Below are 72,089 nucleotides of genomic sequence, written 5' to 3' on the forward strand. Positions count from 1 at the left end.
CTCCGAAACGTAAAGAATTTCTCCTTGTTTTCTTGTCACAGCAAAAGCCCTAAAGCTTACGATCACGTCTATTCTACTCTGTTCGCTTCGTTGCGATCCCTGAGGATCACGAGTGACTTGTTCGGTACATCTTCTTTCTTCCCAATACCTCTTCATTCTCTCACTCCTTCTCTTTCTCTCGGCTTCCGTGATCTGAATCTGGATCCTGGTGTCTGTCCATCTGTGACCTTCCACGAGCTTTTTGTATTTGGACCTATCCTGTACTGTCATCAGTTGATATTTTTCCTTTATGCCAATAGTCTCCCAATCTTCTCTGACTTCCTTCATCCACTTATTTCCAGTTAAGCAGGTTGCATTCCATACCTTCTTCGTCAGCCTACTGTCATCCATCCTCATGAGATGTCCAACAAATCCTATCCTTCTCTTTCTTATCACACTCGAGATTGGTTCTATACTCGCATATAGTTCCTGCCTTGATCTGTGTACCCAGATTTCACCTTGCTTTTTGGTGTCCCATATATGTCTCAAGATTCTTCTTTCCTCCTTCTCTAATTGTATGCATGCTCTCTTGCCTAATGTCAGTGTTTTAGTTGCATATAATGCAGCAGTCCTGATGGTTATCATGTAGTGTCGCAGCTTGGCGTTCCTCGAGAGGTTCTTCTTTCCATATGTAGTCATGGCTGCATATCGTAGTTTCAGAACCAGTTGAGCTCTGTCTGTGGTACTTTTGTTGCTTTGTACTTTACCCGTGATGTTCTCACCTAGGTATCGGAAGCTGTCGACTTTCTCTACCACTTGGCCTTTTACATTCCAATCGGTCTTCGTATTCAGTACCTTCGTCTTGTTGTAGGCTATTTTTAGACCAACCTTTGCTGCAGTCTCAGCTAGATTTGCTAGTGCCAACTTCCCGTCTTGTTCCTTCTCATGTAACAACACCATATCATCTGCGAAGGCAAGGCAATCCACTATGACATTGATCTTATATCTAATCTGTACACCTTCAATTCCCATGGTTCTATTCAACTGTCTCCACTGCTTCACCACTTCATCCAAAACTAGGTTAAATAATATTGGCGAGAGACCATCCCCTTGTCTGACTCCTGTCTTAATTTCAAAGCTGTCTGACAACATACTCCGGTATCCTACTCTAGCGGTTGTAGCTTTCAGTGTTTCCCCCACCAATGTATGTGTTGTAGAATCCAATCCTCTGTAACGTAGGATGTTCAGTAGTGTGTTCCTGTCTATTGAGTCGTGTTTAATGTAAACTGTTCTCTTGCAACGCCTCCCTTGCATAATGTAGGGAGAATTTAGCCTCTTTCCTGGTTGTTTAATTTCCGGCTTGTCTCTTGTTTTTCCTTCAACGAGATTTATTCAGCCGGGTGAGGATTTTAAATCGTAATGCTGCGATCTTGAACATGATAACTCCCATCGATCCATTCGCCTTGAAGTGTTGATGAGGGACTGAACTCCGAATTGGATGACATGTCAAGCCCTCTGAGGAAGACTGTCACCTTTCTCTTGCAGTTTGGTTACCCTACAATTATCTGTGATGTTTGAATTCTATGAGTAGCTAAGGAATGTGGCTTTTATATCCTCATCTTACCTCTACCACTATATTTTGTGTAATTTTCAGAAAGCACGGGAATACTTATTAAGATTGCCTTCCTTTCAGCCCACTACGACTTACAGTTGTGTTTGTTTGAAGCAGAATCGTGTTAGAATAATGAACATTCATCGTTGGTGGTATAGGGGTTATTTTCAACCACAATAAGCATGCAGAACGAGATATGAACTGGACAGGAGACGCTTTACTTAGTCATTCATTTACTAGAAACTGTGGCGAGGGAGTAGTCCGCGTGATTTGTGTCGCGTATCTAGAAGCTGACATTCGGGAGATCGTCGTGATTTTGTCATTTTTACGCCAGGGAAATGCAGGGAATGTACCTTAAGTAAGGCCACGGCTACTACCTTCACAGTCGTAGCCTTTTCCCATACTTGCGTCGCTGAAAACTTCGATGTGTTAATGCGACTTTAAATAATTAAGTAGAAACCGTAACGTCTCGGAACTACTACAAAATATGTAATGGGTTCATTTTCCGTTGGAGAGATTACAGTAGTTTTAGAATGTGTGGGTGGTCTATTTTTAGTGATTGCCCAGGAAACAAAATGCGTGCATCTGTGATAAAAATGTAGCTCCTCAATAGACGCAGAACATAAATTTGTGGCGAATGGGTTGACATTTGTACAATTCTACATGATCGCACAGTATCTTGTACTGTTTTAGTTCTGAGCTGTATGAAGGCTCTGTCTCTCGGTATTAGGTGAGATTTTTCAAAGAAATGTCGTATGTTTACATTGCTTTTTATATGACAATGTCGTTCGAATCTCTGGCGGATCGAGCGAGTTGTCCATTCGGTTTGGGGCGCCCAGCTGTGCATTTGCATTCGGGAGATAGTGGGCACTGCCGGCAGCCCTGAAAATAGTTTTCCGTGGTCTCCCATGTTCACACCAGCCAAATGCCAAGGCTGTACCTTAATTAAGGCCACGGCCGCTTCCTTCCAACTCCTAGCTCCTTCCTATCCCATCGTCGCCATAAGACCTACCTGTGTCGGTGTGACGTAAAGCCAGTTATTAAAAAAAGGTCTCTAGCGATATCTGTTCTTCAGAAAATGTGGGACAAAGAGTATGCGAGATCCCCACGTATGCACGACTGTGTCTGCTGGAAGAAATCTCCAGTATGGCACTTGACTGTGGGATGCCGTGACATCACTCTTTTAAACAGTCCACGGAGCGTGCCATTAGTGCAAGTCACTTTTTATTTTGTTACTTTCCTGTTTCCGCGCGTTTTATTGCTTGAGGAGTTGTGCAAGCACTTGGATGTTTTTAGCGTCTGCCGTTTAGTATTCAGTGCACTGTGTTTGGAAGCTGCCATCCGAATCATGTTCCCGTTGGCACAGTACAGTGCGTCTTAATGCACGCCATGTTTACATCCAGCTGGTGTTCTATTGAACGAGGTGTAATTAGAAGCGACTCGCCTCGCTCAATTACACTACACCTGGCTACCCACTACCTTCTTCTCGATGCGTAGACATAGGCTTAATGAGAATAGGAAACGAACTGGATTTGCGACGAGAACGTTGTTAAAAGGAATACGCTGACAGTCTTGTCGATTTCCTCTTCCTCTTTCGATTTATTTTTTGAACCTTTGATACGTATCGTTGGCGTAATGTTTGTGTAGTTCAGTGTAAGTCGTCTGTTTATTGTTGTGAACAGCTATTTTCCTTCTTGTGCGAGGAATGTTTTACCATTCTTAGCGGTAAGCATAGAAAACTTGGAGCAATTCGACGGGTAGTTCCACCTCTGATTTTCATATTACCGTACAGGGTGCATTGATCACTTAGCTACCGTTCCTCTCCACACTCTGTCGCTTACTTTTATATTGTTCCCTGCATTATTAGCCAAAGTACAATACCAAATGCCTTCTGGAAGGTTCTATGAATTAGTAGAATGTCCTGTCGATAACCTGTTCAGGAATGATTGCGAACTCCGTAATTAAAAATTGGAAGGAATTTTTCTCAAACTCCCTGCGAGAGTTGTGCTAATACACAGTCATAAACCACGTGCGATATGTCCTAATACTGAGTCGCACCACACGTGTATCTTCAGCTTTCCAGTTCTGCGGTAATGTTCAGATAATTTTCTGCAGACCATGGACGCCTTCACGGTCTCCGATCAGTAGTTGGCGTTGAAACTTAATCCTAAATCAGTAGATACAAGAATCGGCCGTCAAAAATTGCACTCGTCTATTCGCCAGTGGCGAGTTAGCTTTTACCGAAACACCAATAAATTCGTAACAAGTTGAGCAGAATCACAGAAGCACATGAAGTGTCGCCTTGATGCAGTCGCGAATGATGTATGAACAAGTGCCACGTTCTGGATTTTGATCTTCAAGATGTACTGAGTCATGTATATTCTTGTCACATTTGATGATTTTTTTTTTTTTTTTTTTGCCATGCTGCCCTTCGTATTTCATGTTTTATTGAATAAACATGTTTTCTTTAAACCTGTCGTCAGACCTCTACCTACCATCATTTATAGCTATTAGTTGACCTCGTCTTGTCCATATTAGATATACGGTATATGTTCCCCATCAAATCCAGAGAATAATTTTAAGTTATTTTCATATTTTGAGTAGTTCGAACTGAGGACGTCTGGGAGCGGCTGACTGGTCTGGAACAGTGTACCTTGATGATAGAAAAAGGGGACAATACCAATGAGGAAGACCGAGTGAGTTGACCGTGCGGCGAGCAGCTGTGAACTTGAATCCGGGAAATAGTGGGTTCGAACCTCACTGTTGGCAGCCTGAAGATGGTTTCCGTGGTTTCTCATTTCCACACCAGGCGCACACGGCCGCTTCCTTCCCACTCCTAGCCCTTTCCTATCCTATCGTCGCCATAAGACCTATTTATGTCGGTGCGACGTAAAGCAAATTATTAAAACAAAATACCAACGAGGTGAAACACCATCGCGCCGGGAAAATCATGTGATTTATTCATCCTTGTAAACCGCATGAAAGCAGCCTATTTCGGCCACATCTTCTGAAACGAGAGCCTGACAGAACTGATCATACAAGGTAGAGTAGAAGGAAAACATATACGTAGGTGGAGATGATTACCCTGGACGTGGAACCTGCGACGTACGACGTCCACGATACGGTAGCAAAAGTGACGATCGTGCTGGTAGCAGGAGGGATCCTTAATATCATCTTCAAGTTCCATATTTGTTCAGCACATAATCGACCTTTCCTGAAATCCGCATGGTACTCACCGATCAGGTGACCTGTCTATTATTATTATTATTATTATTATTATTATTATTATTATTATTATTATTGTGCCGTCTCCCCACAGAAGGTTGGCAACCATCATAGAGTAAGCCTGAGTTTTCCTATTTCGTGTTTCCCGTATGATTCTGTAGACAGAGAGATCGCTGTTGACACTCTAGAAGAACTGAGAGTGAACAGGAAGACGAGAGAATTAATCGTCAATCGCTCACGAATACCAATTCTAGAGTGTAATTCCTTGGGGAAATTTCTGAGCCTTTTGAAATATGTACGGGCGTTCGTCAAGATGACGGCATCTCGCCTATTCTGTTTAACTTAGTGCTAGACAAAGTTTTTAGAGAATGGGAAATGGACGTCAAAGGTGCGATTATTGGAAACTTGGGAAGCAAAGACAAGGTAAAATGTTTAGCCCTTCCTGATGACCTGTCGCGTAAGTGCGGCCAGTATCCACTATTCGGGAATAGGGGCTTCCTTCCCACTCCTAGCCTTGTCCTGTCCCATCGTCGCCATGAGACCTATCTGTGTCGGTGCGACGTAAAGCAACTTGCAAAAAAAAAAAAAAAAAAAAAAAAAAAGCTGATGACCTTGCAATCATTTCTTAAGACCAAGAATGAAACCAGATACGCCGCACAGAGATTACACAATATAGCATCAAAGGCAGGCCTCCAGATATGTACGAAAAAAACACAGATCACGGAAAATCTGCATCAACATAACAAAAATAATTCCGCTAGAGATGGAAAACGGCACAATTTCACAAGTGTCCTCCTTCAAATACCTTAGAGTAATCATACTACCATCGTGACAAGACCGTAGGGCCAACATAGACAAAGCCACTAAACTCCATAAGGGGCACAGCCTAACGTGGAATTACTACTACAAGAGAGTCATATCGCTTAATGCAAAATTACGACATTGCAAGACAATTGTTTTGCCGGAAGCTTTATACGGCTCAGAAACAATATCCCTTGGAGGTCACTCTAAAATTATAGAAATTTAAAAGCAAGAAAAGAAAATTCTTCGGAAAATTTATGGTCCCACGAGAGAAAATGAAATGTAGATTAAGAGGAGAACAGCGGACTTCTACTCATTAACTGACAGGTTCACTGATGCCGTAAGCAAGAGACGCCTGAAATTCTATGGCCATATATGCAGAACGGACAGCTACAGACTCGCCAAATACTTAAAGAAATGAATATCACGGACGACATCATAGAAGATCGTGGAGCTTCCAGAACAATAGTAGCCAAGCACAAATTCGTGGAGAAATCTAAAAAGAAAACTGGTAGGAAGTGGTCCACTGAACGCAGATGCAACACAGTGCATTCATGGACAGATTTCGGGGGGGATAAGGAGGCGAAAAGCATCAGGTGAACGAACAAGTGCAAACGCGCTCTTTGAATGGTAATAACGAAGAACATACTCGTAATACCAGGCCTTAGTAGCTCAGACAGTAGAGTGCTAGCCTTCTGAGCTTAAGTTGGCTGCTTGATCCCGGCTTAGTACGGTGTAATTTGAAGGTGCTCAAATAAGACAGCCTTGTATAGATAAATGTACATACACGTAAAAGAACTCCTGAGGGACAAAATTCCAGCACATCATCGTCTCCAAAAACCATGGAATAATTAATGGAATGTAAAAACATATAACATTTAGTAATAATTTACTGTTCAGCCACATTTTTTGTAATTGTGCTACCTGAGTGAGTAACTTTCGTGCCACACTCTCGCCACAGTGTCGAGTTTTTGTGAAGAAGACTAGTATATGGCATGTGGAGGATGAGGCCGGTCCGTCTTCGTTTGCTGTGTCTTTACTATTTAAAAATTCTTCCGGTGCAAACTGCGTTCCATGTATATGTACTACTTGAAGGTGCGCGTAGAGGCGCGCGGCTGTGAGCTTGCATCCGGGAGATAGTAGGTTCGAATCCCACTATCGGCAGCCCTGAAGATGGTTTTCCGTGGTTTCCCATTTTCACACCAGGCAAATGCTGGGGCTGTACCTTAATTAAGGCCACGGCCGCTTCCTTCCAACTCCTAGGCCTTTCCCATCCCATCGTCGCCATAAGACCTATCTGTGTCGGTGCGACGTAAAGCCCCTAGCAAAAAAAAAAAAAAAAAAATACTACTTGAAGTGTCCGAAATTTTGCCATGCTAGGACATAATTAATGTAAACCTGATAAAAGTAGCAACCAAGGAAAAATATAGACAAGAAGTGATCCCTCAGCACAGGTTCTAAACAAGTTTACCACAGAAGAGAATCCCCTCGTGGTTACCTGGTTGAGGACATGCTTTGAGGAATCCGTTAAACAGGGTGGTCGTCACATATTTACTGCACTCCCACATAAAGACTAAAGATCTGTGAAGATCTCAATGAATGTTGATGCCCGCCTTGCTGATGAAGTAAGGAAACAAACGATCTTGGTGGGGGATGAGAAGAAAAGGATACAGAAGAATTTGGATCCGTGGTAGAGTGTCGGCCTCCGAATCCCAAGATAGCGGGTTCAAACCCGGCAGAGGTAGTCGGATTTTTGAAGGGCGGAAAAAAGTCCATTCGACACTCCATGTCGTACGATGTCAGCATGTAAAAGATCTCTGGTGATACATTTGGTATTTACCCGACAAAATTAATTAAATCTCAGCCATAGACGCCCAAGAGAGATCCGGTTTACTCTGTCTACCATCTAGCGGACCTAGAGTAAAACGGAACGTCGAAATTGACGAGCAGACAGCCAGATGGCGTCAAATCGAAATGTCTGCACACGGTAGCTGAGGCCATACGATTATTATTATTATGTATTACTATTTGTATCCAATGTATGTTGGGTAATCAGGCTTCACTGAAGAGGCATACTAAGGAAATGAGAAGTGATGTTGTTCCCCGTTGCTTTCTTCACCGAGCCAGAAGTTGCTATTACATACCCGTCTGCCAACCTCACCAAAATGCATGCACCAACCGACCCTATGAGCGATATTTTCACACCATTGTTAACAGAAACTGGCTGCATAAGGAATTTATTACTAGCATCGCTCATACCTCGGTCACTTTCACATTGACGAAGTCAAAGATGAGACAGAGACAGGTCAATTCAAGTGACAAATTTATTCTAGCCCATACCAGAGTACATAGTGCCCTGTAAGCACTAGGTTTCGCCATCAAAGGCATTTGTATTTTACACATCACTTGATTTGTCGCTTGTTGTTCCCATTAATTGAAGCAACTAACTAACAACTATCCATAACGATGTAACAAACTTCTCGGATGGAATGTGTGTACCATCATTGTCGAAAGAATATTAATATGAGATCTTATAACCGACTTGTCAGGTGTGATGCAGATTTTATCATGGCTAAAGAACAAGTTTTGACGTAATATAATCTGCAGAATATGGGTTAAAAACCTTTAAATTTTCAGGTTACATTCAGATTTGATGAAAGGCTTTTTGAACGGCTCTCGTATTTCCAGTCATCTCTTCTGTAGACTGATATTAATTACTACAGCGGACACAGCCATGTTTGTATCCACATATTATGTAACCGTAATGGAACCGTGATATTTACAGAACGCAGTGGAACACGGTAACAGAGAAATCTCTTTTTATCTTCCAAATATAGAGGTATGTTGGCGAGAACAGTATGTCCCTTCTAACGGTGTTATGTTACTCCCCCAGCCACTCTAACAGGACGCACGTCCGCTTGAAACTCAGCGAGCCGTCCAACAATGGGTGCACTCAGCCTCTACCATACGTAACTCTCAACACACCTGAACAATCCACATAAATTTCATCACCGACTGAATTACATTTAAACTGCCAAGTTATGCAGAAGCTCACGGACAATACCATTCACTGTAAGACCTTTCTGACTGCATTTCTCCTGCATTCATCAAGCTTCAAGAGAAGGATATCCTCTCTGGCCATATGTACAAAGAAGAATTATGTTAGCTGGAAAATGAAACTACTACTACTTTCTTCTAAAAGAGGGTCTTAAGTTTTACTGTCTCGTGGCTCTCGTATTTAAGCGTTCTGAATTGGCAAAGATAAAATTAAAATTAAACAGAAGACAGTGAGCAGCATAAGCTTCATTCCACTTTAGCATTCATTTAGTGGAGAAGGTGTCTTACTATTAAGACTAAGAACTTTCACGACTGCTTAGAGCTCCGATGTATACGGAAGCTCAAGGAAGACATTTCGGGATAAATCTGCTAAAATCGCAAGAAAATCCCACTGTTCACTGTGTTTTTGTTTTTTCATTACTTTTTCTTTTCCCTCTTGTTTACTGTTGTTGAACAAGTTATTGCAAATGTATTATGACTTATTCTAGTGCTGACATTTATATATTTCCACGTCCTACTTTTGTAGATGTAATTTCCGAATAAAGTACATATTATTCTCATATGTAGTTTTAGATGCGGTTTGATATTTATAAATCGAAATACTTAAAACATCAATAAGGAAAATGTTACCAATGTAATGAAAGCTTTCGTAAGAGTACGTTGTAATAATTAAGTTAAAACATCTGGATGTTAAGTCTAGTATTGATTTTTTTATTTATTTTTATTCATAATTTCTGTAAATTTGCCAAGTATTACAACCCAATACTCGCTCAGTTGCGGGGAAAAGGGAGCAGAATTTATTTTTTGCGAGTCTTAAGGATTACACAATATAGTCTTCCAAGTTGCCGGATAGCACAGGTGATAGCGCTCTGGATTTGTAGCCGGAATGTTGCGGGATCGATTCCTATTGCGTGCTTATTTTTCCAAAGTTGTAACTGTGTCTTTTTAAATTAAAAAGTCTGTTTATTGAAATTATTTATAAAATGTTCTCAAATTACGTAAATAGGAGCATTTCAACGGTATTTTAAATGAAAACTTTTCATTTTTTTGATCCTGGCTCAGTCCGAAGGTATTTGAAGGTGCTCACATACGTCAGCCTCATGCCGGTAGATTAAGCACGTAAAAGAACTTATTGGGACTAAATTGCGGCATCTTGGCGTCTTCGAAAACCGTAAAAACAGTTAGTGGGGCGTAAAACCAATGACATTATTATTATTATTATTATTATTATTATTATTATTATTATTATTATTATTATTATTATTATTATTATTATTATTATTATTATTATTTTGCATTATTACAGTTTTAGCTTTCACATGTTCATAAAAAACGCAATTTGAGTAGGATATGAAAAATTTTTCATGTAAAGTACAAAAAAAGGAAAAACAGTAATAGTAGTCTATATATGGATATTCAGTTACTGTATCTGCTGTTCTAGTGCAGTTCAATCGCGCAGTTGTAATCGAGGTAGCGAAGCGAGAGGTTGTATTGTATTGTATTGTATTGTATTGTATTGTATTGTATTGTGTTGTATTGTATTGTATTGTATTATGAGTGTTGAGTGCGGAAGATAGGAATTGCTGTTCAACAGTATCTGGCGGCCATAGATAGATAGCGAGTGAAATTTTTGCGTGCGTCATGCGTGAACATTCACTTGCAACGATCTGGGCTGCATGTAACTCTGATGGCGGCAGCAGTATTTTCAGAACTACTTGTGATAGGAGATGTAGAAATGGATCATGGAGCAGTGGGACCAACTGGCTGGGAAGAAATGGAAAAGATCAAGGAAATAACCGCATGCCTGTCAGGCTGGACAAAAGAGGGAGGTAATCCGTGAACAGTACAATGAAATGGAGATAAAAAAAGTGTGTTAAGTGAAGGGATTACGGGAAGAGTTGAGACAAGTCAAGTAGCAAGAGAAAATGATCAGGCAGGAAGCAAGGTGAAAAAGCATTTTCATTTACGGTAAGACGGAGAATGAAAATGAAGTTTTAAATGTATTGAGTAAAGTGATGGGCGTTATAAATCACCACATGAAAATGAATTGCAGTGAAACGGACACTGATGACGTACGGAGACTGGGGAGAGTAAAGAGGACGAGACCGATTAAAGTTGGTCGACTCTGATGGCAATCGCAAGGGGGCAGAATGATATTTATCTCAGAAACACGCAAAACAGAGAAGATTACGACATCTCGTACATCTAATGAATGACGATTTGTTACTAGGGCAATTTTTCTTCAGACCAACTATTGGGAAGCACACCTCATTAAAATTCAGTAGATTTACTGGCACGCTAATGAACTCGTGCGGGACACAATTTCCGCACCTCGGCGTCGCCGAAAACCGTTAAAATGGTTAGTAGGACTGAAAATAAATAACATTCATTCCAGTTTTACAATCATCCCAAAGTTTCGCGGCAGACCACGCGTATTGTATTATATTTAAAAAATGCGAAGAATATAAGGTATATAAAATTTACGCAGTTCTCTTTGGAATTGATTCCATGCTCTTGAGAAGCTACGCTCTGCCTGTCACAAGCCAGGACAAAGAGAACAAATGACCTGCATGTCTAATCTTCCAATGTGTTTTTTTATTTTATTGAAATGTCTATTTATTCAATTTTCTTGCAAACTGTCCTAAACTAATGCATAGACACGCATTTTAAATACTGTTCTTCAGTTAACAAAGTCTAGCTTTTACGAATGATGACGTTTCTTTCTTGAAAGGAGCTCGAAACCTTAGTGGGGATATGTCGCATATAGCCAAGCGTAAAATGCATAGTGTGTAAACACCACAGTGCGTACAGGAAATGCAGAACTTTATCGATGAGAACCCCAGAACGTCCATGAGAGCCATTGTTCAAAGGTGGCTGAGGACACTATCCACACCGTCGTTGATGTTAGTCGTATGCTATGAGGAAAGGACAGTTGGTGACGGCGCACAATGCTTACTGCGAGGGAAGCCATTATTGAAGAAGCTGGAACATCCAGAAGAATCTGACCTGCTCTGTTTTCTATCTAATGAAATTAAAAGGTGAACAGGAGAAATGTCAGGTGGTTATGTGCGGATCCGTCTCATGTGCCCCATGTTATGCACACCTAGTTTCCCGCAACTCTCATGGTTTTAGCGGTGATAGGTCGCGAAGGACACGTCATACTATGCCACCCCACTTTTTCCCACAGGGCCCTGGGGTACATTGTGGTGCTGGAGATACATGTTGACCCCTGCATAGACAGGGCACGAAATGGAGGGCGTATATTTTTCACCAGGACTCTGCACCTGTGGACAAAGCTGGATGGCGGCCAGTCTGCACAACATACCAAATGATGTGGCCACTTAACTCGCCAGACCTAAATCAAGTAGAATATTACGAGTGAGGTATTGTTGAACTGAAAACTAATGAGCATTCCCACAATAAGACTGACTTCCTAAAAGCTGCCATCATGCAATGATAAAAATCGTGCATTTGAACGCTTATGGTCTCGCATTGTAACCATCATTACGGTAAAAAAAATGCTTACATCAAATAAGCCTCTACTCTAACAATCACTGTATCTGTCTTGCAAACGTATGTGTAAATTAATTTCGTTATTGGCCAGTTACGGTTGATTTTCTAAAGAGTCCTCAAATATCTTACACACTCTGTATACCTGCTCTTAAGTGAGTCAAGAGCAGGGTTGGGTTCAGTTCGTTGTTTATGTTAATCGTTGTCCTGAAATGGATTTAAAAAAATATAAATCCCTCTCTCTGGTCAATATGATTTGTAATCAATCCTCTTGCCAACTCTACTGTAAACAATAAAATACTACGAGTGTCGATGATTAAGTTATCTCAGTATATCGTGTAACGTAGTCCTTATCCAATCGACCAGGATCACCCTTTAGGGAGAATTAGATCTGCTTTGTACGAAGCGATCGTTGGTTCTACATGCGCCACCAATATTCATTTTACCCTGTTGCTATGGCTCGTGTACTACTATAGTTTAAAAATCATCCCCCAGGGCTGATGTTTCGTTTGACAGAATTGTCAAACACAGGTGACATCAGCTCGTCAAGTTGTCGATAGTCGCACGTTGTTGTATGGTATATGACAGCCGCCAGCAGTTCCACCTCATCCAGTCTCCATGGGATGGCGATGAAAGAAATTGGCAAGTAGCGATTTGAAAAGGATGTTGATCAGTTTGACTCTGGAGTATATGTGGTGAGAACTTCGTATGAGAGCGGTGATGATGATAATGGTGAGTACAGTATTATACAGTTGACTTTACGTCGCACCGACACAGATAGGTCGTATGGCGACGATGGGACAGGAAACGGCTAGGAGTGGGAAGGAAGTGACTCTGGCCTGGTGTCAAAATGGGACACTACGGAAAACAATCTTCAGGGCTGCTGACTGTGGGGTTCGAACCCTCTGTATGTAAATTAAAGATGATAAGAAATGGTAATGACTCTCTATATTTTAACAGACAAATAAAGAGATTAGGAAGGAGGTGCAAGCTAGAAAGAAATTGTTAGGAATGTTTGGAGAAGTGAGGAGAGATTGGAAGAACTTATTAGGAAATTAAATTTATCAACAACTAGCTGCAGTTGACGGGACAATCATATAGCATGTGCGAAGTTATCTAACTCCCCAGCTACTGTCCGTCAATATTCAAGCAGCCTGTTTTACTCGAGACGTAGCAGTAATGTTATCTATCGGAGATGAGTGGGAGCAGAAGAGACAAATCATATCACAATAATGGTCAATGTAAGGTTATTCTTGATCAGTTTTATGAGCTTTAGATGTTATAGACCTTCATATTTAGTTTTCTTCCAACTCTGCGATATTAAATAAAGCATCTAATGTAATGGTTCCTCTTTCATGACTCCCTCTTGTTTCATTCTTCAAGCGATCCTTCTTTTACGCATTTTCCTCAGTTTTTAAATAATCATCTTAACAAGTCTCCTTTTCGATACGGACAGATTACCACGCGGTTTTACACCTTAAGGCAATCATGACAAAAACCATCGTTAGTGAACACGATTATGCAATATTTCCATGTTAGCAGTGCTCGGCATTGATATGGACTTAGCACCAAACGTCGAAATTCATGAATAAGGCCTATCTTTATTATGATACAAAAATATCATTCTTTTTAAATTCTGAACGTTGTACAGACAAAACTCAAATTTGATATAATATGTCAGGTAAGAACAACTACGTGGTGACAAGCGTAATTTGCAGTCATACGAGCTTTAGTGAAAATGGAAGGATATTGTTAGGTACCTTAAGGCGGAAACAGACTCCAGGACTGTCATTCCACGAATCTTTAATGAACATTGGAAGTGTATATGTGATGTTTCACAGAAAAATAGTTGCATGTACGGATATTATCCAGATGGAGGCGCTGACGAACGCTAGCAAAGTACTGAAATGTACGTATGATGATAATAAAGGTATTTACAAAATAATAAATTTGAAAGCTAGATAAGCAGCGGGAACTGATAAGTTTTCTGAGAATATACCAAACGCAACGGTTTGGGATGTAGTACCATATCTGAAGTACTTATTTGATTAGTTTCCATTAAGGAGCTATACCATACGAATGGGGAGTTCCTCTAATAGTTCATGTCTACAAAAGAAAGGGCGATAAACATAAAGCGGATTATTATTGGCCAGTCAGCTTGACTTGCATTCCATGTAAGCTCTGGGAAGACATACCTCTCTGATAGCATTAGACAAGTTAGCAAAATTGCTGTTTGTTAGAAGGCAATACGGGTTTAGGAAATGTTATTCTAGTAAGGCTCAACTTGTCGGATTTCGGCTAGATATAACAGATATTTTTTAGTTATTTTTTTATTTTTTGCTAGTGGCTTTACGTCGCACCGACACAGATAGGTCTTACGGCGACGATGGGATAGGAAAGGCCAGGAGTTGTAAGGATGCGGCCGTGGCCTTAATTAAGGTACAGCCCCATCAATTGCCTGGTGTGAAAATGGGAAACCACGTAAAACCATCTTCAGGGCTGCCGACAGTGGGATTCAAACCCACTATCTCCCGGATGCAAGCTCACCGCTGTGCGCCCCTATCCGCACGGCTAACTCGCCCGGTTATTTTATTTTATATTCAGGAGGTAAAATGTACTGTATCGCTATTTACCTATCCAAGGTTTTTTCATAGATCATGGGACACTATTGACGAAAATACAGGCTTTTGGACTAAGCAAAGAGTGATTGAATGTGTTGCTAAATTTCTTGTAAATAGAACTCCGACAATTAGATTAGGTGAAACATACGTGATAGTGTACTCATTCAGAGGGTGGTACAGCGAGGCATTATTATTGGATCCTCTTGTTTTCTTATTTTTCTTATAGAGTCCTACAAATTTAGACATTTTTCTAACATTCCTTGTGTATAATGGGCTTTAAGGGATTTGTTGACAGATCTGAAAAAATCAATATTTGGGGGAATGAGTATTTGAGAGGGAGGGCTTGGTCTGTTCCGGGAGGGAGTTTTACAGTAGATATTAACATAGTGTGTTTTATGTGTAGGTTGATATGAAGGGCAAAAATAAAACATGTCTCTGAAAACAGTACTTTGAGGACATTTCATGGGAGGATCTAGGTTATGTTAGGGATATATCATGTATATTTCGAAACTGCACAGAGTTTTGACATTTACGTGGTACTGCCACCTACACTTTTGAATGGAAAGCAGCAGAAATTACTGACATAAAGCAACGAATGTATCAAAATGAGGATACAGAGTGAATCACCTAAAACTTGCACCTGACCGAGCTCGATAGCTGCAGTCGCTTAAGTGCGGCCAGTGTCCAGTATTCGGGAGATAGTAGGTTCGAACCCCACTGTCGGCAGCCCTGAAAATGGTTTTCCGTGGTTTCCCATTTTCACACCAGGCAAATGCTGGGGCTGTACCTTAATTAAGGCCACGGCCGCTTCCTTCCCACTCCTAGCCCTTCCCTGTCCCATCGTCGCCATAAGACCTATCTGTGTCGGTGCGACGTAAAACAACTAACAAAAAAAAAAAAAAAAACTTGCACCCCAAATATTTATGAAATGGAAGGTGCTATCAATGTGCTCTTTTTCAAAAATTAACTGTAACCAAGGGTTCATAATTGTAATAATTTTAATAATTATTACTATTAGAATGTGTATTATTTCCAAAAGTTACAGTTTTCAAATGGAACAATGCTTATTCACATTGACAAAATAAAACTAGTGTAAATTCGAATGTCATTTTTTTCAGGATTCTAGTACAAGTTGTTTACGAGCTGTCGTACATACATACATTATCATTATAGACTGTTATGCCTTTCAGCGTTCAGTCTGCAAGCCTCTGAGAATTTACTAAACGTCGCCAGAATACTCGATTTGCAACTAGTGTCGTGGCCTCATTTAGTTCTATACCTCTAATCTTTAAATCTTTAGAAACCGAGTCTAACCATCGTCGTCTTTGTCTACCTCTACTTCTCTTACCCTCCATAGCAGAGCCCATTATTCTCCCAGGTAACCTATCCTCCTCCATACGCCTCACATGACCCCACCACCGAAGCCGGTTTATGCGTACAGCTTCATCGAGTTCATTCCTAAATTATCCTTTATCCCCTCATTCCGAGTACCCTCCTGCCATTGTTCCCACCTGTTTGTACCAGCAATCATTCTTGCTACTTTCATGTCTGTTACTTCTAACTTATGAATAAGATATCCTGAGTCCACCCAGCTTTCGCTCCCGTAAAGCAAAGTTGGTCTGAAAACAGACCGATGTAAAGATAGTTTCGTCTGGGAGGTGACTTCCTTCTTACAGAATACTGCTGATCGCAACTGCGAGCTCACTGCATTAGCTTTAGGCTACTACACCTTGATTCAATCTCACTTACTATATTACCATCCTGTGAGAACAACCAACCTAAATACTTGAAATTATCGACCTGTTCTAGCTTTGTATCACCAATCTGACAGTCAATTCTGTTGAATTTCTTACCTACTGGCATCAATTTAGTTTTCGAGAAGCTAATATTCTTACCATACTCATTGCACCTATTTTCAAATTCCAAGATATCAGACTGCAGGCTTTCGGCATAGTCTGCCATTAAGACCAAGTCGTCACCATAGGCCAAACTGCTTACTACATTTCCACCTAACTGAATCCCTCCCTGCCATTTTATACCTTTCAGCAGATGATCCATGTAAACTACGAACAGCAAAGGTGAAAGATTACAGCCTTGTCTAAGCCCTTTAAGTACCCTGAACCAAGAACTCATTCTACCATCAATTCTCACTGAAGCCCAATTGTCAATATAAATGCCTTTGATTGATTTTAATAATTTACATTTAATTCCATAGTCCCCCAGTATAGTGAACATCTTTTCCCTCGGTACCCTGTCATATGCTTTCTCTAGATCTACGAAACATAAACACAACTGCCTATTCCTCTCGTAGCATTTTTCAGTTACCTGGCGCATACTGAAAATCTGATCCTGACAGCCTTTCTGTGGTCTGAAACCACACTGGTTTTCATCCAACTTCCTCTCAACGACTGATCGCACCCTCCCTTCCAAGATGCCAGTGAATACTTTGCCTGGTATACTAATCAATGAGATACCTCGATAGTTGTTGCAATCCTTCCTGTTCCCTTGCTTATAGAGAGGTGCAATTACTGCTTTTGTCCAATCTGAAGGTACATAAGCAACACTCCACGCTAATTTTACTACTCTATGAATCCATTTCATCCCTGCCTTCCCCGTATACTTCACCATTTCAGGTCTAATTTCATCTATCCCTGCTGCCTTATTACAACGGAGTTTATTTACCATCCTTTCCACTTCCTCAAGCATAATGTCACCAACATCATTTTCCTCCTCTCCATGAGCTTGGCTGTTTGCAACACTACCAGGATATTTTCCTTTTACGTTGAGAAGATGTTCAAAATATTCCCTCCACCTCTCCAGTGATTTTCTGGGATCTATTATGAGTTCACCTGAGTTACTCAAAACACTGTTCATTTCCTTTTTCCCTCCCTTCCTAAGATTCTTTATTACTGTCCAGAAAGTTTTCCCTGCTGCTTGACCTAGCCTTTCCAGATTATTACCAAAATCTTCCCATAACTTCTTTTTGGATTCAACAACTATTTGTTTCGCTCTGTTTCTTTCATCTACGTACAAATCCCTGTCTGCCTCGGCCCTTGTTTGGAGCCATTTCTGATAAGCCTTCTTTTTACGTTTACAGGCTGCTCTCACTTCATCATTCCACCAAGATGTTCGCCTTTCCCCATCTTTACACACAGCTGTTCCTAGGCATTCCCTTGCTGTTTCTACTACAGCATCCCTGTATGCCACCCATTCACTTTCTATATCGTGAACCTGCTTACTGTCTACTGTTCGACACTTCTCAGTAATCATATCCATGTACTTTTGTCTAATTTCCTCGTCCTGGAGATTTTCTAGCCTTATTCGTTTGCAGACAGATTTCACTTTTTCTGCCCTAGGCCTAGAGTTACTTAGTTCACTCTCAGATCAGATAGTGGTCTTTTATCATCGAAAAATCCGCAAAAACTCGTACATTCCTAACAGATTTCCTGAATTCAAAGTCTCTTAAGATATAGTATATTATGGATCTGGTACTCCTAGCCTCCCATGTGTAGCGGTGAATAGCCGTATGCTTGAAGAATGTATTCGTAACAGGTAAACCCATACTAGCACAGAATTCCAGCAAACGCTTCCCATTCCCATTAGCTTCCATATCTTCCCCACATTTACCAATCACCCTTTCGTATCCTTCAGTTCTATTCCCAACTCTTGCATTGAAATCGCCCATTAGCACTATTCTATCCCTGCTGTTCACCCTGACCACGATGTCACTCAATGCTTCATAAAACTTGTCAACTTCATCCTCATCTGCACCTTCACATGGTGAATACACGGACACAATTCTTGTCTTACTTCCTCCCACTGACAAATCTACCCACATCATTCGCTCATTTACGTGCCTAACAGAAACTATGTTGCGTGCAATGGTATTCCTGATAAAGAGCCCTACCCCAGACTCTGCCCTTCCCTTTCTAACACCCGTCAAGTACACTTTATAATCCCCTATCTCTTCCTCGTTATCTCCCCTTACCCGAATATCACTTACTCCTAGCACATCCAGATGCATCCTCTTTGCTGACTCAGCCAGTTCTACCTTCTTTCTTCCTAAGCCCCATTAATATCGATAGCTGCCCATCGAATTCCATTTCGTTCGCCAAGTTGTTTCCAAGGAGTACCTCGCCTGTCAAATGGGAGAGGGACTCCGTCACTCCCATAGTTCTGAGGCTTGCTTAAAATGTTCTGAGCTCGGTAAATTCATGAAGCAGGATGCTACCCTACTTGCACATAGTCCAAGTGAGGATCTCTCCTCTAACGGGTTATGGACCATTGGTGAATTGTATAGTCCTAGCCGCCTGAGCACAAGGAGGGCCATGTCTCAGAATATGTCCGAGATGCCCACTCCCATTCCATAGTAACTGGTATTCCGACTCTCAGGACCACTTACTAGGCCACTCAGCCGTTGCCCATGGTTCACGAACTAGGACGTGACTACAGTAACCCACAAACATGAACGAGCTGTCGTATTTTGAAAATTATCAATACCGTCAGGTGTCCGTTTCATTCAACTGCTTAAGTACGAGGCTATGATATTCCTTTGTTTGTTTCCTCTACAGTACTTTGAATACATTGCCACTTCCTTGTCAGTTACTTTCTAATAGTTCAAGAAGTAGAAGTGAAAGATGGTTTTTATCACTGCTGTAAAAAGCGACATGTGTAGGAAGAATGCTGTTCGTTCTTGTGTTTTGTGCGTGGAACGATATCCCAATAGACGTCACCCACTTCGACAATTATTTGTGAACCTCTTCAGTCAATGACGTGAAACTATAACACCTAGAAAACGTAACAGAGAAAAACGAGTGGCTGGAGAAGATGGTTGAGAAAATATTCTAGCTGTTCTTGCTGTAGATCCCCACGTTAGTTCCCGTGTAATCTCATGAGGAAGTGGCACGAATCAGCCTCTCTCACCATGAAGAGCTGCATGGAAACGATTTTGAGAATAGCGTTAACTTTTTGACATGGGCAATAAGACAGTATATACAGATTTATCATGTATCTTTTTTAAGACGTAATGGTATCAATGAGTGTTGTAACCATGCACTTTGTGCGCATTCCTTTATTATTATTGTACGGGGAGGTACACATCAACGCCACGCTTTCGAAATCAGCGCCTTCAGAATCTCCTCTATTGATCAGTAGGTGAAACTGGTACTACACGAACTTGGAACTTTAATCAGAAGATGTCACCACTGAAATATTAAGTAATTGTTTTGTTGTAAAGTTTCCTAAATTGACTGAATTTCTCCTTGTTTTGTTTTGCTATACATCAAGAAGTTTGGACATTTTTCTACAGAAGACGCTACTAAAAACTATGATCATGCACTCTGGTTCAAGGTGGAAGAACTTATAACTTAAAGAAGTTTCATATTCCTATGTTTTCCATAACTGATCTATCTTCATTTATTTTTGGGTTGGCAACACTTCCTTTTCTTTCCGCCAGTTTTGAATCTAGCCAACCATGAATTTTTGTAATTAATTTTCAACCAATCCCGCATTTCTTGTTCACTTTGAATCTGCCAATAAAAATTAATAGGGTGTGTCCTGATTAGTCTTGAATGTTCTCGAACCTTTCCTGAGGGTTTATAAACTGCGGCTTTTCACGTTTCCTGGGCAGTTGATCACCGTCTGTATAAGTGTGTGTGGTCAGGCAGGAGGCGGGGCCGCCTCTTTCTTCTGTTAGCAGAACATCTATAAAGTAATGGCCACATAAAATCATTCTTTCTTGTTACCTCCGTAGTTTTATTCGAGGGAAGTTCCGAAGCTTTCATTATGTAACCATACTTTTCTAAAATGTAACTTTTCTTTAGACTAATGTAAAAATTTCATAAAATCTTTAACTTAAATCGGGGATAGAGAGTGAGTTACCGTCTCGAGTTCCCCTTCGTCTTGGTTTGAGGTGACTACGTTTTTGTGACTGTGTTCTCCTGTAATGTCTTAAAGTAATTTCCAGGCGAGCCACCTTCGTAGTTTGGGAATAGCCCCTGTTTCATTGGTTAAGTGGCTTGTAGGTTTTTAATTTTTCATTATCTGGAGCGTAGTGTTCGCTTCCATTCAGTTTGTGTTTCGGGTCGTTTACATAACCTGTTCTTTTTCGCAATGGCCCTATAGGTTGGGTACTAGATACCCCTGTTTCAATTTGTAAGTTGGGCCATGTAAGGCCAGAGAGTGTAAGATTTTTGATGTTGCCGCGAGTAGGCTGGAAGAAACGGAGTGCCTGTTAGCTCTTTCCAAGCTTTGTAATTGTGAAGGGTGCCTCTGGAATGCGTTAAGTCCAAAATTCAGGTACAATAACTAGAGAGAATTATCAACAGGATAATATACACGGGATGTGCATAATTGCTCTGAACGTACGCACTATTTTATAAGTGCATGTTTTCTGCACTCACATTGTCTAGGAGTTTGAGCCCCAAAATTTAATATAATCCAGCCTGTCAGAGGCACACGTTTCTTACAAATTTATGCCGTACAAATGGCAAAATACTGTGTTAACAGTCACTTCTGCTCGACAGTCTGTTACACACTCGTCTATAAATGATTATGCGTGCCCATTCTAAATGTAAATATAAAAAGGTTTAACACGATCGGCCATTAACAAAAGGCTGGGAGGCGAAACATTTGTACTCATTTTAGGAAAAGCTCTTAAAATCCTAAATGGGCAGAGGGGTGACTAAATGAGAAATATTAAATGCCCAAAGAGTGTTAAGAATTTAGAGGCTTAGAAAATTTTAGTCGCCTCATACCAAGTTGAAGGAGAATCCCCAGCAGGGATTTGAACAGAGTCCTCAAACTTGCCGAAAATCTACATTTAAAACCTTAAATTAGGGCTTTACATAAAACTAAAGAAGTTTGAAACATTTCCCTCAAGCTATCTGCCTGGAGCTATCACATGTTACGAAATTTATGCCATTACCTTGAGTTGTTAGGCCATCCGAACGCCGCCCTGCAGCCCCTGCCTCCTAATCACTAGACCGGAGCGATGAAGATGACAATACGACCTTAAAGAGTCCAGTTTTTATAGCATTTCCAAGGGGGAGTTTCCAGAACCCTTTTCAGATAGGCCGGATGCTTGTACACACCCCCAATTTTAATTGGCTGGAGAAAATATTCACAAGATTCCTGATTGGTTAATAACTAAGGAAGAAGGCAGCTGTAGGAGTGTTGACAAATTTGCAACATGAACAATTCAATCTTCACCTACTTAAGGTTTGCCATCTTCAAAAAACTGAAATTCCCTTAAGAATTAATTGTCCTTAATACTGCCAGATGGGCACTTAGGCCGATTGTAGAGACATCTAATGGTTGAAAGTCCAGCTATTTTGTATTACACTAGTTCCAGTTTCATGACAGAGACGGCCGTAAAAAAGACGCGTAGTTTAACAGAACGGAGAACGTGCACTCCCGGTACTATTATTATTATTATTATTATTATTATTATTATTATTATTATTATTATTATTATTATTATATATTATAATATTATACCGTGGTTGGTGGGTCAGCAGAGGTGAAAGAAGGTGCCGGGGTGAATGGGTCTAACTACCAAATCAAAGTTAATTTTAAAACTGTAACAAGGTTATATATTTTTTCCTTTTTTAGAATTTCAAATTTAACTATCTTTCACTAAGTGAACACAATATATCAGGTAAAATGACAAACTAGAAACAAGACAAGAAAGATCCCAATTTTTGTGATTTTTACACTCTTGGGCTACGCGCCCCTAGTTTTACAATTTTGAGCTCTTAGCTCAATTTTACCAAAGCACACATTTTTATGCAAGAGCAAAAATCCCCTAATGCCTGGAGCACATGCTCCCAAAATGTCAATGTCAAGCCTCCCAGAGGCACCTTTACAACACTTGAAAAGACCTGACACGCTCTCAGTTTTTCAGGCCTCTTAAAAGCAATACCAGACTTTACAATTAATTGCCATCAAGGCACAACTTACAAAAATGACACGGGGGTATCTTGTACCCAACCTACTGGGCCTTAGCAGAAAAAGAACAGGTTAAGTAAATGGCCCGAAATACCAAAATGAATGGAGGCGTGTACTTGCACTTCTAAATACTAATTCTAAAACCTAAAAGGCACTAGGCCGATGACACAGGTGCTGTTCCCAAACTATGGAGGTGACTCGTATAAGAATAATTTAAGACATTACGGAAAAGGGAAAGACCCGTTACAAACGTAGTAACCTCAAACCAATGTGAAGGGGAGCTCCAGAGGGTACAGCACTCTCTATCCCCGATTTACAGTTAAAGATAAGCCGGCAGAAAATTACATTACAGATAGGTAGCTTACATCGTTAAAGTTTCGGACCTATCCCTCAGGTTAAACTGCGGAGCTAGCAAGAAATAAAGATGTTAAACGGCCATTACCTTTCTGAAGACCTGCTGCCTGATGAGAGGCACCTCCCGCCTCCTACGTCACATGCACACACTTAGTTAGATGTTGATCAAGTGGCCAAGAGACGTGAAAATCCGCAGTTTATAAACCCTCGGGGAAGGTTCGAGACCTTTCCTGAATAATCAAGACATACCCACGGTGTTTTATTGGTTAACATCAAAAGTTACACTCAAAACCGAAGAATAAATAGGTGATAGGCAGAAAATTAATTACAGAAATTAGGGATTGGCTGAATTCAAAACTGGCGGAAAGAAAAGATAAATATTGCTAACCCAAAGATGAATGAACAAATTTTTGGAAAGAAAAACTTATGAATACAAAATTTCTTTAAAAAAGGTTCTTTCACTTCGTACCAGGGTGCATGATCATTGTTTGTGTAGTGACATCTGTGAGAGAATGTCAACACTTCTTGATCAATGGAAAACAAAACAAGTTGAAATTCACACAATACTGGCAACTTCATCATCACAAAATTATGGTAGTGACATCTTCAGAGGAAAAGTTTAAGTAGATCAAGTTCCATGTTCAGTGTTTCTCCTGTATGGGAGTTCTAATTGGCGCAAGACTTAAATGTGCGGCGTAGAGGTGTACCGCCCGGTACAATTATTATTATTGTTACGAGTTGGTGGGGTAGATAAAGGAACACAACTGGTAGCGTTTAACTTTAGGATTTATTAACACACTGACGTATCACCTTAGGGCGCGCTGCCATGAGCAAACTCACAAAAATATGGCAGAGCAGAGCAATTACAAACAGTACAAACTTTAGACTAGTTGATTATCTTGTGTTCTCTGTCTTCCTTTATGGTTCCGAGACCTGGACGCTCAAGGCAAGAGATAAGTACCGTATCGACGCCTTTCAGATGTGGTGTTGAAGAAGGATGCTCCGTGTACCTTGGACGGAAAGAAGAACTAATGCATCTATTATTCAAGAACTGAATATCTCCGAACGTCTCTCCTCTCGCGTCATAAAGAGAATCGTCCAATTCTTCGGACATATTGTAATACGTGATGGTGAAAATCTGGAGAAATGTATCATGGAAGACAAAGTTTTCGGCAGAAGACCACGAGGAAGGACATCGAGTAGGTGGATTGATCAAGTTCTGCGTGCCACCGGTCTGACTCTTCAGCAGGCTTTAAGAGAAGCTGAACATCGTCAAAGTTGGCGCCGCTTAATCCAGAATATTGTGTGAAGTCAAATGGGGTCACGACGCTCAGCGACGAGTTACACGACTTATGATGATGATTATTACAAAACTACAGAGGCACACCAGGACCACAACTTAGGTTAACACCGTACACACAGTGACACAATTACACTTGTCTTTGTTCTCATTGTTCAGTCATACTAACTGCTCTCACTGTAGCTTATAAGCTAACTTATAAGATAACTGACACTGATAGTCTAAATCAGTTGAGAGTTGTTCTCGCCATCACTATCGCAGCCAATCAGTTCACAGCCCGTGCATACCAGTCTCACAGTCCCGTATGGCGTACATTGTCCGTTCACTCCTAACACTATTCGTTCACTGTCCCTTGCCGATCTCACGCTGCACCAGACCGAGAGACTGAACACCTCAACGGCAAACAGAACGAACACTGTTCCAGGGACAAAAGATTCACAGGAACTGATACACAGGCTGCCTCTTCAACTCAGGCTGAAACTCTACTCGAAATATCACTGTCCACAGCAGCATCCGCTCTCAGACTGAACGGACTGCACTCCCCACTAGACTCGTCTAGCCCGCCTTAAATAGGGATGACATTGGTTCAAAAACAGTCCGGAAGCTGGATATGCCCAGAAACCTCTCGACCCCAATCGTCTTATGGTCTCCGTTCATCGCTAGCGGCTCCCAGAGAAACGCTATCGGGAGACCGGCATATCCCGCTATAAGCTCGTCCTTCATGATTATGTGCCTAGGCAGTATCCAATAGCCGAGCAGTGACGTTGCTTGCGTGTGGGTGGGACCAGACCAGCTCGCTACACTCGACTCGCTATTTGCATGGCAGATACTGTCACATTATTATTATTATTATTATTATTATTATTATTATTATTATTATTATTATTATTATTATTATTATTATTGGGTTGCTCCGTCACTGAATGAAACATTTCGATGTACGGGAGGGTAAGCTCACTATTACTTACAGCCTGGCTACTAAATGGATGCAAGGTTAACCTGTTTCCTTGCAGATTCTGTTGTAATGTAAACAGCTCTGATCCGGAAAGCCCAAAGTACGAAAAAAAAAAAAGAAAAAAAATTCATGAAGGCCACCAGCCTTCCGTGAAGAGTCATCAGCGCCACGATAAGTTCTAATGTAACTATTATTGTCTAACCGTATGTTAGTTTCTTCGGAACTCTTAGTGGTCTTTATTGCCATTTCTTATAATTAATCCCAAGAACTGTAAAGAAACTGTGAGGAAGCACAGTGGTTGACGACGTTGATGTTCATGGATGAGTGTATTGATTTTTCTGGTAGGGGCCATCACTCCCGTGGTCCTACTGTTTTTGGAAGTGTTCCTTTCTCATCCTCATTCATTTTAATTCACTCTTCCCCCACGGATTTAACAAAGCTCCTTTGCTCGCTGCCTCCTAAACTTGTGATTGACTCTCTGTGAGGCTTACGGTCTCCCTCATCATGATATTCCGACATCAATCGAACTCTGAAGACGAGCTATAAAGTCTCCTGGGAATTCTTCGACTTTGTCTGGACCTTTTCGCCTTCTCCATCTCCTTTCCATTTTTATATTAATATTTTAGTTGCTTTCATTTTTCTGACCTGCGCTCAGGAGATCTTGGCTCTCATATGTGGAGTAAGAAAATGCGATGAAACTGGAGATTCCGCTATCACGAAAACAATAATAATTTTATTGGTGTTACGTCCTATTAGCTATTTTTACGGCATTCGGAGACGCCGTGATACTGGAAGTTTTGTCGTGATGGTGTTAGCTGATAAATCGTGTTGCACAAGGCTGATGTCTTTATTGGCACATTCAAACACAATCGGATTGAGCCGTGATTAAACCTGCCAGCTTGTGTTCACAGACTGTACCATCTGACCCACACAGCCCAGCTGTCACGGAAACAAAGTCACACCAGAACGTGCATTATGTGAGCAGTAATGAAATTCCAACTGGTGTTATGAAATGGCGTATGGCTTTTAGTGCCGGGAGTGTCCTAGGACATGTTCGGCTCGTCAGGTGCAGGTCTATTGATGTGACTCCCGTAAGCGACCTGCGCGTCGTTGTAAGGATGAAATGATAATGAAGACGGCACGTACACCCAGGGCCCGTGCCAGCGAAATTAACCAATGCTGGTTAAAATCCCCGACCCTGCCGAGAATTGAACCCGGGACCCCTGTGACCAAAAGCCAGCACGCTAACCATTTAGCCATGGAGACTTGTGTTATACCTGTTGTTTAGAGCTAGAATTAAATATCTATATTCTTTCTTTACGTATATAATTATGTATATGTGCATGTTTGTTTTCTCCTTAGCCTTGTTTCTTGGTACCGTTTTGTATTATTCTATTTCTTATGAGAATTATAGTTTGTTTTTTTTTTTTTGCTATTTGCTTTACATCGCACCGACACAGACATGTCTTATGGTGACGATGGGATAGGAAAGGCTTAGGAATGGGAAGTAAGCGGCCGTGGCCTCAATTAAGGTACAGCCCCAGCATTTGCCTGGTGTGAAAATGGGAAACCAAGGAAAACCATATTCAGGGCTGCCGACAGTGGGGCTCGAACCGACTATCTCCGGATTACTGGATACTGGCCGCACTTAAGCGACTGCAGCTATCGAGCTCGGTGTGAATTATAGTTAATGTACTATATAATCCTCATTATGTTTCATTATAAACATTCCTTCTTTTAGGCGCAATAAATGTAATCAGACGCCTGCCGTAATAATGTATATGTCAGCTTTAGTTTTCCTGGACATTAAGTACTCGTTAGGGTAAGTAAAACTGTTAACCGAATTTATCTTACCCGTTGCTGATCGAAATTCTGATATTAGTATGAACGTCCTCGTTGCATACGAAACCGGTGCACTTTAAAATTGTGTAAAACCTACAATAGAGACCTGTGGAAACGTTGTTCTTAAAAATGACTCGGATTCAGGCAGTTACGAAATACAACTACCATGATAAAGACCCATGCATAATGAAAATGAAATAAAAACTTTTAACATAAAAGTTACGCATGGAATTAGCACGATATCGAAGCATTCAGCACAGGGAGAAACGCGGAACGATATCTCAATAGATGTCTCCCATTTCAACATTTACTTTAAGGAATTTTGGTAGTATATAGTACCACGAGCTCCTAGAAATAACCAGTGACAGATATCATCCTTATAGACATGATGTTGTATAAGCTTTTGGGCTTATGCCGTATCAAGAAAATAAGGTGAAATTCTTTACGTTTCGCAGAGAACTGTGCTCTGCGTCGTCAGAAGAAAGCTCGACTGTCCACAAGAAAGGCTTCTTAAACAATGACTCTAAATTTAGACGTTATAATAGAAGTGGAAATGGTACGTTCATTCGCCACCAGATAGCTCCCAGGACGTGGCACAGCGCTGGGAGCCTTCCCTTTCCTTTGACTCTGCCATGAATAAAGTTGTTGGTAATCAGAGGCAAACGTCATGATTTAAACTCACAGCTTTAAGAACCTCTGTTTCAGGCCATATTAAAGAATTTTAGTTCTAATTATCTTAATAAAGAATAAATAAATGGCATATGGCTTTTCTTAGTGCCGGGAGTGTCCGAGGACGTGACACAGCGCTGGGAGCATCTGGTGGCGAATGAACGTACCATTTCTACTTCTATTATAAAGTCTAAATAAAAAGTGTCATTGTGCCTTTCTCGTGGACAGTCGAGATTTCTTCTGATGACGCAGAGCACAGTTCTTGCGAAACGTAAAGAATTTCACCTTATTTTCTTGACACGGCTTAAGCCCAAAAGCCTATACAGTATCATGTCTATAAGTACGGGCTGTGAAAGCATCAATGGTAACAGATATCATCCTTGATGTTGCAATACTTTGTGTAATGACAACTAGCTTGGATAGATACTGTAATTATTTTCCTTTGACTCTGCCATGAATAAAGTTGTTGGTAATCCGAGGCAAACGTCATGATTTAAACTCGTAGCTTTAAGAACCTCTGTTTCAGGCTATTTTAAAGAATTTTAGTTCTAATTATCTTAATAAAGAATAAATAAATGGCGTATGGCTTTTGTGGTGCCGGGAGTGTCCGAGGACATGTTCGGCTTGCCAAATGCAGGTCTTTTGATTTGACTCCCGTAGGCGAACTGCGCGTCATGATGAGGATAAAATGATGGTGAAGACGACACATACACCCAGCCCCCGTGCCAGCGAAATTAACCAATGATGGTTAAAATTCCCGACCCTGCCGGGAATCGAACCCGGGACCCCTGTGACCAAAGGCCAGCACGCTAACCATTTAGCCATGGAGCTGGACTTAATAAAGACATAACGTGGAAATAGCTTTTGCAAGGGACTAACTTAATGAGAAGCTACACCGGATTCAGATCTGTTTACGAAAGGTGCCTCTTGAGTATGATTTTTACACCCTTAATAGCAGGCGTGTGTAACTTACTGTTCATTCCATACTTAGAGCCCCCCACCACCAACACCGAGTCTCAAAGTTTCAACATTTATTTCTAATCTGTTTCGTACCGAAGTAATAGGCCGTGCAGTTGGGGGCGCGCAACTGTGAGCTTGCATTCGGGAGATAGTGTGTTCGAACCCCACTGTCGCAGTCCTGAAGATGTTTTTCCGTGGTTTCCCATTTTCACTGCAGGCAAATGTTGGAGTTACACCTTGATTATGGCCACGGCCGCTTCCTTCTCACTCCTAGCCATTTCCTATCCCATCGCCGTCATAAGACCTAACTGTGTCGGTGCGACGTAAAGCAACTTGTAATATATATATATGTGTGTGTGTTTCTTGATACAGATGTGTACTGCTTTTTGTCTTAATTGATCGGGGAAACAGTTGAAAGAAATACCAATACTGTTGTAGATTTTTTCTTTCTTACATGTTTGCGTAATGTTTACCTTATGTATTAACATATTTTTTTCTTGTGTTTCAGGTAAGTGGACCCTTGCAAGCTGAGGAATACCTTGACTACAATGCTCCCTGGTTTGTGAGTATATACTGATTGCCTTTCGAGGAATTTTCTCCTGCTAGTTTGATTGGCGTATTATTCTGGATAAGCGTTGTAGAAGATTTATTCATGGAAACTACCTAGCTTGAATCATTTTAAAATTTATTATCTAACCGACATAAGTGCATACATAACTAGAAAGAAACAGCCTCAAATATTTTTTTAAAGTTCTATGTACTGTATAAGGCCGTAAATACATTCTTGCGTAAGGAATGTATATGTATAAATAAATGACCAATTACTGATTTAAGGAGGGCTAATTCTTTCAGTTCCAAGACTAGTTACCATATAATGTCCGGTTTACTAAATGTACTGTAACATTCACTTGACATTTATCTTAATATTCTTGAAAATGGAAGTACCGTAGTTGAGGCAACTGTATAAAATACCATAGAATCCCTGGCATAACCACTATATCGGGAACTTGCATTGGAAGAATCCATTTTGCTTTATATACGAGTAACATGCGTATTTTCAGTCCCACAGAATTATACCGAATATTCACATTATTGTAGCGTCTTAAATCTTGTTCCAGAAGACATTTAAATAGCACTTAACAGTTATAGTGCTTTAAATTTCACAAGGGAGTATAATGTTTGGTGAATTGACGGATGTTCCTTCACAGACGAGCCATGATATGTAACTAGCAACACACAAAGAGAGTGACGGTTATGAGATGCTCATCACACGGACGTATTAGAAGTGAAATGACATCGAGTACGACAGTTTATTGAAAGCGACAGTTATTAGCAAGAAGAAATACTTGAACGTTTATGAGAAATGTCATATTTTATTTTTACTTTTGTTTCCATTTCATTTAAGAGAGTTGTTTCGTCCCTAAGAAACAACAATTAGCTGCACCACCATCACATAGTGACCATTTCTCGTGTGGCATGGCTTAAGAGAAGTCCTAGTCAGCATGTACCGTCATTGGCGCGAAAATGGTGATATAAAAAAGTAATCAGCAATACAAATACTGTAGTTGCCAAAACATACCGTTCGTAATATACACCCGAGTCTAATAGTACATACATCGTTTTGCTGAAGATATCAAACTCATTCCAAAAGCAGTCATCACAAAAGATTACACGTCTTCTTAGACTGTGTTTAAAGGACGTAAGAAGTGTCGTTCAAACTTTCCAGAGGAAAATAAAGTTTGGTGATTTACAAACGGATGTTTTCTAATCTATCAGATGTGCGCAACAAGTGCAATATCTTTCCATTATACATCTTACAGAACACAAAGCAATCATTTTATGTAGGGAGAATGGGATTATTCAAATTACGTGACATCTTTCGGCCGAACAAACAGTGGGACTGCCACGATTGTATGCCTATAGATGATGCTTTTGATTATGCTTGAGTGTCTCTGGATGCCAGTATCGTGAGTGTAGGAGATGAATGAGCGTTACCATTCAAAATACGATTACGCTTTTTCAAGACATAATATAATGGACTTCTTTCTTGAGCCTGTCGCAAGGGAAAGTCGGACAACTGTCACCCTGACTACGATTTTTGACGATCGATATTGCACCAACCCGCGTCCAGGTGCGATACACGAGTTTCCAGACTAGCTCTTAATAATAATTCCATCTGCCAACTATTGCTGGGTTGTGAGTTCCGCGTGAGAAAGAACACCGATGGTCTACGGTAAATCCCAACCTACGTAGATGAACGTCTTCAACACGCTATCAGTCGGATACCGTACTTGTATGATACCGGAATTTATCGTAAAAATCAGATTGTCATGGCTTGTCAAGAATTCCGTGCATGTCATCATCATAATCGCAATCAGAATTAGTCATTATAAGCTTATATCTAATACTTATTCTAAGTAGACATTGAAAGAATTTAACGTTTTCACTACTCAGCTTTTATTAATAAATTGGTCTAGGTATGTTTTGAAATGAAGGTAGAGTATCTTGAAAAATTATTTATACACTATGGCTGATTTCCTACGCAATCAGCTTCTAAATAATGTACTTATGTTACATTGGAGAAAACAGGTTTAGGGAAAAACCTCTAATAAATAAATGAAATTAAGCCTCATTCATCTCTATCCTAGTCCTGGCCTGTCGAAGAATTGTATCATAACTAAGTAGTATCCAAGGGAATTAAATGAAAAGGAAAATAAATAAATCATAATCAAGTAAAATCATTCAATATAATTGTAAAAGTTGGATGCATCCAAAAGATTTAAGTAAAATAAGCTATATTCCCTACTATATACAATGTTCAAGTTGAGTTTCAATTGAAAATGTGAAAACGCAAAGAAAGTGGCCAATAATTAATCAATCAATTAATTAATTAATTAATTAAGATCTGGAATCTTTCCATATAAAGCTAGGTTGCTTCTCAAAATTACCTAAATTCAATCGTCTGAACCTAAATTCACATGCAATAAAAGAAATGCATATCTCTCGGCTGAACACTTCACATCAATGTCCACGCACAGTAGAAAAATCGTGTGAGAAGATTAATGTCTGTCCATTAGGGATTTTCTCAAGTTGAGGTTCCAAATTATTTCATGTTTCATATTTCATCCTAACTGGCCTCCGTATAAGCAAATCTAAGTCCACTTTAAGTCGTAAGCAATCTCAAATTAATTTCATTGTAAGGTTTATGTGACTAAATCATTCAATTATTATTTAAATTCATGGTTGAAATTCAATTAAAGTGCGTATATAACTTAATATAGCATTACCAAGTGTATTTAATTCATCTTCCAACGAATAATACCATAGGTGGAAAAATTGACACATAGGAAGACTCTATCTTCATCTAAAATCCACATATGAAAGACTAAGTTACCAGTGATGTGTTATACTGCTCTCATAAAATCATAAGTTAAATTGCCGTATGTGAGAATGTATGAAAACAATCGTAGGTATGTCAGTGAAGGCCTAAATATTGACGTAGGTGGCCTCTCGGCTCTTCTGATGATCCTACTCACTCAATTAATTCTATACTGATGGCATTGAGATCGTATCCTAATCTGTATTATATATATATATATATATATATATATTAGGGAATAAAATAGCAATTGAAAACAGTACGTTTCAATACCTATACCTTAGCATGTGCAACCTACACATACTACCATCTCTCGAAGAAATACTATGACCAACTTCCTAAATAACAATAACTATCACCATCAAAATATACTATCAACTCATATGCTAATTACATTCACCATTTAACACTTCAATTATCGCGTAGCATTCATATTCAAAGCACTCGTTTCATCAAAATGCGCAACATATGTGCCATAACCTACACATATAAAAATCATTATCATCACTGTCATAGTATCAAAGAACAGCACATCGTAACCTTAAAACTGTGCCACTATATTTTATTGTAAACATTCCCTAAATACGATCTTTACGTTTGTTATTTTGTTAAAGCCATCACGCATATAAATATTAGCTTCCACTTAATATTCTAACACTTCACTGACAACGAATTAAGAAAAATATCAATCACTTCTCCACTACCATATTGACAAACTTACGAACGGCATTCACTGGTATTTTACACCTATGTCTGGGATTTACGGTAACTTCGGATGAATACCTATTTCCTTGTAAGTACACTCGTATATTGACTACGCACACACAATGTCATAATGCACATTATATATTAACCAAAAGAATAAGGTTTTCTACTTACGACACGACTCAAATGGGGACTTAACTTTGCTTATTGGGTATTGACTTCCATCTCGCTGTTGATCGTCATGGGATGGTAGGCCTCGCTCCATGGTTCGGTTTAGGTAATCGGGTCCATCTCGTCCTCACAGCTGATTACCGCCCTCCTGGATCATCGATCTCGTGAAGCGTCACCATAGCCAGAGTAGTCTTTGCCTCAGCTTCTTAGAACATCATAGTGGTCTTCATTGCGTCAAGGACAGAATAACATAAGGCATTAGTTGATTTATACATGCTATAATCTGCTTAGTAGTGCTAATGCGAAAAGTATATGTGTAATTTGGTCCGTCTAATTGCTTATAAGGCTCTAAATATCGTCTTTTTTCAACTGCCTTGCTCGCCGAAACGGTGTGAATTTTACGTGCTTTTAGAATTGCACTCTATTTTCCGTTTAATTCAACTTTCTTGACGTTGTGCAGTATCGGGCAAATACAATGTTCCGAGCCCAACCGTGACGTAGTACAGATCCAACTTGACGTTTCCAAACAGCTGGTCTATAATCTCACGTATATGTGTCAACCACAGCTGATGTTAAGCGGGTTATCGCAGATTTGATCTTATCTCCAATAATTGATTAAATAATCCAATAAGTAGCTGGTTTCTTTACTCGATTCCGACTTTTCTTCGATGCAGTGCTGAATTGAGATTTGTTCTAATGGAAGACTTTTTTTTAAATAATCGGTTTAAATAATCCGCTCTCGTCATTCTTTCGCACCGCCTTCTAAAAGTGGTTCTTTTCGTGATTGCCAGTTGAATTTATTGTCTCTTCAGCTCGTACCGCTGTTAATTGCTTTTATTCTGATCCGTTAATAGCCGGAGTGCCATTTTTGTTCCTAATACAGCAACTATAGAACGGTGAAATGGCACAATATATTTTATTTTCTTGGGATAATTTCGCTAGAATAATAGGTCCCATCGACTACATCCATATCTTAATAATTAAGAGGGGAATTCCTCAAGGCAGTATTATCGGACCTTTATGTTTTCTTATATATATAAATGATATGAGTAAAGGAGTGGAATCGGAGGTAAGGCTTTTTGCGGATGATGTTATTCTCTATTGAGTGATAAATAAGTTACACGATTGTGAGCAACTGCAACGTGACCTCGAAAATGTTGTGAGATGGACAGCAGGCAATGGTATGTTGATAAACGGGGTTAAAAGTCAGGTTGTGAGTTTTACAAGTAGGAAAAGTCCTCTCAGTTTTAATTTCTGCGTTGATGGGGTGAAAGTTCCTTTTGGGGATCATTGTAAGTATCTAGGTGTTAATATAAGGAAAGATCTTCATTGGGGTAATCACATAAATGGGATTGTAAATAAAGGGTACAGATCTCTGCACATGGTGATGAGGGTGTTTAGGGGTTGTACTGTAGTAAGGATGTAAAGGAGAGGGCATATAAGTCTCTGGTAAGACCCCAACTAGAGTATGGCTCCAGTGTATGGGACCCTCACCAGGATTACTTGATTCAAGAACTGGAAAAAATCCAAAGAAAAGCAGCTCGATTTGTTCTGGGCGATTTCCGACAAAAGAGTAGCGTTACAAAAATGTTGCAATGTTTGGGTTGGGAAGAATTGAGAGAAAGAAGAAGAGCTGCTCGACTAAGTGGTATGTTCCGGGCTGTCAGCGGAGAGATGGCGTGGAATGACATTAGTAGACGAATAAGTTTGAATGGCGTTTATAAAAGTAGGAAAGATCACAATATGAAGATAAAGTTGGAATTCAAGAGGACAAACTGGGGCAAATATTCATTTATAGGAAGGGGAGTTAGGGATTGGAATAACTTACCAAGAGAGATGTTCAATAAATTTCCAATTTCTTTGAAATCATTTAGGAAAAGGCTAGGAAAACAACAAATAGGGAATCTGCCACCTGGGCGACTGCCCTAAATGCAGATCAGTATTGATTGATTGATATTGATTGATTGATTGATTGATTGATTGATTGATTGATTGATTGATTGATTGATCAGAATAAATTGTCCCGATTGTCAGAGGGCTGTCATGTAAACAAGCCGGTAAAGATTTTATTCTTTTCTACTTAATGCCAAATAAGTAAACATAATAGTTGTGTGTGGATGTTTTTCTTTTAGGATTATCGTCGCGCTAGCTCGTTAACGGGCAAGTTTTCAGCAAGGACTCGAAAGGAGGAAGTCATGGCCTTAATACTGGTGTAACCATGAGGAAACTACGGAAAACCATCTCCATGGTTGCCGACGGTGGGATACGAACCCACGATCTTCAGAATGCAAACCTACATCTACATAGCCCGTACAACTCGCTTGGTTACAGAGCACTTACTTTCATATTCCCTTTGCTGATGCTGTTTAGGCTAGTCTCGTCGTAACGGCAAAACTATAATCTAAGCCTTTCTCTCGATGATGTTATGATCTTTGCTCCAATACGGCTGATGATGACCCCTAGATGGGTCGAAACTAGTACCGTATAATTTTGTAATTTTGTGAATATATTGTATTGAAAAGGTGGAAACATTAAGTTATTATTATTATTATTACAGTAAGCGATGTTCTATCTGGAGCCAAGTCATGCTCATCTGTAGCCATATTGTGTAATATGGAAGACAGGCGACAGCTGTTTAACGTTTGGTGCGTGCACTGACGAATTTCATTGGTTGCGACAAGGAAAGAGTAACATGGAAGATACTTTTATTTCCAATTTCGAACCAATATTGAAACTTAGACGACGTCTAGCTGAACTTAATCTGAACATTGTTTATGCAATGGAACAGTGCGTAGCTTAGACTTTGTTTAGGAAGACATTGCCCAAGGCCTAAAACTAATCATCGTTTCTTCAGTCGGCCCATTTAGTCCATGACTGGTGGTATGCAGTTAGAACAAATGTAGACGGAGCGTCATTGCAGTATTTGCTTGGTGGTCGTAATGGTTTTACTCATCTTTGTCGTTTGATGCTCTAAAATTTTGAAAATCCTCCTACCTAGTTAACGAAATAGAGCACTGCTCTACACCTATAAAGAGACTAGCTTTTGTCCGAGCTTTCGTACGCAAGGAAATTACTTTTGTGCCCATTTATAGACGTGATGAACACTGGAAAGTGAATCAATAAGTTTGCAATATTTTAGTAGGCTTGTAACATGGTAGTTTCTGTTGATTTGTTAATAGAAGTTGAATATTTTCTAAAAGAACAGAGACGGACTGTAGAAAATGCGTTAACCGGTAAAGAATCGCTGAAAATGGGAATATAAAACCACGATCGGGAAGAAACTCTGGTACTGGCGGCTGCAGTGGTACACCAGTAAAACTGAGGTTTCAAATCAACCGCTATGGTGCTGAAGTAAGGCACAGTGCTTCGAAGGGCTTTAGATTGCACTTAGCGAGCAAAAGACAAGAAAGTGCTAAACAAAAGTACCATTGTTAGCAAGAAACTACCAGTGGACCTGGGCGAGGTATTAATGACCACTGAACTCGGTATTCCCCAGGTTTGAAATGTAGCTCGTACTTCACGGACTTCCGAAAGATTGTTTTGCTGTTTTTGAATTTATTCAATCTGACTCGAATAACAGACGGACAGAAAGACACAGACAAACAAACCGTCCAAAAAAGATGGATGTCGTCTCCGCAGCGTGTATACTATGACCCTCGCCAGGAATACTTGATTCAAGGACTGGAAAAAATCCAAAGAAAAGCAGCTCGATTTGTTCTGGGTGATTTCCGACAAAAGAGTAGCGTTACAAAAATGTTGCAGAGTTTGATTTGGGAAGACTTGGGAGAAAGAAGACGTTTTGCTCGACTAAGTGGTATGTTCCGAGCTGTCAGCAGAGAAATGGCGTGGAATGACATTAGTAGACGAATAAGCCCGGGTGGTATCTTTAAAACTAGGAAAACTCACAATATGAAGATAAAGTTGGAATTCAAGAGTACAAATTGGGGCAAATATTCATCTATAGGAAGGAGAGTTAGGGATTGGAATAACTTACCAAGGGTGATGTTTAATAAATTTCAAATTTCTTTGAAATCATTGAAGAAAAGGCTAGGAAAACAACAGATAGAGAATCTGCCACCTGGGCGACTGCCCTAAATGCAGATCAGGATTGATTGATTGATTGATTGATTGATTGATTGATTGATTGATTGAACCATAGTGTTGCAATTGTTACGACTTTTACACCAAATGTATTTATAATTCACCAACAAGTATACAGATCTCATTAGCGATTGGAAATCGAAGAATTCGAAGATCGCTTCACTACACTTCACTTTACTTGTGTGAACGTTGCAGGCCGACCTTCAGCAATAGTTAAGCTGTCAACCAATCAGTCATCAATGATCAGCATGTAGGGCTCTCGCCCGGGTGGCATCTTCATTAGCCCTTACTTAAATGTTTTCAAATAACTTGCATATTCATCGAAAATTTCCATTGATAAATTATTCCAATCCCTTACTCTCGTCCTACAAAATGGATGTTTGTCCTAATTTGTCCTCTTGAATTCCTACTTTATCTTCATATTTTGTTTCCACCATAAGCTCATTTTTCTTCCAGTATCAGCGATATTGTTGCTGTAAATAAAAGAGAAGTTATACCTCCAACGCATATATTGTTTGTTTCCTTGGGCAGGCTGGCTCGTGGTGACACGAGTTATTGTGGTCCCCGTGCTGTGCGCCCTATTGTCGCTGGCAGAATGTTTTATATGCGCGCTACGCGGCGTTGTGGGCCCACGCGCCCAGAATATGCATGAGTGGTTGAACACAGCGGGATGTTGTCTCGCTTGCATAATGCATCCACTGCCCAGGCTCTAAGATACCCAGTGTGCTGTCGCGACATAATTACCGCCCTTTTCAGCTTCCCCACCCCACGTGAAATGATCAATATAGTGGTCAAACATTGTGCGAGTACTAATAAAATTATTCTCTTTTGTTACATTCTAAAATAACATAGCGCCTGTGTTTCGGGTTTGTGGGATGAAGTTCTTTCTTTCTTTCTTTCTTTCTTTCTTTCTTTCTTTCTTTCTTTCTTTCTTTCTAACCTTACTGCAACGAACTTTAAATGTCGATTCTCTTCCTTACCTTATAGAACATTTCTGTAATCTCTCATTACACCACGAAAGAAAACACGAAAGAAGACACAAGAGCACAGAACGTGTATATCCTTACCATACCCAGTCACAAGTCCTCAGCATGTGGCAATTACTTCACAGTACTGCAATTCGTGAATGGAACAACCTGGCCCAAGACGTCAGAGGGATATCAGCGTCCTAGAAATTTAAAAGTTCATGTGCAAAATATCTGATGGAAAGACACAAATAGCAAGGCAGCAAGACATAATCACTTTCCTACTTCCTCGTCCTATTTTCTTTTAAATCCTCTTCCTCCCGTCTACTTTATCCGTGTCCTGTAACTTTCTTCAACTTGGTGGAAACTCACGGGAGAATAGTTATGTTTCACAGATAATTATATTTGGTTTAGTAATTACCTTTCTGTTTTTACGACTTTAGTGTTTATGTATATCTTAAAAACTGGACTCCTGTTCTGTATTATTGTACTCTTTCCCCTTGACTTTTGTAATTGTAATAATTGTAATGTAGAAATGCTTAATGTTAGCTATAGTTCAATAGTTCTACATAGTTTAAGTTTATGATAGGTTACTTTTTAGTAATATGTAATTAGTTATCAACCTACTTCTGATACTGAAGTTTAAGACGGGGACAGCTGTCCCTAATGTCGCCAGGATAAATAAATTATCTATCTTTCTTTCTTTGATGAATAATCCTATTTGAACGTAGCATATGGTGATATCATTTTCATAGACGTACTGGTGACAATTGCAGTATCCAATAAACATGTGTCCTTACATACTACATTATGAAATAAAGTCCTGGGTAGGTGCGGACTAATCTTGAGAACTACCTAATGGATTGTAATGCATTTTTCTCCATTTTCTAGAGCTTTTATCGCGGAAGTTTTAAATGAACGAAACATTATTATAAGACTTTCAGCCAAGCAGTGGCGATTTTAGGTGGAAAAGTCAAATTTAAAACTGCCATCTGAGTGCTTGCTTGACTTACTTTACCTGGACCATCAGCGATGTGGAAGAACATCTGAGTAGAATTTAATCAAAATTAGCATTTAAGATCAGAGAAAAAATGCACTGCAATGTAGGCTATAAATAATTTTATTCCCGCTGGGTGAAATAGGAGTTTAGGGGAAGATCAAAAAATGAAATCTCAAATTTCTGCTGTAATCCTGGTCCTGTCGTTATATGTTGCATGACGAAAGATATAGAGAACGAAACATCCGACCTAATATACAGTACATATTGATCTAAGACGAACAGCGGAAATATTCAGGACTTTGAAAATTTTGTATTTTCTTCCTATGGTTGTTTTAACCCTTACCCCTCGAATTAAAGTTCTCTGTGTTGCCTCTACTACTCGTATTTTAAATGTACATTTTTATCTTATATGACCTGTATTAATCTTTCACGATTTTGGAGATAGCACTTGGTTTTAAATGATGTAATTAGGCTATCCACGTTTACAGCAAGCTATACGGGAGCAAATAAAAGCAATATCTGGAATTTAAGACGAATTATTTTGCATTTTTATTATTATTATTATTATTATTATTACCGTTATCGCATACCGATTGGTTTCGTTAATAATTTAGTGTACAAATTATCGCTAAAAAGCAATTGAAAAACTCTATTCAGTCTCGCTGTTTTCATACCTCGCGGTAGTTTGTAGGCTGAAACCACTGTAAACGGCAATTTCTTGAATACTGAATCTGTTGATTTACAATTGTGCCAGCCGTCAGCATCAGGTACATGTTGGGTTACGGTACACAAACCGACCATCGTCTGTTCACTTTTAGGCATCGTGAAATGCTATTGGATATATCCGTTAGGAGCATAGGTGCGAAAATACTGAGGTTTTGTGTGTTGCCTGACATATACAACATATATATGACTAGAAGAGCACATGGCGGCCATGTTTGTTTACTATCGCTCAAGCTTTCATGTGCGTGATTTGACAGCTGACGGCTGCACTGCCATCTAAATAATGGATTTTTGACTGATTGTCGAATAGTATCTGTATTCTACAAAGTTCCACGTGGAACCAAAAGATGGCAGTACAGTATATCATCGTGTATTTTATCGGCTAAGAGACGGCAGACGAGCGGTGGGCGATAAAATGCCATGTCGGGTCTCCCCCGACATGCGACCGGAACGGGAATATCGTAATGTCGGGCCTCACCCGACAGACGAGTGATAAAGGTTAATCTTACCGAAGAGACGACGTAATAAATTCTGATCTTCGAAGCCTTATACATTTTTATCATAGTCATTTAGTGCTTCCAACCCAAAGCGGGCCGTGAGATGACGTCTGCACGACATGCGAGAGACCACCGTCAGATACAAACAGTTCTGTCAGCTGGGGCGAGAGCAAATACAGTGTAGGCAAGCTTCACTGAAGAAATCCTACTGGCCGCAGAGCTTGCAGGATAAGAAAGTCTGGGAAGAGGGTCGAAGAGAGATGCGCGAGGTAGGCATGTGATGTGACAGTTTTGGATTACAAGTTAAAGTTTCGCAAACAATGTTTTTTTTATTGAATAGTATTAGTGGAACTGTCACTTCGGGCTGTTAACACTTCCTGGTGACAATTTCCTGCATTCCTCTCAGGCGTCGATTGAGAGGCTGTGCAGCTCGGCGGTCAGAAATTCATTGAGGTACTATTGAACATTGCAAACAGAACATCACAGGGCTCTCTGTGATAATGTTAGTATTCCTGCATCATTGGCTCACCTCGTTTATTCTCAGTATATCTTAATTGTCAGTGTTTCCCAAGGCATTTACAATATCAACGGTGCTCGAAATACGTGGCTTTGGGAACGACCTATTTTGTTACGAAAGGTCAACAGATTACGAAATAAATAGGATAAATCACAATGAGATTTCGGGTGAATGAAAATCTAGAGCAGTAAACTCGATCGCGAACGTGGACGTTTTGAGTTCCTGAGTTCTGTTTCTGCACTTTGACTGCCAGCACATAGCCTATAATTACGTTAAAGACAGGAATGCCGATAATGCTCTTGAATATCCTAAACACACCGAAATTGTGCGACGGTAATCGCTTGAGAGAGAGGACGTTGCGCAGGAATATTATTGAGGCCGATATTTTAACATGTACTGGAAGGGGTAAAACTGTATTTATACCACATATTTCCCCCTAATTCCTTTCTAGTTTACGCGACTTCCGTTTCCCGTAACGTCTGTTTTGTCATTTCTAACGCAGAACATTCATTGCCACTAGGGTAGAGGTTGGGAATTCAGGATGTTTTTTGCACAGTCGCTCAAGGAAAGAACGAGCACATGGTACTGGGGTAGTTCCTTGCAGGTACACTTTCCTTAGAAAGAACTGAACCTATAGGTATAATGTTTGTTTGTAGGTATCCCAGGGTTTCTATCTACACGGTAAGTGAAATAATTTTGTGGATTAAATTTTACATGTTGAACAAGAAACATCGTGCAAATTTCTTTACTACCGTTATATTTGGTATATTCTAGCATATCAACATATACTACAACATCCTTAACAGTGGTATGCACACTATAACAGTGATATCTGAGAAACCTCCACAGAAGGGGTCTGCATATCTTCGACGTCCCATAACACGATGTGACTACGTTGAACTGAGAAATTTCAGTAATCCTTTTTTTATGACTTGTATGAGCCTGCATTTGTTGCCGAGGGTCGTGATAGCCGAGTAGCACCGTCACTGACAATAAAGGCCGCCTCTCGAACCCCGCCCGATGCATGAGGAAAAAGTTTGGAATGAATAGTCATGTCCCTGTCGTTGAGGTCACGCGTGAAACTGAAGTTCCATGGCTACGATCAAGATATCAGTAATAAGCTGGACAAACAATGAATCTTGCTTATGGAAACTGATGAAAATGTTCTTCAGGTTAACATCCCTTAAAATCATCGTTGGCATTCCAGCTTTCTCTCAGTATTAGAAGCGGCATAACATACTGGACATTCATTATATTTGATGCGTTCTTCCTTTGGAGGATGTTCTTATGCAGATTTCTATCGTATTGTAATAGTTGAATGATTTTAACGCTAGATTTCAGTCAGCATAAATCAGTTTCGATCCCTTATCGGTACATGCGATATTTTTTAAAAGAACTATCCGTGCCAATAAGGTGAAGTTTTATAGGCTATGTTTGATTTGATCGGGATTTTAACATTTTTTTCTCTAAATTCAGCACCGTTGTTTCTCTATGGTCTCTGTATAGTCTTCCGTACCTGACATGGAAGTTACCCTGGCTCTAGGCACGTGAAGAGGTAGTTGTCGCCCATAAAGCTTACCAGTTTGTGGAACGGAAGTTTCGCTAACATACTTAGTGGAGAGAAGTTTGTGTCTGGTCGATGGAACAGACAGACAGACAGACCGAGTGAGATATCGACTATTTATAATGCCTCAGGCCAGGCACTTGGTGTATAGTAGAAGTAACTTATAATTAATGCACCCTGTACAGTCAGTAGCACCGGCTACGTCAACGAGGTAAGTCTTCAGACTCGATTTACTTTAACTACAAGAAATTAGTTAGCTAAAATACAGTTGAGAACATTTGAGTCACGGAGAAGAAGCTAATGAATACTCTCGGTGCTATTTTTTTTTTTTTTTTTGCGAGTAGAAAATATTTTACCAGTACAGATGTTCCTCAAGTTAGGAAAGACAAAAAGTACTTTTGCAATACTTTTAATTTGGAGCTCCAGTATGGCGTTATTTTGGGCGACCAGCATAAATGGGACATCTGCATACAACACTGTGCTATCTATATCATAACTTTATGTTTAAATTGTTGATATTGATGATTGTCTCTGGTGTCGCATTAGCGTTCCCCTTTTACTTTTTTCTTGAATGTCGGGTGGTGGTGTGTTGGATGGTCTTTTCTGAGATGCCGCAGTCACATTCAGCGGTGGAGATTCTGTTCCATTCACAGTGGAAGTCTGCGCATTTACTGTGGTGTATTCGTATCCTATTGAGGATGGACCGAATATTGCGAGGGGGCGCAAAACCAGGTGGCGGTTTCCTGTTAATGCCCGGCATAGTTAGGCAAAGCCTGTCGTTTACTCTCTCGTACATGCCAAATTTATCTGGAAGTAGTTTTTCCTCAGATCTGTTGCAGTTCTAATTGAAGACTTCTCGAACGCAGACGGCTCAAACCGGCATCAGCCGTGTCGCCATTGTTGGTCATGACCATAGGTGAAACATTAAAGAAGCTTACACATGCCTCCCGGCTAGTGCTGAGTGATCAACCGTGAACTGGCATTGTATTTCGAGAGTCGTCGCACAAAATGTTCCACTAAAATCGGCCCAAAAACGTTTATCATTGACGGAGATACATTTTTTTCCGTAAAGGTGGGTCGATTTCTGGGAGAAACCGAGAGACTCGACCAGTATCCAGTATTCGGGAGATAGTGGGTTCAAACCCCACTGTCGGCAGCCCTGAAGATAGTTTCCCGTGGTTTCCCATTTTCGCACCAGGCAAATACTGGGGCTGTACTTTACTTAGGGCCATGGCCGCTTGCTTTCCATTCCTAGCCCTTTCTTTTCCCATCGTCGCCATAAGACCTACCTGTGCCAGTGCAACGTAAAGAAACTTGTAAAAAAAACTCGAAATTTAACTTTCGTAATGCAAAAATACATTTTCTAGACCTGACGGAAACTTGGTGGCTTGTTATATTCAGAACGACATGTGTGTTATATTGCCAGTATTGCAATATGAACTTGAGGTAATCATCCATTTATTCACTTACCTGCGCTTGTTATGGCAGGAAGTCTACATGCGGTAAGCACTCTCAAGAGCCTAAACATGCATTTTGACTTGTACTGAACCCTCCTAAAGAGTTAAGACATTAAGAAATGCAAATTGATTCACGAGTTACCCTTTTCATTCTATGTGGGGTAAGTAAAAATTATAACATCAATATATATAACTGTATTTCGGTCTGTACTTTTTGAATATGAACATAATACTTGGTTTTCACACAGGAAAGGACAAATAATTGCTTGTGTCTGTTTGCCTATTCCAGCATCGGGGGTGAATAGATTCTTGGATTTTCGTGAAACTTGGTATTCAAGTTTAGGATAAGGGCGAGTAGGATCTTAGCTATAATTATTTGCAAAAGCCGCCAGGATCAGGACTTACTGATACGTCTCAGATGGTGTCGGGAATTTACATGATTCATCAAGGTAATCATTTGCAGGAAGTTCGAAATTGAGCTCCTATGACTCCTGAGCTCTTGGATTGCTTTTCTTCAGCCTGCCGAAACTAATTTTTGATTAAATACATTTTTAAACTACCTGGAAAAGAAAGCGTATGGTAACAGAATTATACCTGAAAAAAAAAGAACTTAATTAAATAGAATGACCTGTATCGTTGTTGAAAGAAAATCATTATATTATATCAAATCACAGTAAAAAATACTTATAAATGTTAAAACATTTTTGTTTATTTGTGTTTAAATCCTTAAAAACTTGAAATTTGGAACTTATCTTAATGAAGTCCTGAATTATATCCACTTTTGTATTATTTTATTTATTTATTTATTTATTTATTTATTTATTTATTTATTTATTTATTTATTTATTTATTTATTTATTTATTTATTTATTTCGACAGACAGAGGAACCTTACAGGTTAACTTAGTCGGAAAATGGCTTCAGATGTCACAAAAAGGAAAAGAAACCATTCTTGGATTCTGTTCACTGTGTGCCACGCTTAAACATATTAATTTGCTGTGATCAGCTGCTGCACGATCATATATTTGAAACTGGATTCTGCAGATTTGAAAGAAGTCTGCTCACGAAAAGAACCATCTGATATATTTCTATTCTGAAGTATGGAGTCCAAAAGTAATATTCTTTGTACTTGAGCTCAGTACATGTAATTCCCTCTTTGTGCTTCCTGACGAAGTATTGGTTTCAGACCAAGTTGATTTGTGTAAGTGTTCACGTTTCCTTTATCCATCCAAACCGTTCCTCGACCTCCCGTTCTCAATTGGCTCTGGACTTCTTATCTCACTCATTGAGCGTTTTCAATACTAAGAAACACTTGCCCTTTCTAAAGAACTCTCTTCTTGAGAAGGATACCGTATAGCATTCGTGTTGCGTTTGATTCCAATCTTGAAGCTCTCATCGAAAGAAATTGCGTTCGGAAATTGTGATTGGTTTTTGTTCATTCATCACATTTTCCTCTTGTGATTCCATTGGTGAACGAAGTAGTTCTTGCTGTGTGTGTCCCCGTGAAACCAATTATTATTCTGGCAATGAAGTTCATTATTGGAAATAATTTCTCCCTTTCACTTTCTAATAGAGGTATCCATCAAAGAATAGCAAGTAGTATTTCTATACTAATCGTGAGACTGCTTAGACGAAGTTAAGACAGTGAAGATGTTTCTACTAGAAATACACCTTCAGCTTATTCGGGCGTGTCGCATACGTACACGTCATGCTGCAGAGTTGTTAGGTATATTAACAAAAATAACCAATAGAATCTGACCGCACAACCATTGAATTTCGTTTCTGATGCGCTTCCGATTGAGCTAAAGTGGTCCTTCCCACTCCTAGCCCTTTTGCTATCTCAGCATCGCCTATCTGTGTTGGTGCGACGTAAAGCAACCTGTAAACAAAACCTTGTTATCCTCCTTTCTCGAGGAAGTTCGAATGTAAATTTCTTAAATCAGGAACGGTGACGTTAGGTTCAATCTCGTGAAGCATGTTAGCAGTTTTTCATAGGTTACTTCATTGTTATCTCGATTGCTCTAACCTTCCGATTTTACTTTCCACAACTTCGGTATTTCAAGGAATCGGGTAAAAAATGTTTTCCCTCTTCTTATGTCCATTGTTTCTATATTACAACAAAACAACTATGGAAAACTAAACTGCATAAGCCATGACGTAAATAAGCGAAAAGAAACTGATACAATTGAAGAACATTGAAACTTTCTCCTATCGGAGGTGACTGGAACTAGAACTCCGAAGGTTTTTACGGTTTAAGGACTTGATGGCTACACGCACGGCCAAATTTGCTTGTCAAACCACCAGACTTCAAACTAATTTAAAGGCAAAATCAGAAAACCATCAAACTCATCATCAAGCCATCCAGCTTGCTAACTTCCCAAATAAGTTAAAACATACTTGTCAACCAGGCTTCACGAGGCGAATTGGTAAATTTGTTTCATCGTGTATGGACCTCTTTAAAGCGCGTAATGCTAAGTTTTAATAATAATAATAATAATAATAATAATAATAATAATAATAATAATAATAATAATAATAATAATAATAATAATAATATGTTGTTCCTGTCTGAGTGGCGAGGACGAGCGTCCAGTGCCAGGATTGATTGTTTTTTGAAGGAGCTCTCGGCCGATTAAATGGCGGGCTTTGTTTGCGCTGCTCCATTTACTACAGAGGATTACGAACACCACGATGGAGAAAGGGAGAATTGAAACATTCTCTCTCTCGTCAGATTATGGAACTGAATTGGAATTAAAACATTTCAATTGCAATCACTGGCTTGGTCATTTCCAATTTCAATCCAACTGTAATGCAAATTCTATATGTTTTAATAATACTTGCTGAATTATTTGTTTTTTACACCAATATAGATTTGAACAGGTGTGTGTGTTTTTTCTAGTTCGATTATGATAATGATGATACATTTTAAATATTTAACTGCGCAGAAAAGAATAGGAGCTTATAATAGCGAATTTGATAAAATTACACTAATTATGCAGTGTGAAATTAATTAATTAATTTTATCGTGAATACAAACGATCAGATTGCATGACGTGGAATATTAATCTGCTTTGAACAATGTAATTCAGACTGAAATCTGGTAAAAGAGGCATGATAGCTAAGTGGCATTATCTCGACTTCTCACTAAGTTGGTCGCTGTTTGAATCATGGCCAGTGCATATGCATTTTTTATTTTTTATTTAATTTAATCGCATGGTGATTACACAGAATATATAAAACTATAAAACTACATATTTGTGTCCATATTCTGCAGCCATCTGATAGTTTTGGAAGGGAGACCGAGCAGGTTGTTAGGTTTACAGGTTAAGGACGCGGAGGGTAGCGCTGGGGAGGTATTCGATAGTTTACTCCTTCAGAACATAGTCGCACGCTGCTGAGTTGATCCTGCCCCACTTGTGTCGGAAGTAGTTGCAGCAGCCGTGTCCTGTCCTGCAGCCTGTTAAGGTGGCACCAAAGGTTTCTTGGGAGGGCCGAACTCTTTGGCTTCTTTGTAGCATCCAAGAAGTGGGCACCTGTTCCCAATTTTTCGTAGACCACTTATCTGTCCAGCTTTGATTTAAATCAGACACCCCCGCGATGAGTTTGCCTGCAGTGACATGCTGGTGTCCTCGATTGAAGTCTTTGATGTGACGGATTACCGAATTCTTGGAGGAGTGACGAAGAGAGTGACATCCAAGTCTTCTTATATGTCTTTTCACGAGAGTTTAATCCTGATGTAAACATGGTATGTCCATGCCTCCACCTAAGAAAGAGTTGTGATTCGCTGAGCGTGTAGAACCGACCTCCACCCCGCCAACGTCTCGTGTTCGGACATAGGCCTACAGGGCTGCGCATCGCATACAACAGTGCGAAGATCTGAACTACTGAATAAACGACTAAACCTGGATTCTGTTCACTTAGTTTATTGAACACATTCGCAATGCACTGCCTATGGTCACTTCTGAGCGGTTTTCCTCTTTTGTGCTTCACTACACGCGATGGTCTTACCTCTTGCTCCATTTCTCTCATTATGAATACTGTTGCTGACTATTGCTGCAAGATGCAACACCTTATCTCCACGCTGTACAGCTTGGGACTATCCCTCACAACGAGAAGACTTCCTGTCATCACGCATTGTGCCTTCATTTCTCTTTATTTAATCACTTTTTTTTTAAGAAAGAGCACATATATATATATATGTCGGTATATATACAACCATATTTTAATTTGATTACGTACTCTTTCAAACTTTCTAAATGTGATTAACTAAAATAAAATAAAATTAATACGACGTACGACTTTTCTTCGAGCTCGGATACAATCGAATGAGTGCGACGGTTGCTTCTCCAATCAACTACGTCTATGTCCACGTGCAAAGGAAAGGTGCTCCGCCGATTTGTTTGTATCAGGATTAAACTCTCGTGAAAGACACATAGTCCCTCAGCTGTGCTTTTATCCCCTTTGCGGTGTGGTGGAGGAATGTGGCTGAGCACATGTAGCCAGTGGCATGGGGTCGTCATCACAGAACCAGTGACACAACGTATTATATAATTTAACTTTTCAGACCTTTCTCTGTGGATCAGTGGTGGAGTGTCTGCTTCTGGATCCCAAGATTGCGGGTTCAAATCCGGCAGATGTAGTCGGATTTTTGAAGAACGGAGAAAAGTCTATTCAACACTCGATGGCGTACGATGCCAGCAAGTAAAAGATCTCTGGCGGCACTTTGATTCATTAAAACTCAGACACCCAAGAGATGTTCGTTTTACTCTGCCATTTAATAGGCCTAGAGTTCAACGGGACGTCGAAATTGCCGAGCAGACAGCCAGATGGCGTCAAATTTAAATGTCTACGCATGGTAGTCGAGGCCATACGATTATTATTATTATTATTATTATTATTATTATTATTATTATTATTATTATTATTATTTTGCTACGTCGCACCGACACAGATAGGTCTTATGGCGACGATGGGACAGGAAAGGCCTAGGAGTTGGAAGGAAGCGGCCGTGGCCTTAATTAAGGTACAGCCCCAGCATTTGCCTGGTGTGAAAATGGGAAACCACGGAAAACCATCTTCAGGGCTGCCGACCGTGGGGCTCGAACCCACGATCTCCCGGATGCAAGCTCACAGCCGCGCGCCTCTACGCACACGGCCAACTCGGAATTATTATTATTATTATTATTATTATTATTATTATTATTATTATTATTATTATTATTATTATTATTATTATTATTATTATTATTATTATTATTATTATTATTATTGTTGTTGTTGTATTTAACTTTGCATCTACTTTCTGCATGTACGCCCTTTCAAATCACCCAGCAGCCGAGTAGACAAGACTGATAGCAATTAGACGCAGGTAATCAACAGAGGCTTCCCAGGCAGTGCCACCAAGAGTAGGCCTATACAATATGTTGTTTCTTTTATTTGTTTGTTTTGAAATGAAACTTTGCGCCCCGTGGTTATGATGCTACGTAAAGCAGGAGGTCCCATGGCTATTATCACCATATCATGTAAAACAACCACCTTACGTTTTTTAATAAAACAAGTATGTTTGGTGTCCTTAAATATCAACGCCAATATACTCGCTATGGTCCGAATAGAGCAAAAGTAAAAGACTTGAAAATATCTGGACACAATTTATTAAAACTACTTTTACTATCAGTAAAATTTAAATTAAGAACAGTTGGTGCTTGTACTGCTGATGGTCAGTTTGTCTCGGTGGCCCACTGTTTGGCCCGTGTCGTCTCAGAACTGACGAGTATCGAAATTCGCGAATTCCAACAAGAGAATTAGTAAGAATATGTTCTTTTTTACCATTGCCAATCGCAAAACTCGACAGGAGGTTGAAAAACCCACAGACATCAGGTACACACTGGTGGGCTGTTTCACTTAAAACGCTACTGTCACTTGCACTTATAACTTAACCGGGCCATGCGGATGACAGTCTTACATGACAAAACCATACTGTTTCGCTCGACTTTGATAGGGTGATGATTCCTGTTAACAATACATGGGATATCCCATTCTAAAAGTGGGTGGACAAACATGGGTTGAAGCGCAGCGTGGGTCACCGCACACCTCATCCATCCTGCGGTCCGGAGTCGTGAATTTTGTGACTCATTAGAATGTTAATTCAGCTACTAGTTTGTAGTCGTGAGTTTTCATAGTATTTTCTACTAATTTTAGCTCGTATGTTTTTTGAGGCTCGTGAGTTTTGAGATGTAACCGTTTGACCTTGGGGCCTAGGATTGGCAACCTTTTTCTCCAAATTCTGGGTCGTTGATAATCTCTCTGTTTCTTCAGTCATTTAGTCCAGTTGCGACCTGTTATGGTCCATGTATACTGAAATCTTTCTTTGTGAAGAATCTCCAAGATGTAGCGTCTCTTGGATACATGAATACATCACAAACAATATTGTGTGTATGTGTTAGTTTCTCGGAGAGGAACTCACTCTTGAATGTAACGTTCCTGTCACTTCAGTGACATATCATAATCACATCGCAAGTCCTTGTGTAATAATGTCTACTGTAGGAAAAATCTGCGACGACGTTTGATATTTCTCTGGCAGGAAGCGTACATTGTGATATAATATTCAGGAGATGGACCTAACTCACTGACGCCTGCTTACGGAACCGTTCCGTACGAGTTTTCAAGGAAATGTAGACGCATGAACATATTAAAACATTAACAATAAACTGAATTTTCTCAAAACTTATCATCTGATTTTCACGAAATTGACACCGTGTTAAAAATCTCGTTTACGTTTGTGTTAAATATAATTGATGTACAGGTAACAGTGCGTTTTACCTCAATAAATGTTATCGTGCTTTTCTGTAGTTTCAGATAACAGAAGCATTTTTAAGTCCAATGCCAAATATGCTAACATACGCGCATAATTTCATTCTACCACTTTCAAAGATTTGAAGTCCGACTCGTTGGCTGAACGGTCAGCGTACTGGCCTTCGGTTCAGAGGGTCCCGGGTTCGATTCCCGGCCGGGTCGGATATTTTAACCTTAATTGGTCAATTCCAATGGCACGGGGGCTGGGTGTAGGTGTTGTCTTCATCATCATTTCATCCTCATCCCGACGCGCAGGTCGCCTACGGGAGTCAAATAGAAAGACCTGCACCTGGCGAGCCGAACCCATCCTGGGATATCCCGCCACTAAAAGCCATACGACATTTCATTTCATTGATTTGAAGATACGAGGGAAAATTCCATTTTTAAAGTTTTACAGCCTAAAATAATTGGAAATGTTTTGCAAATATTTACAATAAGTGAAACATTTTCTGCTAAATCAGTTCCTTTTGTTACAAGAATGGGAAAATGTCCGTATCTACCTTCCTGAAAAATAGTTTTACTACGTCAGAAATACTTTTGGAGATAAATGTACCGGTACCTTAGTTTTATAAAGTATAATTTTAATAGGATATCAGAAAGATACGGTAGTATTTACTCGTCACGAGTTGATTAAAGATGGGGCTTTTTAAATAGTATTTTTCTGCAATACTGCAGAACTTTCTCGAGTCAGTGAAGTACTCTTTCTTAGAGTCAGCACACTGTCGGCTTAAACCTTCCGGTCGCTAACAGCCGTCCTGAATGTCCCGTAGCTTTGTACCCCCTCTCCCATTCGTGATAAACTTGGCTGAGGAACGGAAATATCGAATATTCTGGAATCGTAAAACTTAAAGACTGCTCCAGTAACGCTAGAGCCAACTCCATTGTGGGCAGGTTACTGTACAGCTACTGTACATGTGCAGTCCATTCTGTGTCGAGAGCCAGCCGAGTGCTTAGTTTTAATAGAACGTTATTCTGAGACGTCCGCTCTTGACAGTCGGTAGCGTTGTTCGAAATTATGCTGTTTCTCTTAACTGTGGCGCAGCATCGCTGCAGACAAAATGCACTATCTGATCAAGAGAATCGGGATACCTGTTCTCTAGGTGTTCCACCTAGTATGGAGTGGGCACACACTTGACCTTTATTATAGCTCGAACTCTATGGAGGTGACTGTCTTAGGAGTTGTCAGAAGGTCTCCAGAGAAATGGTACACCGTTCCTCCTGCATCTCTGTAGCAAGCGTACTTAGTTATTAGTAATGTGGGTCGTTGTGGTTCTGTTACGCAGTCGCCGTTCTAGTTCATCCCATAAGTGTTCGATAGGACTGAGTTCGGCGCTCTGGGCTGGCCAGTCCATTTTCGGAACCTTGTCGTCAACAAACCATTAACGAACAGAACCCACTTCATGCGAGGGAGCATTATCATCCTGAAACACACAGGGATTATGTCCGAACTAGTCTTCTACAGCTCGTCAAAATGTCTTTATATCATTCAGTCTTTAAGGTGCGCGTGTAATTTTCCCTACCACCGTCCGTCTCCATGGCTAAATGGTTAGCCTGCTGGCCTTTGGTCACAGGGGTCCCGGATTCGATTTTCGGCAGGGTCGGAAATTTTAACCATCATTAGTTACTTTCTCTCTCTCTCTCTCTCTCTCTCTCACCGAGCGAGTTGGCCGTGCGGTTAGAGTCGCGCAGCGGTGAGCTTGCATCCGGGAGATAGTGGGTTCGAACTCCACTGTCGGCAGTCCTGAAGATGGTTTTCTGTGGTTTCCCATTTTCACACCAGGCAAATGCTGTACCTTAATTAAGGCCACGGCCGCTTCCTTCCCACTCCTAGGCCTTTCCTATCCCATCGTCGCCAAGAGACCTATCTCTGTCGATGCGACGTAACAAAATAAAGTTACTTTTTCTGGCACGGGGGCTGGGTGTATATGTCGTCTCCATCATCATCTCATTTCATCCCTGTCACGACACGCAGGTTCCCTACGGGAATCTAATCAAAAGACCTGCACGTGGCGAGCCGAACATGTCCTCGGACACTCCCGGCACTAAAAGACATACGCCAGTTCATTTCCCGTACCACCATCTTCAGAATTCGACGCTCCCTGTTGATGTACCTGGGAATGTATTTTTTTTTTCTCCACAATCTTGCCTCGAAGAGTCGACTAGGGCACCTTGAGAAGGGCGGTAAAGACCCTGATTGATTGCTGGCTGATGCTCGAAGGCACTACGTTCCCTTCTTCCAATAATTTTGTAGATACGTCGTAGCACTGAACAACATCGAGCCTTCAGCTCTTTTATGTCAGGAACAGCGGTCGTAGCGACATCTAGGCTATAGTTTACGTGTACTGATGGGTGTCCGAATACTTTTGATGATATAGTGTGCATATCTTAAAAAGTTATTTAACTCACAAGTATGTTAAAGTGGATCACGTTGCCATACACGTGCAGGGGCTTCCCTCGTTATGTAGCGTGATCATGTGGTGCCACTAGTGAAGTGAACGTGCACCATGTTGCTTTGTAAAATATGTAATTCCAGCAGGAGTGAGAAAAACAATTCTTCTGATGTTCCGATGCTAGTTGCTTTACGTCGCACCGACACAGATAGGTCTTATGGCGACGATGGGATAGGGAAGGGCTAGGAGTGGGAAAGAAGCGGACGTGGCCTTAATTAAGGTACAGCCCCATCATTTGCCTGGTGTGAAAATGGGAAACCACTGAAAACCATTTTCAGGGCTGCCGACAGTGGGGTTCGAACCTACTGTCTCCCGAATACTGGATACTGGCCGCACTTAAGCGACTGCAGCTATCGAGCTCGGTCTGATGTTCCGATGAGAAAAATATCAAGTGTCTCTCATTACTGGGGTTCATATATAAAATGGAGAGAATTTGTTAGTGGTCACCTCATACTGATGCATATGAATCTGTCCGTCAGGAATCTCTATCGTCTTTCACTAACCGTCATTCGGATCTTCATCAGCGTCATTATTTTACCTTTCCTATTTTACTCTACACTATTGCATTTTCATATTGATGCTAACTTTTAGTAATTGTCGTATTTCAAATTTATTTTATCGTTTTCCATTAAGGTTTAACTATTATTCGTCATGTGTGTGGTCCTATATTTTGTCATAACAAATTAAACATCAGCTCAGTTCTGCAAAATGTTACTAGGATGTGAAAGTAGATAATAAATTGGAATGATTTATGAGACAATTTGGAATATACAACATCAAGTTAGTAATTACGTATGTATCAGAACGCGAAAATTAGCCAAACCAATGTGGCGCCCAAATTGACATCGACAAGTGGGAGGATGTAGCGTCTGATCGGCGATGTGGCAGTGTACTGTATTGTGCATGAGGACCATAGCATTTTTGACAAGAGCGCTGAAGGCAGGAGACCGGTAAGAAGGAAAATCAGAGAAGACATGATCACCAGGTTCTGCAATATCGTAATAATTTGTGCCAACTTTGGGTCAGAGCTTGTGGTTCTAGAATGAGTTACATCAGCTGTCGAAAAATCCATAATAGGCAGTCTTGGTGCACTCGAACGAAATCATCATACTCGTCAGCGAGTGAATGCCTATAATGATGATAATGACAGCGATAGAGAATTATTATGTAACAGAATCACATGTTCAGCGTACAGTTGAGCTAATATGCATAAAGGTCAATATTACATAATGTACCGCACCGTAGCTGTTACAAATGAAATGGCGTATGGCTTTTAGTGCCGGGAGTGCCTGAGGACATGTTCGGCTCGCCAGGTGCAGGTCTTTCGATTTGAATCCCGCAGGCGAACTGCGCGTCATGATGATGATGATGAAATCATGATGAAGACGGCACATACACTCAGCCCCCGTGCCAGAGAAATTAACCAGTGATGGTTAAAATTCCCGACCCTGCCGGGAATCGAACCCGGGACCCCTGTGACCAAAGGTCAGCACGCTGACCATTTAGATATGGAGCCGGACGCAGCTGTTACAATATTACGTTTACTGTTCGTTCAAAATTATTCTCTCACTGTGCATTGAGGTATTACTCCTTCCTTCCTACTTGACTTCTCCGCTTGTATACTGCAGGCAGGGTACAAAACACGAGTTCTGCCCACTGTTAGTGTTACATTATAAAATTTAAAAGTTGCCTCCGACTAAGTCACCGCAATGAATTGGCATTTTTCTTCTGGAAGTGACATATTTCTTCTTAACGTATATGAAAACGTACGTTTACGAACGTAGGCCAATGTACAGCAGCCAACCGTATTTCATGGATTGCGCAATATTTGATGCTCAGCCGTGAACTGTGTTCATTAGTATCAGGAATGTAAAATATAAACGAAACATTTCCAACGTGATTTATAAACTAACTAAATATACTAGATTGGAGTAGTGTTTGTCTAATAGCTCACATCATCAAGATCATTCACACTGGCTGACACCAAATAGTGTTCGGAATACGCACTGAGGCCACCTTTGCTCTTCGTGTTAAATGATTTGAAACGCTGGCGATGGGCGATGTCTTTAGCATTGCCAATATACATAGATGAGCAACACCCGAAACCTCATCGGAGCCGCTCGGAGGATGTTCAGACGATTGAAGCCACAATTCTCGTTGGTGCCGGGAGGTCCCGGTACCGGTGAAAGTTTATAGCCCATCGACCTATTTAAGGCCTTGAGTGCTATTTCTTAGTAGTTTTCTATCTATGACTGCACTGCTGTGGTAAGTTTGTGGACTTGTATATGGGGATCGAACTGGCCAGAATATGGCCTGCACCCCTTAAGGAGGTGGTTTAATTTATGCTGGCTTGTTTAGGATATCCTTGGGCCTACGGTAGCGCAGACTTTCGGTATCGTAATTCCCCAGACAGGAGATGAGGGGGTTGGTGCTCAGATGGAGCGTGCTATAGAGGTGGGTGGCTGCATGACTGATCCTGCTCTGAATGGTAGCGAGCTGGTACCGTTCATGCAGGTCAGTATTTCTTTCATACCACTGAGCACCTGTTAGGTGGCGCAGCGCGCGATTCTGTACGCGCTGCACCGCCAGCAGGTGTGACAACGCTGTACCCCCCTCCCCCACCCCTATAGGGCTGGCATACTCTAGGATGGGCCTGACCGTCGACTTATAAAACAGGAGCCGGTTTTATATCGTTAGCCCATTATCAGCTTTTATCATCGGCATAATTTTGATAAGGCGCACATTAGTTTGCGCAGTAATATATTTAATGTGATCGCAAACGTTAGTCCTCTGTCTAGGGTGACACCTAGGTACTTAGTTTTATCGGTCCACCTGATGACTTCGCCAAAGAACGTCAGGAGCTGGGGGGGGGGGGGGGGGCGTTTAGTGAAGAGCGTAGCACTGCTTTTGTCTCCATTAATTTTGATTCTCCACTTTTCTAGCCAGGGCTCGAGAGTGGAGAGCGCGTCTTGGAGGTAGTCTTCAACTTTAGGTGCCTGCTGCGAGACAGAGGATATCGCTGTGTCGTCCACGTACAAATATAATTTCCCGTGCGTTGGTTTAGACATGTCAGTTATAAATAGGTTGAAAATTACTGGTGAGATCACGCTGCCCTGTGGCACTCCCGCCTCTATAGGGCGCGGGTCCGACAGTGCAGCGCCGACCTGGACCTGAAATTTTCGGTCAGCTACAGTAGGTAGCTCGTCAGTAAGCGTAGAACGTAGGGGGGAAATCCTAATGTCCTTAGTTTGTATATAAGTCTATCGTGCCAAACCTTGTCGAACGCACGCGAAGTATCAAGAAAACAGACTCCTGTGTGTCGACGGTGGTTGAAATTCTTAGTAATCTCCTCCGTTAAACGAATTAACTGGTGGGTAATGGAATGGACGCGCCGGAAGCCGAACTGTTCCTCGTTCATAAGTTTCTTGTCTTCTTTAATGATGTTCAGTGGTGTTAGGAACAGGGTTTCAAACAGTTTGCAAATGATGCTGAGAAGGGAGATAGGTCGGTAATTCTGTGGGAACGTCTTATCTTTCTGGGGCTTGGGTAACATAATTACTTTCACAATTTTTCAGGAGGCCGGAAAGTGGCCTTACCGGAAAATTGTGCTGGAAAGTTTAGTCAGACATGCCAGCGCCTTTCTGGGAAGTTTCTTAAGAAAGGACGCTGACACGTTGTCAAGACCAGGAGATTTTCTGTTCTTGAGTTGTTTTATGGCGGCGAACAGTTCGGACGGCGTTACAAACTTAAAGTCTTGGGGGAGGTTAGGCTCATCAGTTTTGTGAAGTACGATTTCGTTTTCGACGAATTCTACGAAATGTTCGTCGCAAGGCTCGTCGTTAGGCGTGCACATGCTCTCAAACGTGTCCGCCAGGGCGTCGGCGTTTCTTTGTCGGCGTAGGCCATTACATTCCTACCGTGGAGGGCGGGTATGCCAGTCCTATTATTTGTAAATTTCCCTGCCAACCTGTGGAGGGAGCTATCCGCCACGCTCAGACCCGAGAGCCTAGACCGCCACGCTTCCCTCTTGCGGTTTCGTATCAAAATCTGGAGGTTCCTTTTAGATCGGTTCCATTTACTCTTGAGATAGGGGTTCCTGGTTTCTTGCCACTGCCTTCGTAATTTATTCTTAAATTAGATCTGCGCCAGGATCTCTGGTGGGAGGGGGCGGGGGAGCGTGTCCTTCTTTCGTTGGACGACGCTGGGACCCTCAGCGGCGGCCTGGACAGCGTTAATAATAACAATGGAAATCTGGAGGACTAAACTGTCACTATCGTCCGGTCCTTTCACGCTGGGATTGCCATTTAAGTGGGCGGATAGTTCGGTGCGGAAGATGGTCCAGTTAATTTTCCGGTTATACATAGGGATTTGGGTAGGGGTAAATTCAGGAGAGGAGTCTATGGTCATTAGGACTGGTTTATGGTACTCTATGGGAAATGGCAATATCCAGCGTGTCAGGTCGGACGTTGGCGTTGTGGGAGTAGAAGGTGTGGCGATCAGGGCCGTGAGTCGTAAGGTGGTTCCGGTCGCAATAGCAGGCGAGTTGTTTACCCCTAGTGGTGGTTGTCCGGCTGTTCAAGCGGGGGCTCTTAGCGTTAAAATCTTCGGCGAGAACAGTCGGAACTCCCATATCCATGACACGATTCTGGCAAGTCTATGCTGAGCTTTTGTATTCCACAGCTCAAATTTAGCTTCACCTGGTAATATATTTAAGGCAGTTATACGATATGAAAGTAACATTCCTTGGGCACTGATCCATAATGTAACAGCTGGTGTACTAATAACGGCTAAACACAGCTACTTTCGAGCTTTTAACCTACTTGGTATTATTGTGCTTCTCTCAACATTGCGGTTTGTCTATGATGTTCCTTGCCTTGTGCCGCGCCAGAGACAGCTTCGGTACTTTAGGAGGGAAATATTATTTGACTCCAACCGCACCAGTGAGAGCTCCGCGGTATCCAATGAAAACCTGAGAACCAAACATTTCTGCGAATGCACAACCAACTTGCCGATGCCGGATGCATAGAAATTTCCTCCAGCGTTCTGCAACCACTCGGAGACAGCGGCCTTCACCTCCTCATCGGTCTGGAAAGTCGACCACCGAACTCCGTTTTCAGCTTACCGAACATATGAAAGTCACATGGCGCTAGGTCGGGACTGTAAGGTGGATGTTGCTAGACCTCCCACTTGAAACGCTAAAGCAGTTCTCTCGTTTGGCCGGGCCTTATGAGGTGTTGCGTTATCGTGCAACAAAATCACACCGGCGTTCAATTTCTCCCGGCGCTTCTCTTTAATCGCTTTACGCAAATGGTGCAACGTTTGACGATACGACGCCGCGTTGATCGTCGTTCCTTTCGGCATGAATTCCACGTGCAGCAAACCCTCCATGTCAAAGAACACTGTCGCCATAAATCACCGGTTGAAGGTTGAATCTTGGCCTTCTTTCGTTGTGGTGATGAGGGGTGCACCCATTCCCTTGATGTTCGCTTTGTTTCGGGGGTGAAGTGGTGGACCTACGTTTCGTCGTCTGTGACGATTCGCCGCAGAAACCCGTTGCCCTCTGCGGCATAGCGTTGTAAAAATGTCAGAGAGGATTGGAAACGTTGTCCTTTGTGCTCATCGGTGAGAAGACGTGGGACCCATCTTTGACACAGCTTACGATATCCAAGGTCCTCGTGAACAATGGCGAACACACTGCCATACGACATGTTCAGCTGCGTCGCGATTTCTCTCAGTTTAATGAGCCGGTTCTCTCTAATGATCGCATTTACACTGTTGACCTTAGCACGGATCCTGGACGTTGCGGGCCTGCCTTCGCGATGGCTGTCCGTGATATCCGTGCGTCCGGCTTCGAATTGCTGACACCACTTTACGATACCTTGCCAGGAAATGGCCCGCTCCCATTACACAGCACTAATTTTACGATGAATGTCCGTGCAATTCTTCCTTTTGGCCCATGGGAATCGGATTGTCGCCCGACCCTCATATTTGGAGTGAACGTCCAGTTGACGCGCCATTGTATATGGCCGCTATTCACACAATACTAGACGAGACACCACAGCGACCTGCCTAACAGACGTTTGGGCAGTGTCTGTCCCTTTCTCCGCTGTGCCCACGTTTGCGACACACAGTGCGTTGCTGCAGCGCGTTAGTGCAACTAACCTTTTGATCCACCTACGTACCACTACTGAGTCCAGGCGGTGACCATGCTGAGGTTTTCCGTAATGGGCAATAAATTTCAGTTTTAATTTTCAGGGCATAGTGAACCACGAGATAAATGTTATTGATTTTGTGAGAGGTTGGCGGGGTTCCTCTCATGATAATAGAATTTTCAACAATAGCAGCATTTGTTTACAATGAAAAAAGGTACAACGATATGGATTCCTGGTTGGAGATAGTGGTTACGCTTAATGACACCTCTTTTTAAATCATCAGACACCTGCCGAAGAAGCATACAAGTCTCTCATATCCTTGCTTGAAATGTATTAGAGAGAATGTTTGGGAGCAAGAAGAAATTGTTCATTGTGTGTCAAGGAAGTTCACATTGAAAGTAAACAGCATAACTGCAGTTATTGCAGCTACCGTTTCACTTTATAAAATTGCAGTGGATCGCTGTCTCCTGGAAGAACCTGATGAAAGAAGTGACGATGGTGAACGTCATGACGACCTACCCTAAAAATATTGGGAGCTGTATCCAGAAGACGTATCATAGAAATATTTTTAAACTGAAATTATTCTCCGGCCATCTCTTTCATTATAAAATGGACAGGGGGGTGTATAGATACATTACCATAATAATATTATGCGCATTATTAGACTCGTAAAGTTGTTTTATTAACGTCCTAAATTATGTTTCATAATAATTTTCACAGTTGTCCGACTCGTTGTCTGAATGGTCAGCGTACTGACCTTCGGTTCAGAGGATCCCGGGTTCGATTCCCGGCTGGGTCGGGGATTTGAGTCGCTTCTAATTAATTCTTCTGGCTCGGGGACTGGGGGTATGTGTCCGTCGCAGCACTCTCCTCATCATATTCAGACAACATATCACACTACCAAGCATCACAGAAACACACAATAGTGATTACATCCCTCCATATAGGGTTGGCGTCAGGAGGGGCAGCCGGCCGTAAAACAGACACAAATCCACATGTGCGACGCCGTTTTCACCCGCGACCCCACAGGTGTGGGAAAAGCTGTAGTAAAAGAATAATAATGATAAGAAGAAGAATGTGCACAGTTATATAATATAATGTGGCCATTAATATTCGTTATTTGAGGTTACGTTTTACACATTACACATCCTTTTTTATTGATGCAGTTCTTCCATCTGCTTGAGAGTCAGCTTACTCACTTCCTCTGTGAATGTATCTCTTTCTCCTGCTTAACCTTGAGTTAACCGGGCGAGTTTGCCGTGCGGTTATGGGCGCGCAGCTGTGAGCTCGCATCCGGGAGATATTGGGCTCGAACGCCACTGTCGGCAGCCCTGAAGTTGGTTTTCCGTGGTTTCCCATTTTCACACCAGGGAAATGCTGGGGCTGTACCTTAAGGCCACGGCCGCTTCCTTCCCACTCCTAGGTCTTTCCTGTCCCATCGCCGCCATAAGACCTATCTGCGTCGGTGCGATGTAAAGCAAATAGCAATAGAACCTTCAGTTGGTGAAACTCTTTCACTTGATCGTGACCTGGTTTCATTTTTGGACATAACGGTACTCTTTTTTCCGGTTCTAAAGTTTCCTTTTCAGCTGATGATTATGCCAGTAATGTAGGCCAACTTCGAGCTTTCGATGTTTCTCGTACTTAAGTGAATTCATCATTCGAATCTATCGGTGTCAATCTCTCTCCAAACACCTCGGATTAAGGTAAGATACTACATTTTTCACCATTGCCGGAACACTTTCATTCTTGTAATATTCTGTGCTGTGCCCTCCACCAGCTTCCATACTTTCCCTTTTTGCACAGTTTTCAATAAGTCACTGTTACGGAGTTTTCGTGGATTACAGAGGTGAAAGAAGGTGTGGGCGTGAATGGGTCTATCTGCTACAATCAAAGGATTAATTAAAAGCTTTAAAAATCAAAGTTATATTCTTTTCTCCTCTTTTTTCTTGTTTCAACTGCAAAGAATTAACAAACAAGTCGCTCAGCGACGGAACAAGATTTCAGGTACGGTAGTTTAAATACAAGATCAACAAAATTTGTCAGTTGATTCTATGTGCTTGAGGTCCCCATTTTTCCCAATGTTACTTGAGCACCCTTGCTCCATACAAGTCAAGGAGACAGGTCTCCCACTTTCATTTACAGAGTTTGATACAAAATGAAAAGAGCATCCATGTTCTATGAACATCTAGGAGACTATGCTCCCAAAACTTATACCTCTACTGCCTTCTCACGGCTACCTTCAACAACCAGAGCATATTTGCTCACTAAAATTTACACTTTCAGGCCTCTCGAGGCACAACCTACATTTTAACACAAACAGAATTCACTGTCTTAACCTCTCAATTGTCGAACCACTTAACATAAAGAATTTCTACAGGAGTATCGAATACTCATTCTACCTGGCCTTGTTGGGAGAAAGAAAAAACACAGGTGAAAGTTACTGGCCCAAAAATCAAAATGCTACGGAGGCAGACAATTTCACTGCTTGAAATTTGCGCACAAGATAAAAACCCTGTTTGGGCTCTTGGCCCCAAGTTACAGGGGCTAGTCCCATTCTACTGAGGTGTCTAGATGGGGAGAATTTAAGTTACAAGATCACAAAGAAAACGATTACAAAAACATAGTCATCTCAAACACAAGTTAATAGGGAACTCGAGAGGGTGTCACACTCTCTGTTCCCGAATTTTGTCTAAGTTTCTAGGCTAGTTTTGAGATTTAAATTTGAAGATGAAGTTTACGTTATTGGAAATAAAGGTTACATAATTAAAGGCAGGAATCCTTCCCCTCGGCTTAGCTTTCAGAGGCTATCACCTAGTTGTTAAATGGCTGCCATTACCTTATTGCCCTGGACTGGACGATCAAGAAGACAAGGTAGCTGGAAAAATTGCCAGCTTGTTTACCCGAGAGGAAGGTTCGATGGAGATCTGGACTAATGCCCGACACACCCCCAATTTTTATTGGCTAATTAAATATGTAACAGAAAACCCTGATTGGCTGAAAATTAAATACCCAAAGTTTCTAATTGGTTAATTTTGAAGTTGGCGGGAAAAGATTGAAGTTTTGACAACAGTTGCACCCCAAATACAAAAACACATCAATTCAGTTTAGGAAACCTTAAAATAACAAATTACTTCATCACTTTAGTAGCGAAATCTGTTGACCAAAGTCCAAACTTCTTGCACTAGTTGTTTCAAGTTTTAAGAGTGAAAAATGAAATGGCGTATGGCTTTTAGTGCCGGGAGTGTCCGAAGCCAAGTTCGGCTCGCCAGATGCAGGTCTTTTGATTTGACTCCCGTAGGCGACCTGCGCGTCGTGATGAGTATGAAATAATGATTGAGACGGCACATACACCCAGCCCCCATGCCAGAGAAATTAACCAATTATGGTTAAAATTCCCGACCTTGCCTGGAATCGAACCCGGGGCCCCTGTGACCAAAGGCCAGCACGCTAACCATTTAGCCATGAAGCCGGACAGTTTTAAGAGTAAGGTGTCAGTTCACAAGGACCTTGATTTGAATACAAGGGGCGGGTGTCCCCTCGCGGTACAGTCTCCACTTCTCTTGCTTGTATTTGCTATACTACTCTCTGATACCTTCCCAAGTTTTTAATTTTTCTCTCATAGAGGGAAATATGATTTATTAAACCATCAGCTTCCTGTACGTACTGTACAGGCTGCCAATAATGGACTCCGTGTACAATGAGCAAAAATGAAAAATGTAAAAGCTACAAAGCTGAGAACTAACATGTGTTATCAATAGGCTGATTGAAGGCAGGCTACTAATCAAGAATGTAGATTATAAATGATGTTCACATGTTGAGATCTCACTGTTACCACTGAACCGCGTTTTATAGATATGGCTAGTTCCGAAATCATGTTCTTTGCTAATAACCGTCTCCAGAACTTTATGAAGAAGTATAGCACAGTACCATGAGTTCCAGGTATTATCTCTATTACCTCGATCTCATGAAAGCAGTATAATTCTTTGTAATAAGGTATCGTTCGTTGTTTATGTACCATTTCTCGGTGTTCACTCCTTTACGCTGGCCTACACGATGTTCATATATGTACTGCAGTGCATGCCGGGTCACTTCCTAGTATAGGCCACGGCCGCCAACCACCTCACCTTCACCGTATCACATCTCCCTGGTCGGAGAGACGGCGTTGCCCTTCAGGGACGGGATAAAAGCTTGTGTATCAGAAGTAGTTGGGTCTATTATGTAGCCTTGCTTGTTCTTTCAGGCAGTCATGTCTATACTCCTGAAACTGACATGCCGTGGACCTCTTCATGCACACACTGTTTCATTGTTTTCAAATGTATGCTTCGGTTGTTTCACTAATTCTAATAACATTTCCCTTGCATAGTTGTTGAAGGTTGGACTTTAATTTTCGTCTATGAAACAGACTTTCATCAAATTCAACCAAGGGATCGTACGTAAGTAACCGTATGTTTCCTTCATGAATACGGCTCTAAAGGCTTCATCAGTGAGGCGACTGAAGGATTTTGAAAGAGGGTTTTTTTTTTTGCTATGGGTTTTACGTCGCACCGACACAGATAGGTCTTATGGCGACGATGGGATAGGAAAGGCCTAGGAGTTGGAAGGAAGCGGCCGTGGCCTTAATTAAGGTACAGCCCCAGCATTTGCCTGGTGTGAAAATGGGAAACCACGGAAAACCATTTTCAGGGCTGCCGATAGTGGGATTCGAACCTACTATCTCCCGGATGCAAGCTTCACAGTCGCGCGCCTCTACGCGCACGGCCAACTCGCCCGGTGAAAGAGGGGTTGTATCACACAAATTATTGAGGATCCTATGGGTGGACCACATCACCAACAAGGAGGTACTCTGTCGTGCCGGGAAATCATGTGAAGTCTTAACCCTCGCACAACCCACGAAGATAAACTCTTTCGGTCTCATCGTCCGAAATTACAAATAGAGCCTGATACAGCTGATCAGAGAAGACAAGATAGACCAACAAGCTACCACAGTAAGATGATGTGAGCCTTTATCTACTGTAGTTCAAAAGGAAGATGGTCGAAACTAGGGTTTAGGAATTCGAAACCCAGAAGTAACGGGACTGACATCACATTATGCTAGATAGTCTCTTTTAGAGTACTACACAGACACTGTAAAGATTTTACGAGTTATTTACAATGGATTAAATGAGTTCAGCTCACTTCCGTATTGACAAACTGGATCTAATGGCAGCGGTGGTTTTAGCTGGAAATTGTAATATTCATTGTTTTTACCGCAATGGCATTATATACATTTCTGTATCTCTCGTGTAATTCAATATCCGTTTGGTTTCAGGACGTTTACGCGGTAATGAGCACACACACGAATATCAGCGTATGTGAAGTTCGGCGCAACTTACCGGTGTTGAATTACGACAGAGTGCCATCGTCAGCAGTGGTAGGTCGATGCGTTGCCTACGAGATATTAAAGGCCGGGAAATAGAGCACACTAGACCCGGCCTCGAGATACTTCCGACTACCGCCACTAGAGTCCTCTTTACTGAGCTGTCTCGCCCGCTCATTGCAACACGTTCGAATATGAAAAACTATAACAATTCATGTAGTAATTTCAGAAGGCAACAAACAGATGTGAGATAAAAGAAAGATCAAGAGCAATTGTATGACTTATTTTCTACAACGTATTTCTAACACAATGTTTAAACGAAATAAGTAATTCACGAAAGAAGCAGAGTAATCTGATGGCGAGATTGTCACTTCTTACCGATTTCTTTAATTGTGCTTCAGAGTATCCGATAAACGGATCGAGATTGCAGTCATGAATAATTTTGGGTTTAATAGCCCTTTCACCAATTATCAGCGATCCAATTTTTCCCTCCGCACATATGATGTTTTGACATTCGTATTGAAGCCGCTGTTTGGTGAACGATGTTATGCCCGTTTCGCCATTAGATAATCCTATGCAATTTTTCAGCGTCTTCTGATGCGGTAGAGTTAGGCAGTGCAAGGATCACAGAAATCTGTAACTGCTAAGTGCTTTTCTATGCCAGAGGACGGAAATATTTAGCGTCATTTCACCGTAATTCTTTTTTTTCCTTCCCGTAAAATTAAATTTGTTGTAACAGGAATAAAGCTTCTAAATGACCAATTTTAGCATTCTTTTCAGTTTGTTTTACTTTTTGGTCAAGTTCAGATACCTTAAAACTTTTTTTAATTATTTCCTTACCCGTATCCTAGGTACTTCTCAATTTACAGATTTTCTGTAATCTGGTATTTAATTTTCTTATCCGTCTATTTTTACGTTTAACAGAGATACCCGTAGCCTTTCCTTGACATAGAAACGAGACTTGTAGTCTTTTTTTCGTTTGTGGCTGACGTATGAAGGTACGGTTCGTTCATCGTTACCTGAATCGGAACTTTTACTAAATTTTGATGGCAATACATCATTTTTGGGAGCTGGACGCTTCCTGTGTTTGACATTTGCCTGTTAGTGAACAGGATACACACTGAAAACAGAAGGAACTTTGATGCGCTTACACTGAAATCTGTTTCATGAGAAGAATTCCTAGGTACCTAAAGATATCGTACTTTTATCACCTTGCCTACAAAATAGCTTGCTTCAATTTCTCCCTTAAACCGCAGTCGGAAGGGGAAATATGGAACGTCAGTTTTCATGCTTTTTAAGTGTCATCCGAAATACATAGAGGTACACAATAGTCCACCTTTTTTAAACCTCACAGACAACAACAGAAACAATATTCACAATAAACTGCACAAAATCAATACAGCATCACAATTACTCCGCATATCAGAACGTTAAAGTCCGCTACGAACAGAACGGAAACCTGACATCTAGCGGCCAAACCGTGAACACGGTCGGACCGCCTTTTCGGCGACAAATTAGTAGCTATGTCCCGGCCTTGTATATCTCGTAGGCAACGGTCGATGTAAACCACTACCATCTCTGTCCTCTGCCTGCTCTACGGAGAAATGTTTGTGAATATGAAATTCCAAATATATCCGCCAGATGGCAATATATGACGTAAATTGTTATAAAAGGCATCCAATGCACAGTAGGCCTACTCAATCCCGTCACCTTCCCGATGGTTTAATGTGAATTTAAAAAATAGTATTGCGTACTGAAAAAAAATCATAATTGACGACTGAATCAACCATTTTACCTCAAAATGTGTAGACTTTTCTTCAGTATCCAGTATTATTTAGCGTTTGATGCAACAGTTGACAATCGACTATGTACAAGTTCTTAACAGGTACAACAATTGACTTTATATACAAACAAAATGTATATACAGACTTCACATCAAAAAGGTTAATGTGGGGGGGGGGGGTCTTTCAGTCCCCTAGAGATGAATGTCCACCTCTTCCAGCCAAGAGAGTGCCTCAGGGGTCACTCGGTGAACGGCCTCGATGGAACCAGCAAAAGCTCGCAGAGGGCAGTCCTTCAGAATGTGCAGGATGGTTTGCACTTCAGCACCACAGTCACAAGTTGGAGAGTCTTTCCAGCCCCACTGATGTAGAGCAGAAGCACTTCTTCCTACTCCGCAGCGTGTCATGTTGGGTGTGATCCAGGTGGAGCGAGGAAGGTTGAACCCAGGCAACTTTGTAGTTGGATCCCTGATGGCGACAGTGCCATGAGGGTGTGTTTTAGACCATTCGTGTTTCCATATTTCATCAGGCTTGAAATGTGAATTAACTATTTCCTTTGCCGTCTTCCAGGCAGGTTTCCGTGACTTGAGTCTCATTACGCCTTTTTCATCTATACCCTGATGTATCGGGAGGTAACTGTTCTTCGCTATCCTGGTCCACAGTCTAACAAGGGCGCTTAGCCGTCTGATGTGAGGAGGCTTAATGTTGCTCAGTAACGGTAACCATTGAATATGAGTAGAGCGCAATATACTAGATATAATTCTCATTGTGTGGTGCAATTGGACATCAACCAGACTAGTGTGGGAGCTATTGAGCCATACAAAGGAGCAATATTCAGCTGGTGAATATACTGTTGCTAGAGCAGTTGTTCGTAGTGTGCATGCATCTGCGCCCCATGAAGTACCAGCTAGTCTACCCAGCAAGTTGTTACGGCTTTTAAACTTAGCAGCCAGTTTCTCAAGATGGCGTCGATAGGTTAAGGACCTGTCTAAAGTTACACCAAGATATTTTGGGTTGGTATTACACTGCAGTGTGTGGTTTCTGAACCTGATCGTAGGTTGATAGTTTGCCAGCCTGTTATTTAGGTGGAACGTAGCTGCCTCTGTCTTTAGTGGACTAGATTTCAGGCGCCATTTTTTGAAATAATCACCCATCTTGTCAAGGACTTGGGATAGAATGTCTTCTGCCTCATTGAAGTCTGTTGTTTGTATGGTGAGGTTGATATCATCTGCATAGATGAACTTACGAGATACAAGTTCTGGGATATCATGGATGTATAAGTTGAAGAGAATGGGAGACAAGACTGATCCCTGTGGCAAGCCATTATTTTTATGAAATCTGCTACCGACATGTTCTGTGTGAATTTGGAAAAATCTGTTACTGAGCAAGTGTATTATGAGGGTGAAAATTTGAATACATGGTATAGTCCTGATGAGTTTCAAGAGAAGGCCTTCTTTCCAAGCGATGTCATAAGCAGCCGTGAATCAAGGCAAACAGATCCAGTATTCGGGAGATAGTGAGTTTGAACCCCACTGTCGACTGTCCTGGAAATGATTTTCCGTGGTTTCACATTTTCATACCATGCAGATGCTGGGGCTGTACCGTTTTAAGTCCACGGCCGCTTCCTCCATACTCCTAACCCTTTCCTGACCCATCGTCGTCATAAGACCTGTCTGTGTCTATGTAAAACAACTTGAAAAAAAAAACTTTCCTTACCCGAGGCTGGGAGTGGTTTGTGTTATTTTCAGTTAGTTAAAAGAGGTCATATATTGCCTATAACGTGGACGGTTAAAGGTAACCATCTGCTAAAGACAGTAGAGGAAGTAAAAGGAAACTGAATGAAAGAAGTAGAAGGACAATAAAGTAATTGTGTAAGCTAGTAAGAAAACTGCATATACCATTACAATAATTTCACTGCTGATTCAGCAATTTCTGAATCTCATATCTCTCTAATAGGGAACAGAAAACTTCAGATAACTTAGATCTTGTTTATGACGAGCATGCACTAAACCAACCATGGATATGCACGGTATTTCCATTATTTTGTTTCTATTATTATTATTATTATTATTATTATTATTATTATTATTATTATTATTATTATTACGTCTTTTTGTAAGTAGTCTTACGTTTTTCCAGTTTATATCTACGAAATTACAGTTATGTGGATAGAAAAGGTGACAGATACTGCACAGAGTAAATCAGAAGAAATCTCTGATATAACTGATTAGCAAAAGGGATCTTTCTTGGTGGGGCCAAACGTTACGCCAGTCTCAGGTGATGGCAAATATTGTAGAAAGATTCGTTAACGAAAATCGACTTCGAGGAAGACCAAGATATACATATCTCAAGCAAATCCATGAAGATACCGGAATAGGAAACTACGTAGCAATGAAAAGGGCTGCAAACAATCATACAGCGTAGCATTATTTTGTGACGACAGACCAGTCTCTGGACTGAATATTTGGTGATGTATAATATGGATTTATGATTATTGTTATTTTATTTAATTGTTGTTTCAGCCGTCTATGGACCACGTTTGACAATCTTTGCAGTATTTTAGCCTTCTCTGCCTTCACTCTCTGCCTCTACCTTTACATCCCTTCTCCGACTTCCTTCTTCTGCTCTTCGGTGCAGGACCTCCATTTCCTCACTAGCGTTTCCCCAGCCTCCTGGAAACCACGGAGCTCTCTGACGAGGTGTCTAAATTGATTTGTGTTCACGACATAATCTTCCGGAACCTCCCATCTTCGTCAAATCCAACCTTACTTCCGAAAGCATTTCATCACTGTTTTCCACTGACTAAAGAATTCATATTCTGTTCGTCAGTCTGTTACTGTCCATCCTTAACAAGTGTCCATAGAATTGTAACCTTTGGTTATGTGAACGAATCTGTTCCACGAAATGTCACCGTATTATTTGTCCTGAATGGAAGATAACAATTGCTTTTACTCAAATAAAGGCTAAAATATGGGGTAAATTTACTCGTAGAGAATACATACTTTACTGCCTTACAACTACTATTTTTGCTACGTCGCAGCGCTTCCGTAAGTGTTTTGTTTATCTGACACTTTCGTGTGTGATGTCTCTGCTCACTGAAGTTGTTCGAATTAATTAGGTGTTGTTTTCTTAATGTTGTTCATTCGTTTTGTGCCCTAACTCATTTATTATTATTGGTCCAGGGATCATGCTATTTTGCTGTTTGAACTGCCCGCGCTAGTCATATGGACAAAGATAATGAGAATTCACAGACATAGCACTCCCATTCGTTAATGCTAGCCCTGGACCTTAAGAAAGAAACAAAAGACGGCGCGAGCAGCGGAATACAACATAATGGAGTCCTATCTACAGCACGTAAGTACGTACACATTTCTCTAGAGATTTCTCTAGTACCGACGGTATTTGTTAATTTACCTCAGATTTTATACTTTATTTGAGCAAAATCAATTATCTTCCATTAGGGACACACATTATAGTGACATTTCGTGGATCAGATTCGTTCGCATAACCGAAACCTTCTCTTTCTCATCAGTTCAAGCACTCCTTCATTTCTTTGATACAAATATTTTTGGATTATTATTATTACTATTATTATTTTTTCATGAAAGGTTTGTTCCGTGGAGCTTATCCGAAGAAAATTCCTACTCTTCGCCGCTGACGCCAACTGCACCATCATATGTTACAGGAGCTTGTTAGATTGACAGGGATATAGATTAATTCCGAATGCAGTACGATAGCCTCTGTCTTTCCCTCTACACTAACAAAATAGGTGGTCTGATCAGAAGTATCTTAAACGCGTTTGTTCCTAAGAGGGTTGAGAAAGGAACTATTCGGTCTTGTTCGTTTTTGGATACCCGTAGTGGCATCGCTTAACGCACACGTGTGGAAAGGAGGAATTCAGAAGAGGTTATGTGGTTGGTTATTTTTCCGACAAAAAAAAATCAGGATGAAGTACGAGAGTCGCGAATATTCACTCTTCAAAGTCGAATTGTTTGTTGAGAATATCCTAAATGTAAATATAGCCTTCATGGCAGTGACTCCTGCCTAGGTAAGGAATTCGCTCGGTTATATTCGTTACGTGAGCAAAGCACCTTGCGGTGTACTTTCCTTGCCTGTTCATAATCCCTGCTCTTGTAAGTGTTCTTGTAACTATTGATTCATAAATTTCTAACCTATTTATCATCTCTGTTATGTACGCTTGTTCTTATATTTAAGCACTTACGAAATTGTTCACGCACACACGCACACTTTATATTTGGAGAATATTTCGTGTGTGTGTGTGATATTCCTTTCCTCTCTGCACTTGATATATTAATTTTGTGTATCCATTGTTCTTTTATTTGCGAATTTAATAAATTAGAATATCATATGCCACCATTATTATTCAGATATTTTCCCTGGACTTCATATTCCATTCCATTGTCCTCACCAGTTCAACAGAGATGTGTGAAGAGCGGCTTTGCGACCAACGTTATTCTTTTCAATTGTAATATCCGATATGGAGACGGCGATAACGGCCTGACGTCATAACAAGTGGAGATGGCCAATGGTGTGCTAATATTGAAACGTAATATCTAGTATCAATTTTAGTTTCGGGTCACATCACCAGAATAGCGTACAGATGTGAATGTGTCTAGCCACAGAACGAGTTATTTGTATGCAACTGTAACTGACAAGCCGCTCGCTTGAATTCATAGCCACAATAACCAGTGATCTAATAGCATCCTTTACATACAGTACATTGTTATGCTCTGGTACTCCGGCTTTGAAGACCTCCCATAGGAATTTTCGTTCTGTGTAAATGTTCTCCACGAGGAAATTCTACAGATAGGAGATTGTATACCGTGAGAACATTAACCGTTGATGCCATTATACATTGTAGGGCTGATACTTCAAATTCCGATGAGGTATTAAAAAATGCACATTGACATAACAAAATGATTTTATCACTAAGCGTTTAGTAGTTTCGTACTTATTTTTCCGCATAATTGCCGAAACGAAATTTTGGTATTTGTCGTATCGTGACACCAGTTTTCCGATGCCCTCTGAAAAAGGAGTTTGCGGCCACTGAGGTAATGTATGCCTCGACGGCCTGCTGAATTTCTTATTTTGCCCGCCACAAACGGAGGTTTGCGACTAGTGAACTTTCTACACCAATCCCAGAACGTTTCAAGGTCTTTTCTATACACAATTTTCACTCAACACTTAGGATACTGTGTTCACACTGGGTCCCAACGCTGTTGACTGAAAAACTTAGGAAATGGCGTTAGCCGTAATGTTTCTCACGCGTTACCATTGTCAGGGGAAAGTGTTTTTAAAGTCTATCGTTACTGGCGATGAAACTTGGGTCATGTATGACACTTCAGAAACCAAAGACCAGTCTAAGCAGTGGATGCATCCTTCTTCTCCAAACAAGCCAAAAAAATTTAAACTGACACTGAGGAATAGGAAAACAATGCCTACCGTTTTTGGGACCATAAAGGTGTCTTGTTGGTAGACATTATGGAGCAGGACGCTAGTAGTATAAGTTAAGGGTTCGAGCGCCGTCACCGCCACAGGCCCTCCGCAGAGGCCTCCGCCGCATT

This window comes from Anabrus simplex, chromosome 3 (genome assembly GCF_040414725.1).
Source record: "Anabrus simplex isolate iqAnaSimp1 chromosome 3, ASM4041472v1, whole genome shotgun sequence".
Lineage (NCBI taxonomy): Eukaryota > Metazoa > Arthropoda > Insecta > Orthoptera > Tettigoniidae > Anabrus > Anabrus simplex.